Genomic DNA, 72,089 nt, shown 5'->3' with positions numbered 1-72,089 from the left:
ATGTAATGTCATAATATCATTAGTTATTTAATGAAAAAATGACTAAATAATAGTTATTTGAAAGTTAAATGATTAAAATGAAAAAATGAAATGATGAAAGAGAGTATAAAAAAGTTAGTGATGGATTTTGTAATTTACCCTAATTATATTTATAAAAGTATCCACCAACCTTTTCCCCTACTTCTAATTACCACGTGAGAAAGGGGAAAACACACACACCTTCATAGTTTCATTTCATTTTTGCCTCCGACCATTTTTAAATTATTAAATTTAGTAATATTTTATAATAATGTTTGTCCAATCTTCTTCTATTCCATAAAGCTGCAAACTATTCCTTGTGTTGTATTTGAGCTTCAAGTGATGGTTCTCTCCATAAGCTCTGCATTTTTCGCTCTCTCATTACAGAGTCAGCTGCAATCTCTGCAATGAAATTTATAGTACTCTCACCTTTCATTCCTTTCTCTATTGCACGTTTTTACATCCAAAAGCAAGTTAGAACAATATGAAGACAAAGTTAACTTGCAGACAATCAACTCAAATACAAAGTCAAAAGCTTTCGGAGTGGAAAACAATCAACTCTTTACTTGCAGACAAAGAAAATGTTAGCAAATAGAAGAACTAAGAAGTAAGAACAAGGCAATGAACTGATCTTTATACGGAGAGAAAGATATTCACATTATTCTTTGGCGTTTTAGTTTGAAAGAAAAGAAATCAAAAGAGAATGGTGAGAGTAATGTGGCATTTAGGTTTCTATCTTAGGATATGTCAAGCCCCAAGTTCATTTGACAGTAGTTTTTTATTTAACAATACTTGCATTGTGTTGTTATATGGTGGTAAAGGCTGTAACCCCGTTGTCAAACACGTGAGGCAGCAGATTATGTATATGTATATATGGTTACTATATTGAACTGATGAAGGCTTTACTTGAAGGTTATAATATAAATCTATTTTAACCTCATTATGAATACATAAATGAAAAAGACAGACTAATGGTATATTATATAAGGTTTATGATTATTAAATAAAAAATGAGAAATTTACTGTCTGGTCTTATTACAAGACACAGTCTGAATTGGTTCTAAAATGGAGAAAGTAGTATTTTTACCAGTAAGGATAATATCATAATTTGTTGAAGAAGAAGAAGAAGAAGAAGAAGAAGAAGAAGAAGAAGAAGAAGAAGAAGAAGAAGAAGGTCTTTTGTTTTATTTTCTGAATGTCAATTCAGACTTTCATCGATCAGTTAACGGGACGCCAATTCATACTTTCATCAATGAGTTAACGGGTTAACGGTCGATAGATTAAAACCGAACGGACCCATAACAAAAGAATTAAAACCATTTTCTTAACCGATGACCAAAATTGGTCAGATCGAAAAATATAAGGGACTATTTGTAAATTTACCCTAAAATAAAAAACATTTCCACTGTATTTTGATTTGTAATTATCTTCTCCACCCAGGTTTTTTGTTTTTCTAAAATAAAATTCCATTTCGCTCCCATATCCCCACCTTCGACAGAAACCTCTGCAACTAAAATTCTAGGGTTATCTGTAAAGATTTTTACTTCAAACAAAAGGAATGGCCTGGTCTCTCTATCAGACCGAGCGTGCTCGTTCTCTCTCCTTTCGTCGACCGAATCGGACCACCCAATCCTCTTTTAAAACCGAGCTCAATTTCCGATCACCGATCATTTCTTTGTGGTTCATTATCCGTGGCCAAGTTCTCGTTCAAACCGGGGTTCTTGCCCGATCCGGATGCTTCCGAGGGTGCCATCAGAGAGCTGTTTACTAGAGCAGAAAGCTTTCTCTATACGATAGCTGACGCCGCCGTTTCGTCTTCAGATACGATTACTACCACCACTGCCACTACTACTAAACAAAACAATGACTGGCTTTCGGGAATAGCCGATTCCATGGAAACTATTTTGAAGGTAATTAAAAGTTCATTTTTCCCCTTTTTATTGATTTTTTTTCTTTGAGAAATTATCAACGTTGTTTGGGTTAATTTCGTCCAGGTTTTAAAGGATGGATTATCGGCTTTGCATGTGCCGTACGCTTATGGTTTTGCTATTATACTTCTGACTGTTATTGTTAAGGCTGCTACGTTTCCCTTGACTAGGAAGCAGGTTCGTTGTTTAAGATAAAACCAAACAGAACAATATAACTATTTAGGAATAGAGGATCTAATTATCCATTCGGTAACTCTTCATTAATATTTTGGGTTCATTTTTTGAAAAACAAAATGAAATTGTATATTTCTTAGAGAAAAAAGAGGTTTGGGTTTTGCCAGTTGTTCTTATTTCCTGTTTTTGAGCGCAGGTAGAATCTACAATGGCCATGCGTTCCTTACAACCGCAAATAAAGGCTATTCAGCAGCGGTATGCTGGAGATCAGGTAAATTTTGCATATTGTTTAAAGCAGGGACGGTTGGCTCTATAATTATTAATTAATTAATCTAACTCATATCATAATTCTAGATGTTGATTATGATAAATTATTTGATGCTCTTGATTTGGGGCAAAATAAAAAAAAACATAAGAGGGTATTAATTTAATGCTTACATCTTTGGATTGTTTGCTGTTTATTTTTGGCAAATTGAAATTGTTTTAATCTTTGAGCTACTTTTCTTTTGTATTTGCAGGAGAGAATTCAGCTTGAAACTGCTAGGTTATATAAACTAGCTGGGATAAATCCATTAGCAGGTACTGATAATACATCCTATTCTCATCCCCACATTGCCTTAATAAATTCTGCATAACTCACTATTTTAATTTCCTAAAGCCTTTTGAATTCCCCATACTTTATTTTAGTTATTGTTTTCATTCTTTTCATCTGATGAATCTTTACTATAGTTCCTTATGTTCTATCTTAGTTGTCAGGATTTTTGAAAGTTTTGGACTTGTGTGTGAAATTTAAATGCTGGAATAGCAAACTTTAAGTAATAGTAAATGTAATGCCACTGTCTTCTATTTTGATTTTCTTATGGTCTTTGCTGATGTGGTACGTCAAAAGCAGTTCTGCTTAAAGCAAAACAGAAAGAAAGAGGGTCAGATTTATCTTTGCGTCTGTTTTCTTCATGATCTTCTTCTAGCATTATAACACCTTTTATACTTTTGAAAGTTTGGACTTGTGTGTGAAATTTAAATGCTGGAATAGCAAACTTTAAGTAATAAATGTAATGCCACTGTCTTCTATTTTGATTTTCTTATGGTCTTTGCTGATGTGGTACGTCAAAAGCAGTTCTGCTTAAAGCAAAACAGAAAGAAAGAGGGTCAGATTTATCTTTGCGTCTGTTTTTTCATGATCTTCTTCTAGCATTATAACACCTTTTATACTTGATTCTTGGGGGTGACACTGATTATATGTACTTTTCATTGTTCTCTCCCAGGATGCCTTCCTACTCTGGCCACAATTCCAGTGTGGATTGGCCTTTCGAGCCCTGTCAAATGTGGCAAATGAGGTAGCGTGCCATTTTGTTAGTTTTCTAATTTTAACATTTGCTCTCCAATCTCTTATGTTTAATCAAAGTTGCATCTAGGGACTCCTCACCAGAAGGGTTCTTTTGGATACCCTCTAGCTGGTCCAACTACAATCGCTGCTCGACAGAGGGCGTGTATATCTTGGCTTTTCCCATTTGTTGTAGTGTTTGATATTATTTGCAACTACCCTCTTTTTGACTATTAAATTTAATGTTCATGTCTCTTGCTTGATTGTGATTTTTTTATTTGACAAAGCTGGTGTTTGTTCTGACTTTGGTGGTATGCTTCTTTTTGTAGGATGGACACCCACCCCTGGATGGTCAGATACATTTGCATATCTTGTGTTGCCTGTTTTTGCTGGTTGTCTCGCAGTACGTCTCTGTCCAAATCATGCAATCAGCTCAGGTCAGTCATTCCATGATAACTAGCGTGGTTCTATGTCGCTTCTTTTATCTATTATTTAGCTCACTACTAAATACCTCAATTCACTGCTATTTCTTTTGTTAAAAAACAATATGTATATATTTGACAAATTGTTATTTTTATGTCCCTTCTCTTGTTTCTGTATGACATACCTCAAAAAGATGTAGGCTACATGTGACAAACATGATAATGTGCTGAGTCACAATGTTTTCCTAGTTCTGAACATCTGTTACCAACTTGGATCTGAAGAAATTATCTCATTTATGTACAATTCATTCTGCTCCTAATTTTAAGAAGAAATGTTAAATCTTAGTGTTTATCTCAGCCACAACAATGTTCATCTTGATTCTGAGATTTTTTAATCATGATGTTGCTGGACTGGAATTATTGTCTAATCTTTGTTGGGAGAAGTTGACAAGTATTATTTTTGCATATAAATACTGTTATTTGTTGCTTTTCAATATTTTAGGAAGCATTAATGAGGCATAATTATATTTGCAGTTAACAAACAATATTAGTACCCAACAAGTATGGCTTCAAGCTAGGAGGTGCAAAGAATCCAGCAAAGCAACTTATGATGATACAATCAAGGATGAGCGAATCCGCTTGAGAAATCTCTCTCTGAATTGATGCCACTAGAAAGGAGGCCAAACAGAAGTAAAATTGACGCTAGATGGGCTGCGTCCTGGGATAGGTACTGTTTGAATTTGCTTATTTTCGAATGGCCTTTCTCAGAGTTGTAGTTTTCTCATTCTTGTGTTCCATATCTTCCAGATTTAAGCAGCTAAAGGAGCAAGAGGCAAGAAGAAGACAACAAAGAGAAGAGCAAGGATGAAAGCCCAAGAGGCAGTGGATAAAGCTGATCAATTGACAAGTGAGGGACATGAGGTCGAAGGTAGCATCATTGATAATGAAAATGGTGCTGGAACTCGATTAAGCATTGAAAACAAAGAAAAATATCAATCCATTGCTGGCCAAGGTGCCTCTAATATAGGAGTCGTGAATGGTGACATCTCTTGTGGGACTTGAAGGAAGATCAAAAAGGCTTCCTCATTTAACAAGAGCAGGATTTTCAGAATATGTAAAGAAGTATAATGATGGTTGGCTCACAAAAAAATTCTTGAATCTTGTGCTTTTTCCCTAGAATGGAAAGAAATTTATTTAAAGTCCCTTTTCTATTTCATTAGTAATCATTGTTCATTTTCGCTAGCCTTTTGTTTTTGTTAATCTCTTTTCTAATATAGTGATATTTACTGCGTCTCAGGAAGCAGTAGAAGTATACACCAGTACAGATAACAAAGATTCTGAACAAGACACAGGAAGGAGCGACTGAAAAAAGGTAACGATGAAGCCAGTATCTCGAGTTAACTAAGAGTGAGAGGCCCAGTTGACTTGGCGGTTAAACCGGAAACAGGGAATGATTTCTACACAAGTTTCACCTATAGTTGGTGCAGCAGCTTGTCAAACCATTATGAATATGTTTTGAAATCGACGGCATTTAACGGGTTATATGTTTGGCCCTTTGGTGATACTTGGTTTCATCCATTTTGCAACAAGAGCTCAAGAAACAAAATACGGTAGTATATATACGTTTATTGAGGTTTCACATACCTTTTTAACTTAAAATGACAGATTTTGATCAAATGAGTATTCTTACAGCCAGCACCAAATACAATGATCATCCTCACTTGGTAATGTAATGTTCCTTCAATTTCAAACTTTTTTTGGTTGTTTGTAATTTTAAAATCTTTAATTTTATGAAGTGAGGGTGAAGTTTAGGATAACATATCTGTGTCATGTCAAACTAGATCATTGTTTCTAAAATATTTAAACTCCAATATCCACTTACCGCTATTGATCGAGTTGGATTCTCGTGAGTAAAATATTTTCATCATTTCTCCACGATCTGCTCCTGTCCTTGAAGTTAATAGAAAATTGTTCTATTCAAGTATAATTGTACAATAGGTTTGATCATGTAAAGTTAAAATATTTACATGTATTTTTTTTGGATCTCTTAAACCACTTTTAAATAAAAATATTTTTTTTAATCTCTTAGGGTGCGTTTGGTTCACGGAATGTAAGATTATCAGTGGGAATGTAAGATTACCAGGGAATAGGATTATTGAGAATATTGTATTTTGTGTTTGGTTGGCTTAGCAGGAATGTAAGATTATCTTGTTTGGTTAAAGGAATAAAAGATTATTGGAATGTATATTTGACCAAATTATCCTTATTATATATTTGTATAATATTATAAGTTGGAAAATATTTATATATTTTCTTTAAAAATTTAAATTCATAATATTTATATATATATTTTTTACAAAATTAAAAATATAAAAAGGTTTAATGGAAGGGTAAAATTTTATTTTAACCCCTGAACTTCATATAAAATTTTAATTATATATATATTTTTTGTAAATCTATAATAATTTAATGATAAATTTGTAATTTAATCTTCGTAGAATTTTTATTATTCAATGACAGAAGAAAGATGTTTTTGAAAAAAATAAAAATTTAAGGATATTTTAGTCCAAAACACTGGTAATCCAATAATACCTAAGGAAAGGGAGGTAATGACATTTCTGGTAATATACCCCAAAATATTCACTATTGGTAATCTTACATTACAGGGAATGAGATTTCCGGGCTAACCAAACGTTGGAATATGAATTTCATTCCCATGGGAATCTAACATTCTCCCATTCAAACACCCCCTTAATTCATCCAATGATCCGTAGTTTAAACTTGAACATATAGCAATATATAAACAATAGGTCATCAGGCCAAATTAAGGGGTTGTTTGTTTGTCTCTTAATAGAATCATTCAGCGTTGAATGTTGAACCGTTCAACATTCGGTGCGTTTGTTTCGCACCTCTGAATGATTCAGTGCTGATTGGTTTAACAAAACAATACTGAATGATTCAGCACAGAAATACATACTGAATGATTCAGTCATTATCAAACAACATGTCACATTCAGAGCTAATTCATACAGAACTTCTGAATCATTCAGCGCTTAATCATTCTGAAGTAAATAAACAACCCTTAAATCTAGAAAAAAAAAGCTATGTGATTACTCATTTGACTGTTGAACAAGTAAGAGTGAAGATGATTAATATTAAATATAATTTTATCAATACTCAAATCTTCAAAAGAATATAAAAATAAATTTAAAAAAAGAAGGAATTGAAAAACATGAAAATCATGGATTAAATTATAAAATTAATTAGTTAAAATTAAAGATAACAAAATTAAGTGATTTTAATATTTGATTTTTCCGTTATTTAAACTCACAAAATTTAAACCTTTAATTTAATTAAATCAAATAACTCAAATCTTAAATAAAATTAATTTCTAAATGAAATCAAATTTTATTTAAGATAATCTACAGGTTTAGTACCCCAACTATGACTTTTATTCTATTTTCATCACTCAATTTTTTTTTCAAAATCATATCAAACATTTATTTTTTTAAACATCGTTAAAAAATAACATAACTGTTGACATGACTTTTTTATTTTTCAATGATGTTGTGACATTATCTTATGATGACACATCAAAATCACCATTAATTTTTTAACAACGAGTGGTCAAAATAAAACAAAAATTAAAAATTAAGTGATCAAAACGGAACAAAAATAATAGTTAAGGTATTAAACATGTAGGTTACCCTTATATTTAACTAACTCTAAACTAATCTAGAGTTCATTTGTTATATTGAATACATAAGCATTGAATCTTATTTGTTAGGCTATATTAGTCATATACAACTGACTAGATATTTCTTGGGGGGAAAGTGTCCAATTCCAATGTCCCCAATAATCGAGGCGTTATATTTATAAATATTAGCCATCCAATACTCTAATTTCTAGGTTTGCTCATTCGGTTAAAATTGAATCGGATCGAACCAAATTAATCATAATTGAATTAACTAAATTTTTTTTCTTTAACCGTTAATATAACCAAACTTTTTTTCGAACATATTAACCGAACCGAATAAATTTCGGTTAATTCGGTTAATTTTCGAATTAACCGATTTTTTTTTAAATTTTCTAATTTATATAAAAATTAAATGTTTTTTAATTCAAAAAAAGTTTATAATTAATTTAAATAATATATAATTATAAAATAAAAATTTCAGATAAATTTTTTAATTAATTAATATTGATTTAGGTTTAAAACTTATTGAATCTTAAATTATTAATTAGGTTTTAAATGGTTTGGGTTGAACCCATATGTTATATATAATATATATAATATTTTTTAATTAAAAAAACAGTTTACAATTAATTTAAATAATATATAATTATAAAATAAAAATTTTATATAATTTTTTTTAATTAATATTGATTTAGGTTTAAAAGTTATTAGATATTAAATTATTAATTAGGTTTTAAATGGTTTGGGCTGAGCCCATATGTTATATATAATTTATTTAATATTTAAAATTCAATTTCGGTTAATTCGGTTAATTAACCGAATTCGAACCGGATTAACCGTTAACTAAATTCTAAAAATTTTCTTAACCGTTAACCGACCGAACTAATTCGATAACCGAACCGAATTAACCGAACTAATTTGGTTCAGTCGATTAACCGAATTAGTTCGATTATTTGAACACCCCTACTAATTTCCATAGAATCTATAAACTTAACCTATAACCTAATTCCATCTTCACTCTCAATTTTCATAAATTTAGCTTTATTTTTTTCTAATAAAAATTATTCAATTAAAAATTGTTTTTAAAATATAATCATTATTTGAAGAATTATTTTTCACCTACAGAGCGGGTGTAATAAATTCTAATTTGTATAAATTCAATTAATTAATTAAAAGTTTGAGTACTTATTTAGAATCATAGTCACAATTTAGAGATGAAATTGGAACATTTAAAAGTTTAGGAATCAACTTAAAATGAAGGTTATACATTAAGGACATGTGATGCAATTAACGTTTTATACGATGATAGATAATGATTTTTCCTGATTAATAAACCATATTATTTAATTAACATTTAATATATATATATATGTTGAAATGTCTTGGAAAATTGGTTCAAGTTAGGCACTTAATATTGCAATGTCAAAATTAGATGCAACAATGTCAAAATTAGGTGCAATAATGTTTGAAAATTAAATGGGTAAATTATAAACTTTAGTCACTAAACTTTAGGGTATTTATAAGATTAGTCCTTAAGTTTCAACTATAAATACCCTAGCTCATTTAGCTTCAAAACCATCCCAAAGCATTCTAGCTTTCTTCCAATACTATAGAGAATTTAGAGAGTTTTTTTTAGAGTTGTTTTCTCCTTTTTATCAAGAGAGAATTATCATTGTTTTTCCTTGGTAGATCGAGAGAGGTTGTAATTCCTATTTTCTCATAGTGAAATTCTTAAGAGAAAATTGTACTCTCCGTATGCCAGAATCTACTTCAGTGACGGAGCACTTAAATACACTGAACACTTTATTTTCTCAGCTTACATCTTTAAGCTGTAAAATAGGAGAACAAGAACGTGCTGAACTTCTACTTCAAAGTTTACCGGATTCGTATGATCAACTCATCATCAACTTGACAAACAATAATGTCACTAGTCTAGTCTTCGATGATGTTGCAGCTGCTGTTCTACAAGAAGAAAATCGCGCAAGACAAGGAAGACAGACAAGTAAATCTGCAACAAGCAGAAGCGTTGACAACGATGAGGGAGATCAACAGAATGTGGCCAAAGCAGCAGTCACAACATGGTAGATCGAAGTCGAGGAGCAAGAAGAATTTAAGTGTTACAACTGTGGAAAGAAGGGTCATCTGAAGAAGAATTGTTGGAGTCTAAATAAAAACTCCAATCCACAAGGCAATACCGCAAACACTTCAGATGATGGAGATGCTCTATGCTGTGAAGCGTCAACCACCGTGGAAGGAAGAAACGATTTGCAGATATATGGCTCATTGATTCGGGAGCAACATATCACATGACCTCAAGAAGAGAATGGTTTCATCATTATGAACCTGTCTCAAGAGGATCTGTTTATAGTTGCAATGATCATTCCTTAGAGATCGTTGGCGTGGGAACCATCAAATTGAAGATGTATGACGGAACAATTAAAGTTGTTCGAGATGTGCGGCACGTGAAAGGCCTGAAGAAAAATTTATTATCCTACGGATTGTTTGGATAATAATGCAAGCAAGATTGAAACACGAAAGGAATCATGAAAGTGTTCCGTGGAGCGCTTGTGGTACTAAAAGGCGAAAAAATAGCTGCAAACTTGTACATGCTGAAGGGAGTGACTTTGGTAGAAGCAGAAGCCTCTGTTGCCTCATGTAGTTCAGATTCGGCAATGCTATGGCATCAGAAACTTGGACACATGTCAGAACAAGGAATGAAAGTCCTTGTGGAGCAAAAGCTACTTCCAGGCTTAACAAAGGTATCACTTCCTTTGTGTGAGCATTGCATAACAAGTAAGTAGCACCAGTTGAAATTCAATACATCAAATTCTAGAGGCAAAAGTGTTCTAGAATTGGTTCACTCTGACGTATGGCAAGCACCATAACGTCCTAGGTGGAGAAAAATACTTTGTCTCATTTATTGATGACTACTCCAGGAGATGTTGGGTGCACCCTATTAAGAAGAAGTCAGACGTGTTTTCAACTTTCAAAAACTTCAAAGCGCGGGTGGAACTTGATTCTGGAAATAAGATCAAGTGTTTCAGAACAAATAATGGAGGAGAATACATAAGCGAAGAATTTGATGACTTTTGCAAGAAAGAATGCATCAAAAGACAGTTCACAGTGGCGAACACTCCTCAACAAAATGGAGTGGCAGAGCGGATGAACAGAACCTTGTTAGAAAGAACAAGAGCAATGTTGAGAGACGCAGGCCCAGAAAAATCATTCTGGGCAGAAGCAGTCAATACCGCCTGTTATTGGTGAATCGAGCTCCATCAACTGCAATAGAGCTGAAGACACCAATGGAGATGTGGACTGGTAAACCAGTTGATTATTCAAACCTCCATGTATTTGAAGTATTGTGTACTGATGTACAACGCCCAAGAAATTTCAAAGCTAGATCCAAAATCCAGGAAATCCAAATTCTTGGGTATGCTGATGGAGTAAAGGGGTATCGCTTGTGGATCCCACTGCCCGCAAAGTGATCATTAGCAGGGATGTTATCTTTGTAGAAGATAACTACAAAGAAAGAATACGATGATAGCGCTGAAAAGTCAGAGACTACTCAGATACATGTGGAAAAAGAGTTTGAAGAAGAGATTCTTCTGAAGCAGAACCAGCACATGGTGAACAAGTACCAGTGAGTTCTGAAGCTCCAACAACTTGTCAATCAGATCGTGTGAGAAGACGTCCCAATTGGCACTCAGATTATGTTATAGAAATAATATTGCATACTGCCTTTTAACAGAGGACGGTGAGCCATCAACATACCAGGAGGCAATAAACAGCTCAGATGCTTCACTGTGGATGATAGTGTGCAAGAAATCGAAGCCCTTCATAAAAATAATACATGAGACCTTGTGCCACTACCACAAGAAGGAAGCCAATTGGTAACAAATGAGTCTTCAAAATCAAGCGAAATGGTGACGATCAAGTTTAGAGTATCGTGCAAGACTGGGTCAAAGGATATGCTCAAAGGAAGGTATTGATTTCAATGAATATTTTCTCCTGTGTTCGACTAACAACAGTCAGTAGTTTTTGGCAATGTGTGCTACATTGGACTTACATCTAGCAGCTAGATGTTAAAACAGCTTTTCTTCATGGAATCTTGAAGAAGATTTATATGCTCCAACCTGAAGGTTTTGAAGAAAGACGAAAAGAAGAACTTGGTTTGCAGTTGAACAAATCTCTGTACGGTCTAAAGCAGGCGCCGAGGTATTGGTATAAGAGATTTGATTCCTTCATTATGTGTCTTGGATACAACAGACTTAATGCAGACCCTTGTGCTTATTTCAAGAGGTCTGGTGATAACGATTTTGTTATATTGCTGTTGTATGTAGATGACATGTTGGTTACAAGATCCAACAAAGATCATATTGAAGAATTGAAGGCACAACTGGCTAGGGAATTTGAAATGAAGGACTTGGGATCAACAAACAAGATTCTAGGGATGCAAATTCACCGAGACAGAAGTAATAGGAAGATTTGGCTTTCATAAAAGAATTACTTGAAGAAAATCTTGTCACGATTCAACATGCAAGATTGTAAGCCAATTTCTACCCCTCTTCCTATTAACTTCAAATTATCCTCCAGTATGAGTCATAGCAGTGAAGAAGAGATGATGGAGATGTCTCGAGTACCGTATGCATCAGCAGTGGGAAGTTTAATGTTCGCTATGATATGCACAAGACCAGACATTGCACAAGCAGTGGGAGTGGTTAGTCGATACATGGCGAATCCAGGCAAAGAGCATTGGAATACAGTAAAGAGGATCCTAAGATACATCAAAGGGACCTCAAATGTTGCATTATGTTACGGAGGATCAAACTTACTAATTAATAGGTATGTAGATTCTGACTATGCAGGGGATTTGGATAAAAGCAAATCTACTACAGGATATGTTCAAGTTGCTGGTGGAGCTGTAAGCTGGGTTTCAATTGCAGTCAGTTGTGGCTACGTCAACAACAAGGCAGAATATGTAGCAGCTACACAAGCCAGTAAAGAAGCAATTTGGTTGAGATGCTATTAGAGGAGCTTGGGCACAATCAAGAGTATGTCTCTCTGTTTTGTGACAGTCAAAGCGCCTTGCATCTAGCAAGGAATCCAACATTTCATTCAAGGACTAAGCACATACGAGTTCAGTACCATTTCATTCGTGAAAAGGTGGAAGAAGGAACGATAGATATACAGAAGATCCATACCAAAGATAACATAGCAGATTTCATGACGAAGGTGATCAACGCTGATAAATTTACCTGGTGTCGATCCTCTTGTGGCCTGTCAGAGACGTAAGCAACATAATGGTACAAGGTATAAAGAATGGTGTGAATATATGATTGTTCCAATCAAATCTTCAAGTGGGAGATTGTTGAAATGTCAAAGCTTGGAAAATTGGTTCAAGTTAGGCACCTAATATTGCAATGTCAAAATTAGGTGCAACAATGTCAAATTAGGCGTAATAATGTTTGAAAATAATGGGTAAATTATAACTTTAGTCACTAAACTTTAGGGTATTTATAAGATTAGTCCTTAAGTTTCAACTATAAATACCCTAGCTCATTTAGCTTCAAAACCATCCCAAAGCATTCTAGCTTTCTTCCAATACTAGAGAGAATTTAGAGAGTTTCTTGAGAGTTGTTTTCTCCTTTTTATCAAGAGAGAATTATCATTGTTTTTCCTTGGTAGATCGAGAGAGGTTGTAATTCCTATTTTCTCATAGTGAAATTCTTCTACCGTTGCCCGTGGTTTTTACCCTATATTATTTAGGGTTTTCCACGTAAATTTTGTGTCTCTTTTTATCTTCATTTTTATTTTCTCAAATTATCAGTTGCGATTTTGCTCTATCCGATAGCCGTCTTCTGCAACAATATATATATATATATATATATATATTAGTATAAATTGTAATTATTTATTTGAATAATGAAATCATCTCTATGATAGTAGATGAAGTTCATTTTCTGGCTTTCAAGGAAGTTGAAACATCTTAAAGCTACGTGTTTTCCTTTAAACAAAAAGGTAAACTACACATTTAGTATCTAGACTATTACTTTTGTTCTGTTTTGATATTTAAATTTTATTTTTTTTAAAACCATTCCAAACGTTTTAGTTTATGTTTCAATTTGGTATCATTCCGTTAAAAAATCAACAGAACTATTGATGCGATATTTTTTATTTTTCAATGATGACGTGATATTATCTTATAGTGATATGTTAACTTCATCATCACTAAAATGTATCCTAAACTAATTGTTACGTATACTTTTGAAACAAAACGGAGTTTGGGTATCAAAACGAATTAAAACTAATAGTTTAAGTTAATATTAATAATAATAATAATAATAATAATAATAATAATAATAATAATTATTATTATTATTATTATTATTATTATTATTATTATTGATAATCTGACATTCCTAGTGCTAAATTCTGGGACCTCAAAAAATAACAACAATTCTTTTACTACCGAAGTCGCTAAAGTTCATGCCCATTAATAGAAATTATTAGATAATAATTCCTTAAAATTTTGGTCTAAAATTTAATTATATCCGTGAATTAAAATAATAACTATTAAGAACCAAATATTTTTATTTTTTTTAGTTTAAACTTCTATTTATGACTTTCTTAATCAGTTCAAATAATTGTTGAAGATGATTTTATAAAATTTAATTATTTAAAATAGGCTTAATATAAAAAGATGTCCAAATTATACTTCATTTTCTATTTAGGTGTTTATTTTTTTTTTTCAGTCAGTGTAGTGTCTAGTATTATAAAATTAAGGTTTTTAATCTAAACACTTAAAATGATAACGTTCGTAATGTTAGACACTTATATTGACCGAAAAAAATCTAGACACCTAAATGAAAAAAGAGACATAATTTGAGAAATTTTTTGTAATTAAGCCATTAAAATATTAAAAGAATTAATTCCGAAGTTTTAAAATTTTTTGTAAAAATAATATTTAATTAAAATAAAAGGTATTTCAATTTTAAATAAAAAAATTAATAAACTCAACTTAAAGTTAATATATACTCAAGTTAAATGTAAGTTTAAAATAATTAATTTTACTTGAAGTTAGACATAATTTGATTAAATTTTAATTTATAATATTAAAATAATTTTAAAATGATTAAATTTTAATTTTTACAATTAAATAATAATAATAATAATAAAAGTAAATGTCATCATTTTTCACTAATTTTTAAGAGGCTAAATGTGTGCGTATATATATATATTTAATTAATCTGAGATAAATACAAAATAATATTTATTTAAAAATAACTATCAATCATTTAACATTATAAACTCGTATTACTGACATTCTTAATGTTAAAACACAATACTTCAAAAAATAATAACAATTTGTATTACTCAAGTTTGAAAACAATTAAAATCTTATAAGTTATTTAATTTTATTTCATTTATATTATTTTAAGTTTAAAAAGATTTTTTTTTAAAAGTCTTATATATGTATGAGTCTCTTCTTCATTTGGTTTTGCAATTTGCAGTAACCTTTTCTCTCCCAAAAACTGAAGAAAAGGACAATCTTTTTTTCTTTCTTCTGAAAACACTCTTACAAGTGAAAGAGAGTAAGAACCAAGTTTGCGTTTTGCTCGCTCAGTTTTGAACTCAGTCTCTTTTATTTACAGGTCAAATTTTCTAAGTTTCTTTCAGTTTCTAGCGATTCTATTTTGTTAATGGTGATCGTAAGGTCTACCGGTTCCGATCGTCGAAGATCGGCGATTCGGATCGCCGGCTATCCATTTCGGGAATCATAGTGGGATTTAGCGTTTTCCCGGTAAAACTGGTCCATGTAGGAAAACCAAAGGGTCCTTGTCTATTTTTATTCACCCACCTCTTATCAAATTATCAAGCTTTATTATTTTTGAGAGAAAAAATAAATAATAATATTATTAATAATTTAGCCCCTCAGATTTCGTTGAACCAGAGGTTGTGATAAGTCAGTTACCATAGTTTAGAGGAAGCTTACGTTGTATTCATATGGAGAATAAGAGAAAATCTCACATCTTCCTTACGAAATCAATCTAAAGAAAACAATTCTCTACCCTTTTCTTCCCTTCAAAATCCCAATCTGAATCCATTTTTCAAGTCCCTGTTCTTCCAATTTTGATATGATTTTTTCTATTTTCGGGTTTTAATTCTCTTTAATTATTGACAGTTGCTGATGGGTTTTTGAGGAATCATAGGTTCTTTATATGTAATTTTCATCTCTTTGTTATTCTGCCTTGTTTTTTAAATGACATATTATTAAACATGTAATTCAGCTCTGTTCTTTAGATTCTCCTTTTCTTTTCTCTGCTTCTCAAGGTTACGTGATCCAGTGTATTTCGCCATTTTTTATTATGTGATGGTTTGAATGATCTGGGTTTCTTAAAAAATGTTTTTTCTTATTATTATCCTTTGTTTTTTGAACGGTGGATGTTGAATTTGCTTGATTGATTGATTGTTGATCAGGTCAATGATCATTCTGACTTTTATTTAATAGAGAGTTTACGTAAACAGAAGTGTCTCCCCTTCATGGGGAATTCTTTGCTTTTCTGGGTTTTCTTTTAAGTGTGGAATATGCTTCTCATGGAGGATTGGTATTCATCTTTTCAAAATTCTCTTCTCTCGGTTCTTCCTCCTTAAATTTCCTTGTTAAAATTTGTACATCTTTTCATCATCTCCACTGGTTTTTCCGCCACTGTTTTTCTTCGAGTTTTCGGTGTCTCCGAGCTTCGCCATTTCGACTCTCCAGTCTCGATTTGGATCAGCCAAACTGGTCTGTTTTCGGATAAAGTTGCTCAAGAGGTTTAAAAAAATGCTCTGGTTTGTGATTTGTGAAATGATCACATGGTTTGTGGTGTAAAATTGTTTTAAGGAGTTTATATGAGAACTTTTTTCTGTTTTTATTTTTGGTTTTTCTATTTGTAGGGTTGAGACTTGAAGTTTGCTGATCAATCCATTATTTAAGGTAGATATTTTCGGCACTTGTAGATTGAACTGATAAATCGACATAGGTTTAGTGTTTAAGGGGTAGTTTGGATCATTGGAGGGTTTCTTAGTGATTACTGTACCCATGTTTCCTAATTGTCAGCAATTTGGATAATCTTATTTGCCAAGTTTGGGCACTTCAAAAGTTGGCAGTGCCCATGGACGCCTCAACGAGCGGAACCCCTACCGTACAATACCATAACATACCTGATCAACCGATTACTACTATTGTTGCTGCTCCTGTATCTGCATTTCTGCGACAAGTATGCCATTGCTTCGGGGACTCCACTCCCGGAGAATTCCCCTTAGCTGCCAATCCTTCCATTGTTCTTCATGTCCTCACCACATGTAATTTGGATCCTCAAGATCTTGCAAAACTCGAGGCGAGTGGATTTTTTTCTTTAGCTTTTTGAACATGAAACTCCTTTTAAATGCTGGAATCGATAATGTTGGCTGATTTGATTTTGTTAACATGCATTGCAGGCAACATGCTCCTTTTTCAGGCAGCCTGCAAACTTTACCCCCGATTATGAATTGTCCATATCGGAGCTTGCTGCTCTTGACATGTGCCTAAGAAGAGCTATATTTAAGCCAATGACTGATGAAGAACGTCAAAGTTTGAAGCAGAGATGTGGGGGATCGTGGAAGTTGGTCCTGAGGTTTCTGCTAGCTGGGGAAGCATGTTGCAGGAGGGAGAAATCACAGGCAATTGCAGGGCCTGGTCATAGCATTGCTGTGACATCTACGGGAGCAGTGTACTCTTTTGGATCTAATAGCTCTGGACAGTTGGGACATGGAAATACTGAAGAAGACTGGCGGCCTCGGCAAATAAGGTTGCCAAATACTTTGTATCTCTGCATATGCCTGATGGTTTAAAAGTATATGCAAAGGGTTAATGGAACTCCATTATTTTGTAGATCTTTGCAAGGCATTCGAATTATCCAAGCAGCTGCTGGGGCTGGCAGAACAATGCTGATTAGTGATGCCGGGAGAGTTTATGCATTTGGAAAGGATTCCTTTGGCGAAGCAGAATACGGGGTTCAAGGAACCAAACTTGTTACAACTCCCCAGCCTGTTGAGTCTTTGAAAGACATATTTGTGGTCCAAGCTGCAATTGGGAACTTTTTCACAGCTGTATTATCCAGAGAGGGCAGGGTTTACACATTCTCTTGGGGAAAGGATAGTAAACTTGGTCACAAAACCGAGCCAAATGATGTGGAGCCCCAACCTCTATTGGGAGCACTTGAGAACATAACTGTGGTGCAAATTGCGGCTGGATACTGCTACCTTCTTTGCCTAGCTTGTCAACCAGTGGCATGTGAGTTCATCCAAATACCTTATCAAATGGCTCTTTAAATTTATTTTTAGAAAGGCATCCGAACAATGGTTTTGATGACTTTTCATCATATTTCTTTGAAATGATGAATGACTCTTTGAGTTATGAAATTATGATAGTATTGGACTTTTCTTGAATGTTTTATAGGAATATTAATTTTTTGGTGTGCCCTTCTTTTGGAACAATTAGGTCTGTGTACTCTGTTGGGTGTGGCTTGGGCGGAAAGCTTGGACATGGCTCAAGAACTGATGAAAAGTACCCTCGATTGATTGAACAATTTCAAATTTTGAACCTTCAGCCAGTGGTGGTTGCTGCTGGTGCTTGGCATGCTGCTGTTGTGGGTCGGGATGGAAGGGTTTGCACGTGGGGTTGGGGACGTTATGGGTGCTTAGGTCATGGAAATGAAGAGTGTGAATCAGTTCCAAAGGTTGTAGAGGCATTAAGCAATGTCAAAGCAGTTCATGTCGCAACAGGGGACTACACAACCTTTGTGGTATCGGATGACGGTGATGTATACTCTTTCGGTTGTGGTGAATCTGCTAGCCTCGGACATAATACTGCTACTGAAGGACAGGTTTGAACTTCCCTCCCCCTTAAACTTTATTTAATTTTCAACTTTTATTTGGTTTACAGAAGATTCTCCATAGTTTGCAGGATGCTTGACCTCAGTTTAAGCCTCAAACCGGATTGACATTTTTCCGATATAGTGTGCTGCATGTGTCTATGTTTGAGGGCATTTATGGGTTTACCTCATAATCATTTCTTATTCCTTTTAAGGCCATTACTTGTTATCTGTTCCGTTTGTAATGATAACACCATTTTTTTTCATTGAGCTGTCAAAGTAAAATATTTCACCCAGTTAACTGTCGTCATTTTTGTTCATTATCTGGCAGGGAAACAGACATGCCAATGTATTGAGCCCAGCTGGTAATGTCATTGAAGCAAGTGAATGAACGGGTGGTACAGATCAGCCTTACAAACTCGATATACTGGAACGCTCATACGTTTGTACTCACCAAGTCCGGGAAGCTTTACGCATTTGGTGCGGGAGACAAAGGTCAGCTAGGCACAGAATTAGCTAACAATCAGACAGAAAGGGGAAACCCGGAGCGGGTTGATATCGATCTCAATTAGGAAATGGATGGTGTTTCTCCTCTCATCTCATACACCATTCCATCCATTAGATTATCGACAATCACAGATGCATCTGGTGTCTTTAAGTTTCCCTGTTTATTTTGTAAATAGAAACAAGCAAAAAGGGAATTTGTGAAGATTGATGAAGTGTAGGTGTAGTGAAGGGCCTAAAGCAAAGGTAAGAAAAAAAAAAGGGTAACACATAGGCCTTAAGTTGTTAATAGCTTAAACATCTCTGTTAAGGTTCATTGATTACTCATGGTAAACTTGCATTCTTAAATCCACTGATGTCTTAAATGTTCAAATGGAGGGCTAAAGGGCATCAACTGTTTACTCCATTTTCCTGCAGGAATGTGGCAAAATCATTGTAATAGTAGAAATAAAAAGGAAAAGAAGAAGAAAGGGATTGGCATGCACAAAGTGCAGTCAAGCCCAATGGAAAATGCAAGGCCTCTTCCCCTGCCCAGTGGATTTTACTCTTAAGCCACTGGGCTTTTAAATTTGGGTAAACTACACGTTTGTTTAACACTTAAATTATTATTTTTGTTTTGTTTTGATATTTAAATTTTATCTTTTTTAAATTATACTTAACATTTAGTTTAAGTTTTATTTTGACACATGTTGCTAAAAAATTAATATTGATATTGACGTGTCATCATAAGATAATGTCATGTTATTATTGAATCTATCTTAGAACTATTTTTTATTTATTTTTGAATAGTTTAGGGTGATTATAAGGTAATATATATTTAGAATCTTTTTAATTATTAACAACGCATACATACTTAACGTAACTGTTCGAACCTAAAACCTCTAAAGCGAATCACACTTTCCTTAAACACTGAAATTATTTAATAGGTTATTTATCTTGAAATTATAAGTAAAAAAATTTATTCCGACTTGCCTTGACTCATACATAACTTTTAATATTTTTTCAATATATATATATATATATTAAATTCCACCTTACATATTAAGTTCTTCATTTGGTAATGGCTTGGCTGTCCCCATCCATTAATTTTCATTCTCATCGTCAATTATAAAAGACTAATGTCTAGACCGTCCATTATATATATATATATATATATATATAATCAATATCCAACTTTATTCACGTCAGATTTTCCTCCTTCGTGAAGTTAATATTCCTGCAAAATGAACATGGCATGCATAAGTCCATAAAATCACGATGCAAGTAATATAATTAATTATTACTATTATTAACCATCACTTTGGGCAATTTTCTCACACTAAAATATAATGATATTAATATGCTACAAGTATATAAAACAAGGGTTGCTAAATGTCAAAAAGACGTATTTAAAAATGATAGAAAATAACCTCAGTGACCAAAAATGCTTTATAATATACGATTTTAACCAACTTTTTTTGGATTTGCCAAAATGACCAACTAAATCGCAATACGATCGATAATTCGCAACGCGATCTCCGGTATCGCAAATCAGTTTCCAGATTCGCATTGCGATTTAGTAAATCGCAACGAGATTCTGACTATCGCAATACTGAATTTGAAATTCGCAACTCGATTTCTGAATTCGCAACAGGTTTTAATTTCGCAACACAAATGTTTTGGGTATATAACTACGCAGCAGCAGCAACTCATAACCTAAATCCCTAAATAGCAACTCATTCCATCTCCATCTATCACTCTCTCCGGCGACATCCGTTCCTATATCCAACGATATCCTTCCCATCCGGCAACATGTTTTAGTTTCGCAGCTCGTTTGTTTAGTAAATTAATTTACAATAATGAAATCATCTAATGTTGATCATGTTTGGATAGATTTGTGTTTTGGAGGGTCATGGGAGAATGTTCATGGTGTTTTACAATATATGCCTTTACCCATGAATCTTCAACTAAAACTGTCATTAAAAAAGTTAACTTATGAAACTCTAATGTTACGTGTTGCAAATAAATTGAATTTAGAGCCCCTAAGTGGATTTAGGCTATCTTATCAGAGAAATGGTAAAGTTTATTTGTTAACCGACAATGAAGATGTTGAACGATTCATTGCTTACATTAGTGTTTCAAGTGATGATGTTACATTGTATGTTGTTGAACCTAGAAGTAGTGAAGTTGGGTCAGTAGCGGGTAGTAATCAACTAAGTTTTTCAACCCCAGTTTATGGTGCTCAAAATTTAATGGTTCCACCACAATTTCATCACCAAGCAAATATTGTTTCACCACATTTCCAATACCAAACACAATCTCAAAACCCACAACCTTTCCCTAATCCAAATCCCAATCAACTTTCAGCACCAAATTCCAGTTTTCGTATTGACCAGTTAGACGATGATGAGCCAACAGAAAAAATTGTGAGTATTAGTCAGTATTCGAAATTTGATCTTGGTCAATACCCGGACTTTGATCTTGGTCAATACTCGGATTTTGATGATTTTTCAGAAGAAGAAACAGACCCTGCGTGTAATGATTTTGATATTGGTCAATACCCGAATTTTGATGATGAAACAGCCGTTGCCGAGGAAGATGTTGTTGATGATAATGAGGAGGAAGTTACGACTGTAAATGAACATGTTGAACATCCATTCTGTAATTCATATAACACTGAAGAAGAAAAAGAAGAAGAAGAAATCCCCAAAGAAAATGCCACAGGAGTATAACTAGAATATGCCAGAATTACTTCAGATACCAGAAGAAGAGTTGGTAAAGATAGCAGTTGATTGTTACACAAAAATTATTCGTATCAAGAAAGATGATTGTTTTGATACAAAGGAAGACTTGAAGATAGCTTTGTATATGAAATGTGTGGAAGATGGCTATCAACTAAAAGTTAACAAATCAAGCAAAGATCGTTTCGAAACAAGGTGTATGATTGACAAAAACTGTATGTGGCGTATGATTGCAAAGAGGATAAAAGATTGCGAAATGTTTCAAGTTAGGACTTTTATTGATAAACATACATGTTCAAGAACCCAAGTTTTTCCTCACCATAGACAGGCAAACAAAAAGGTGTTGGGTGGTTTTCTGGCTGAGTTAATGTTTTTGAATGGTAGGGTATATCGGGGACATGAAATTATGGCTGACATGAATGCTCAGTTCAAGATTAGTATCTCATATTCTCAAGCTTGGAGAGCCAAATGTTATGCCTTGGAATTGTTGAGGGGGTCACCAGAAGCATCCTTTGCCCAACTGCCGGCTTATTGTCACAATTTAAAGCTGAAAAATCCTGGGTCGGTAACTCATATCAAAACAGATAGAGATGGACGCTTTGAGTTGCTGTTTATCGCCATTGGTGCTGCGGTTAGTAAATCAATATAATTTTGTTGACTCATTTTTGTTAGTTACATGCATTTCACATTTAAATGATTATATTTCTTGTGTATATGATTTTGTAGATTCGTTCGTTTATTAATTGCATGCGCCCAGTTATTATAGTTGACGGAGCACATTTAAAAGGTCGATACCTTGGAGTAAACTTATTAGCAGTAGCCATGGATGCTAACAATGGGATACTGCCAATAGCTTACGGGGTTGGCAAATCTGAAACCTCTGATTCATTGACATGGTTTATGGGGCATCTTAGGGATTGCATACGTCATATTAGCAATCTGAAAATCATATTCGATAGGGCAAACTCAATTGACAACGCTGTTAGAAGGTGTTTCCCAGATGCTTTTCATGGACTTTGTGGTGTTCATTTGTATAGAAATCTAAAATCAAGGTCTGCTGGTATAAAAAATCACAAATGGACATACTGGAAGGCTGTAAAAGCTTATCGGGAAGTGGATTTTAATAAGCATATAAACTGTTTAAGACGTGTTTTGCCTCAGTGTGCTCAAACACTAGAAAATGTCGGGTTTGAAAGATGGTCAAGAGTACATCAACTTAGAGCAAGATATGGTTTCATGACGTCTAATAGTGCAGAATTAATCAACGCTCTAAGTCGTCATTCCCGAAAAATTACCCATTACTATGTTAATGGAGTTTTTTCGAGCCTCTATTCAACAGTGGTACTACAAGAAAAGAAAACCATGCAGGTATTATTTCTTTAAATTCGTAACTTATCATATATTTTACTAAGTATTATTTATTTAAATTTACAGGAACATTGGAACATCGTGTTACACCATGGACAGAAAAAAAGATAACGAAACGTGTTGTGAAGTCAACGTCATGGAGAGTTGAACCATGTTCAAACACTTTGTTTGAAGTACTAGATAATAACTAAAAATGGGCTTGTCGATCTAAATGCAAAGACGTGTAGTTGTATGAAATGGCAAACATCTGGTTATCCGTGTGACCATGTTATAAAAGTTTCTCTTCATCTAAACCAAGGTGATTCAAGCGCATACGCTATGGATTGCTACACTACAGAAGTATATCGACAGACTTATGGCGAGATTGTCTACCCTATTCCACATCCTTCTGAGTAAGACATACCAGATGACTTACAAACAGTTTTGCCACCAGCCATGGACAGAAGGCTACCTGGCCGACCAAAAAGTCACGATCGTATACCGTCTAAGGGTGAAGAGAAGAAGAGATCGACATGTAGTCGGTGCAAGGAAAGTGGTCATACAAGGTTGACATGTGGATCACCAGTGCCATCACAATCATCTTTTCCTCTACCAAAATATGGATCTTCATCAAAATCCAAAGCTCATATGGTGTCAAGCAAAAGGCAATCAAAATCGCAATCATCTTTAAAATCCCAATCACAACCGGCTTCACCTTTTGGGACTGTTAACTTAGGTGATTTTTAAATGCAAACGTTGTATTATGTGGATTTTATGCGTGAACTTTTAACATTTTCAGTTAGGCATGTATTAGTAACTTGAGTTTGAAAATTGCTATGATCTGTTCAGTTGTTATCACTTATTAGGCATTCATTTGACTATCGCAATACGGAAATGACGTTCGCAATCATCTTAATGTCTATCGCAACACGGAAATGACTATCGCAATGCGAAATGAAAATCGCAACGAGAGAATCGCAATGCGAAATGAGAATCGCAACGAGAGAATCGCAATGCGAAATGAAAATCGCAACGAGGGAATCGCAAAGCGAAATGAAAATCGCAACGCGAATTTATTTTCACGTTGCGATTTTATTTTCGCGTTGCGATTTTCATTTCTCGTTGCGATTTTCATTTAGCATTGCGATAGTCATTTTTGCCTTCAACATAATGTAGATTGAAATCAACAAAATCAACCATTACATTTCAATCAATTAAACAAGTATAAATAAGAATTATGTTCACATCAATTAAACAAATCAACTTTTACAAATCATCTTTTACAAATCAATTAAACAATCAAAAAATAAGCAATAATTCTTATTTCCTTATCTACTATTGAATCAACTTTTGCAGCCATACATCATTTTCACGCAGCTCACTTCTGAGATTAACCTGCAGAAACCAAACATTTGCTCAAACAACACTTTCTACACATCTAAAACCTACAAACAACAAATTATTGAATTCTAGGTACTTAACCAAACATTTTCAAAACAAAAGCCTATAAACTTACCAATTGTTTATGGACATTTTTATAATGCGGATGCAGGTAGGCAACGTCTCGTATATATCGATCTAGCCATATAATGCCGAAACCACAAGCCTACTGCAGCTCTATCTCTATCGGTTGGAGGTAGATACTTTATACTTCCTGTGATCAAACGCTCCAACGCCAAGCATACGAGAGGACCACAATCCCCTCTGGGTCCTTTCATTTGTTGTGGTGCGGTCTCATCTCTGCTAACTATAATATTGAGCTTCTTTGGCTTTTTGTTTCCAAAACGAGTCCAATAATTTATCGCATCCAAGAATTTAGCCAAATTAGAGCTCCATCCCTTAATAATATCTCTTAAATCAGCCAATGATATGTAATTTATCATGCTGTCATATACTATTGCCTTAAGGGATGGGAGCTGAAGCTCGACGAGAAGCCAATGTTTACGTTCCAAAACAGGGATAAACACCTGCAATCATAAGTAATAATTCATTCATTTGTGCACTTATTTATGAATACCTTTAAACTCAATCTAAAATAAATACTAACCTTATCGACCTCCCACCATGCAGGATAAAGTTTAGCTTGTCCATTGCCCAACGCAAATGATTTATCTCGTTGATTCTTCAAGTGAACGGCGTTAAAAGACGTCGGCATAATTGTATATCGTGTATTTATTTCATTTTCCTTAAGTTTCCTAATTATTAGAAGACGTGACACCCACGCATCGATATGTTGTTTTACAAAAAAAGACATATATTAGTGACTTACATAAATTTAAAAAAAAAATAATCAAATTGAAATATAAGAAAAATATAAGACTCACCCCTCCATCGAAATAGCCATTGTCTTCGACCCCTAATAATACGCCCCACCAAGACCGATCAAGCAACAAATAGATATCATCGTTGAGCTTGCATATGTTAGTGAAACACCCCTGGCTCCGCTCATGTAGATAAAAATCAACTGCAGTCTTAGCCCAAAGGGTAGTTGCCTCCTCTCCACTTCAGATACCGGAATGGTACTGGCCGGTAACTCATACGAGAGCCAACTCTCATCCATCATGTCCGGCACGTCAGAGGGTTTCTCAAGAATCTTACATATGACGCCATGTGAATCGGGCTCTTGAATGGTGGGAGGGACCTCTTCAATGATGACAGTGGCCTCTTGAACGGTGGGAAGGGACTCTCGAGGAATGATAGGGGCCTCTTCAATGATAGGAGTGGACTCTTGAGGGATGACAGGCGAGTCGGGCTTCTTCTTGCGGTGTCTTCGCACTATTGGGGTATACAGAGACTTAATAGCACGTGCACGCCGTCTGATGCGTGAACTCCATCGTGCAAGAAAAACCTGACGTAAAGCATCCACCTTATCGGGACGCTAAATAATTAAATACAAAAATCAATAAATAAACAAACATGATATTTAAACAGTGAAATCAAAGACAAATATGTTTCAAACTTGCATTGAATTCACCCAAGTCATTATTCTATCATAGTTCACAAAATGCATCAGATAACAAAGACAAATATGTTTCAAACTTGCAACACTGTGAACTTAGTATTTGTCTTTGTCTATTGGTTGAAGTAATGCAATTCATTCAAGTTTCAATTTGCAGAAGAAGAATAGTTTATGGAACTTAAAATCGCAACGTGAAAAATGACTATCGCAACGCGAAATGAAAATCGCAACGAGAGAATCGCAGCGTGAAATGAAAATCGCAACGAGAGAATCGCAATGCGAAATGAAAATCGCAACGCGATTATAGTTTCTCGCTGCGATTTTTGGTTTCGCGTTGCGATTTTGTCGTTGCGATTTTCATTTCGCGTTGCGATTCTCTCGTTGCGATTTTCATTTCGCGTTGCGATTCTCTCGTTGCGATTTTCATTTTGCGTTGCGATAGTCATTTTTCACGTTGCGATTTTAAGTTTCGTGTTGCGAAAGTAAACTATTTCTTCTTCTTCTGCAAATTGAAACTTGAATGGATTGTATTACTTCAACCAAAAGACAAAACAAAGACAAATACTAACTTCAGAGTATTAAAGAATACACAGTTTAGCAGAATTGGCAGCAACCGAACAAATTTACTTTCAACCAAAAGATAAAACAAAGATAAATACTAACTTCACAGTGTTAAAGAATACACAGTTTAGCAGAATCGATAGCAACCGAATAAATTTACTTCAACCAAAAGACAAATACTAACTTCACAGTGTTAAAGAATAAACAGTTTAGCAGTATTGGCAGCAACCGAATAAATTTACTAAGCAATCTAAGTGAAATGGTTAATCTAAGTGAAATTACGAGTAAATTTATCATCAAGTTAAATATGGAAAATCTTAAACTTACCTCGTTGCGTAGAGTATGAACCTCATTCTGCAACGATACTACCATCTCATGTAGAGCGGCAACCTCACCACGTAAAGTAGACACCTCCACACGCCATGCACCATCGTTATTGTGTAGAGTACCGATCTCCTCACGCAATGTATTGACCTCATCACGTACCTCCCTTGACTCATCCCGTGGAGGTGGAGAACAGGGAGATAGAAGTCGTGGCATCTTTGCCGGTCGCCTATCATGAGGTGATGGTGGAGAAGAGGCTCGATGATGTGACGGGATAGGTGATGGATCTCATTGTAGAGGTGTATAGTCAGGTCGATCAGGTGATGACTCTGGGTGAGGTGATGGCTCTCGAAGTGGAGGAAGTGGAGGCTGCTCATCATTCGTGCCATCAAGAAAACGCTGACTAGCTTGCCACCAATCAGTGGCAAGCTCAGCCTCCGTGGGTGTCAGTCTTTGTAATGGAGTGTTGGCCTCCTAAAAATATAAAAACTCAAACAAAGTTAAACGTCTACTATTAATAACTTGTTTATATATGATAGTATTTGTGTTAACTTACATTATTTATTGTCGCATATGGTATTAAGTCTTCCCAATCCAACAGACATTTCCTCTTCCAGGAAATAGCCCTAGGAATATCATTTGAAGTTTTAAATGCATATGTCCGCATGCTGGGGAAAGCCTCGAATATCCAAATATACAAACAATATAATAACAAACATTAGTAATTGTTAAATAATTAATTATAATTTTGAAAACATTATATTTAAATTCTTACCTTAAAGGCCCAAACAAAGCCTGACAAAGTGTATTTCGACCCATCGCCACGCAAACTTTTGCGGTCATCAAAGGCAGATGACAACTTAGTCCAGGTAGCTTTCCATATATACGAACCCCACGGAAACAGATTCCATGCATTTAGGTCCTCTACCAATAATATTAGCTCCTGAGGAATAGGTTATCTGGCCTCTCTGCCTAAAAAGCTGGCATACAAAAGTACTATAAGGCATACTCGAACAACATCGACGTCATTCATCCGAGTAAAACCATCTTTCTCATTAAACAATTTCTTCAGGTCGTCGACGTGTAAGTTCGGTTTCTCTATTGACTCATCAGGAAAAACCCTGGATAACCATGATGGGCGGGTGATATGACGAGTGTACCGGCATACATCATCGTGTCTGAATCGTAGACCAGTGATTAAGCAGAACTCCTTCCGCCCAAAACAAGTATGCGCCGGTGGAAAATGAAACCATATCTCTTCGTCACCACATTGTATACTGTCGGGTAGATCGCTAGTCATGGTCTGAAGCCAGAAATGGGTCAAATTAGTATCTCCACCCGAATGCTGTACTCTCAGCCATGGCCCGAAGTAGGTTTCCTCAAATAATTTTCTTTGTGCAGGTGAAAGCTTCGAAGCAATTGTAGTGGCTAGGCTAACTTTATTCCTTAATGTCAATGAAGCCGAAAATTTTTCTACAAAAACAATAAACATACCAAGTTAGATATACCAAAAACTACACTGTGAAGATATACCAAAAACAATAAACATAAAGAGTAGTAGTTTATTCATGAAACTAAAATTTGCAACACTGTTTTGTCTTTTGGTTGAAATGAAAATCGCAACGAGAGAATCGCAACGCGAAATGAAAATCGCAATGCGATTTTGGTTTTGCGTTGCGATTATCTCGTTGCGATTTTCATTTCGCGTTGTGATTCTCTCGTTGCGATTTTCATTTATCTCGTTGCGATAGTCATTTTCGTGTTGCGATTTTCATTTTCATGTTGCGATTTTACGTTTAGAAACTATTCTTCTTCTGCATTACTTCAACCAAAAGACAAAACAAAGACAAATACTAACTTCACAGGGTTAAAGACTAAACAATTTAGCAGTATTGGCAGCAATTGAATGAATTTAATAAGAAATCTAAGTGAAATGGTTAATCTATTATTGAAATTACCAGTAAACTTATCATCAATTTCAATATGAAAAACCTAAAATAATGGAAAATTTTCAAAATAAAAATAATTAAAAAAAAAAACTAACACTCGGAGGTTGATTTTCCATTTCTGAATGATTATGAGGGATTTCTGACCGTGAATGGTTGTGAGGGATTTCGCCGGCGATGGGGACGGAAATCTTCGGAGATGGGGACGGATTTTGCCGTAGAGAGTGAGAGATGGAGATGAGACTGAGTTGTGATTTTAGGTTTTAGGTTATGAGTTGCGATTACGGGATATACTGTGGACGGTTCAGTTTCCGATATATTAATATATTCGTGTTTGGAATTTGAAAAAAAAAAGAGAAAATAACCCGAGTGACCAAAAATGCCTTATAATATACGATTTTAACCAACTTTTTTTGGATTTGCCAAAATAACCAACTAAATCGCAATGCGATCGATAATTCGTAACGCGATCTCCGGTATCGCAAATCAGTTTCCAGATTTGTAACGCGATTCTGACTATCGCATTGCGATTTCCCAAATTCGCTTTGCAATTACGTAAATCGCAACGCGATTACGTAAATCGCAATGCGAATTAGGAAAATCGCAATGCGAATACGTAAATCGCAATGCGAATATGACTATCGCAATGCGATTTACATAGCGCCATTCGTATTAACGCGTATTTTTTTTCAAATTCCAAACACGAATATATTAATATATCAGAAACTGAACCGTCCACAGTATATCCCGTAATCGCAATTCATAACCTAAAACCTAAAATCACAACTCAGTCCCATCTCCATCTCTCACTCTCTACGGCGAAATCCATCCCCATCTCCGAAGATTTCCGTCCCCATCACCGGCGAAATCCCTCACAACCATTCACGGTCAGAAATCCCTCACAATCATTCAGAAATGGAAAATCAACCTCCGAGGGTTAGTTTTTTTAATTATTTTTATTTTGAAATTTTTGCATTATTTTAGGTTTTTCATATTGAAATTGATGATAAGTTTACTGGTAATTTCAATAATAGATTAACCATTTCACTTAGATTTCTTATTAAATTCATTCAATTGCTGCCAATACTGCTAAACTGTTTAGTCTGTAACCCTGTGAAGTTAGTATTTGTCTTTGTTTTGTCTTTTGGTTGAAGTAATGCAGAAGAAGAATAGTTTCTAAACATAAAATCGCAACATGAAAATGAAAATCGCAACACGAAAATGACTATCGCAACGAGAGAATCGCAACGCAAAATGAAAATCGCAACGCGAAACCAAAATCGCATTGCGATTTTCATTTCGCGTTGCGATTCTCTCGTTGCGATTCTCTCGTTGCGATAGTCATTTCCGCGTTGCGATTTTCATTCTCTCGATGCGATTTTCATTTCAACCAAAAGACAAAACAGTGTTGCAAATTTTAGTTTCAAGAATAAACTACTACTCTTATGTTTATTGTTTTTGGTATATCTTCACAGTGTAGTTTTTGGTATATCTAACTTGGTATGTTTATTGTTTTTGTAGAAAAATTTTCGGCTTCATTGACATTAAGGAATAAAGTTAGCCTAGCCACTACAATTGCTTTGAAGCTGTCACCTGCACAAAGAAAATTGTTTGAGGAAACCTGCTTCGGGCCATGGCTGAGAGTACAACATCCGGGTGGAGATGCTAATTTGACCCATTTGTGGCTTCAGACCATGACTAGCGATCTACCCGACAGTATACAACGTGGTGAGGAAGAGATATGGTTTCATTTTCCACCGGCATATACTTGTTTTGGGTGGAAGGAGTTCTGCTTAATCACTGGTCTACAATTCGGACACGATGATATAGGCCGGTACACTCGCCATATCACCCGCCCATCATGGTTATCCATGGTTTTTCTTGATGAGTCAATAGAGAAGCCGAACTTACACGTCGACGACCTGAAGAAATTGTTTAATAAGAAAGATGGTTTTACTCGGATGAATGACATCGATGTTGTCCGAGTATGCCTTCTAGTACTTTTGTATGCCGACTTTTTAGGCAGAAAGGCCAGACAACCTATTCCTCAGGAGCTAATATTATTGGTAGAGGACCTAAATGCATGGAATCTGTTTCCGTGGGGTTCGTATATATGGAAAGCTACCTGGACTAAGTTATCGTATGCCTTTGATGACCGCAAAAGTTTGCGTGGCGATGGGTCGAAATACACTTTGTCAGGCTTTGTTTGGGCCTTTAAGGTAAGAATTTCTATATAATGTTTTCAAAATTATAATTAATTATTTAACAATTACTAATGTTTGTTATTATATTGTTTGTAGATTTGGATATTCGAGGCTTTCCCCAGCATGCGGACATATGCATTAAAAACTTCAAATGATATTCCTAGGGCTATTTCCTGGAAGAGGAAACGTCTGTTGGATTGGGAAGACTTAATACCATATGTGACAATAAATAATGTAAGTTAACACAAATACTATCATATATAAATAAGTTATTAATAGTAGACGTTTAACTTTGTTTGAGTTTTTATATTTTTAGGAGGCCAACACTCCATTACAGAGACTGACACCCACGGAGGCTGAGCTTGCCACTGATTGGTGGCAAGCTAGTCAGCGTTTTCTTGATGGTACGAATGATGAGCAGCCTCCACTTCCTCCACTTCGAGAGCCATCACCTGATCGACCCGACTATACACCTCTACAACGAGAGCCATCACCTATCCCGTCACATCATCGAGCCTCTTCTCCACCATCACCTCATGATAAGCGACTGGCAAAGATGCCATGACTTCTATCTCCCTGTTCTCCACCTCCACGGGATGAGTCAAGGGAGTTACGTGATGAGGTCAATGCCTTGCGTGAGGAGATCGGTACTCTACACGATAACGATGGTGCATGGCGTGTGGAGGTGTCTACTTTACGTGGTGAGGTTGCCGCTCTACATGAGATGGTAGTATCGTTGTAGAATGAGGTTTATACTCTACGCAACGAGGTAAGTTTAAGATTTTTCATATTTAACTTGATGATAAATTTACTCGTAATTTCACTTAGATTAACCATTTCACTTAGATTGCTTAGTAAATTTATTCGGTTGCTGCCAATACTGCTAAACTGTTTATTCTTTAACATTGTGAAGTTTGTATTTGTCTTTTGTTTTGTCTTTTGGTTGAAGTAAATTTATTCGGTTGCTGCCAATTCTGCTAAACTGTGTATTCTTTAACACTGTGAAGTTAGTATTTGTCTTTGTTTTGTCTTTTGGTTGAAAGTAAATTTGTTCGGTTGCTGCCAATTCTGCTAAACTGTGTATTCTTTAATACTCTAAAGTTAGTATTTGTCTTTGTTTTGTCTTTTGGTTGAAGTAATATAATCCATTCAAGTTTCAATTTGCAGAAGAAGAAGAAATAGTTTACTTTCGCAACACGAAACTTAAAATCGCAACGTGAAAAATGACTATCGCAACGCGAAATGAAAATCGCAACGAGAAACCAAAAATCGCAACGCGAAACTATAATCGCGTTGCGATTTTCATTTCGCATTGCGATTCTCTCGTTGCGATTTTCATTTCGCGTTGCGATTCTCTCGTTGCGATTTTCATTTCGCGTTGCGATTCTCTCGTTGCGATAGTCATTTTTCACGTTGCGATTTTAATTTCCAGAAACTATTCTTCTTCTACAAATTGAAACTTGAATGAATTGCATTACTTCAACCAATAGACAAAGACAAATACTAAGTTCACAGTGTTACAAGTTTGAAACATATTTGTTTTTGTTATCTGATGCATTTTGTGAACTATGATAGAATAATGATTTGGGTGAATTCAATGCAAGTTTGAAACATATTTGTCTTTGTTTTCACTGTTTAAATATCATGTCTGTTTATTTACTGATTTTTGTATTTAATTATTTAGCGGCCCGATAAGGTGGATGCTTTACGTCCGGTTTTTCTTGCACGACGGAGTTCACGCATCAGACGGCGTACACGTGCTATTAAGTCTCCGTACACCCCAATAGTGCGAAGACACCGCAAGAAGAAGCCCGAATCGCCTGTCATCCCTTAAGAGTCCACTCCTATCGTTGAAGAGACCCCTATCATTCCTCGAGAGTCTCCTCCCACCGTTCAAGAGGCCACTGTCATCGTTGAAGAGGTCCCTCCCACCATTCAAGAGCCCGATTCACATGGCGTCATATGTAAGATTCTTGAGAAACCCTCTGACGTGCCGGACATGATGGATGAGAGTTGGCTCTCGTATGAGTTACCGGCCAGTACCATTCCGGTATCTGAAGTAGAGAGGAGACAACTACCAGACACAATTCTGGATAACACCCTTTGGGCTAAGACCGCAATTGAGTTTTATCTACATGAGCGGAGCCAGGGGTGTTTCACTGACATATGCAAGCTCAACGATGATATCTATTTGTTGCTTGATTGGTCTTGGTGGGGCGTATTATTAGGGGTCGAAGACAATGGCTATTTCGATGGAGGGGTAAGTCTTATATTTTTCTTATATTTTGATTATTTTTTTTTTAAATTTATGTAAGTCACTAATATATGTCTTTTTTTTTGTAAAACAACATATCGATGCGTGGGTGTCACGTCTACTAATAATTAGGAAACTTAAGGAAAATAAAAGAAATACACGATATACAATTATGCCGACGTCTTTTAATGCCGTTCACTTGAAGAATCAACGAGATGAATCATTTGCGTTGGGCAATGGACAAGCTAAACTTTATCCTGCATGGTGGGAGGTCGATAAGGTTAGTATTTATTTTAGATTGAGTTTAAAGGTATTCATAAATAAGTGCGCAAATGAATGAATTATTACTTATGATTGCAGGTGTTTATCCCTGTTTTGGAATGTAAACATTGGCTTCTCGTCGAGCTTCAGCTCCCATCCCTTAAGGCAATAGTATATGACAACATGATAAATTACTTATAATTGGCTGATTTAAGAGATATTATTAAGGGATGGAGCTCTCATTTGGCTAAATTATTAGATGCGATAAATTATTGGACTCGTTCTGGAAACAAGAAGCCAAAGAAGCTCAATATTACAGTTAGCAGAGACGAGACCACACCACAACAAATGAAAGGACCCAGAGGGGATTGTGGTCCTCTCGTATGCTTGGCGTTGCAGCGTTTGATCACAGGAAGTATAAAGTATCTACCTCCCACCGATAGAGATAGAGCTGCAGTAGGCTTGTGGTTTCGGCATTATATGGCTAGATCGATATATACGAGACGCTGCCTACCTGCATCCGCGTTATAAAAATGTCCATAAACAATTGGTAAGTTTATAGGCTTTTGGTTTGAAAATGTTTGGTTAAGTACCTAGAATTCAATAATTTGCTGTTTGTAGGTTTTAGATGTGTAGAAATTATTGTTTGAGCAAATGTTTGGTTTCTGCAGGTTAATCTCAGAAGTGAGCTCCGTGAAAATGATGTATGGCTGCAAAAGTTGATTCAATAGTAGATGAAGAAATAAGAATTATTGCTTATTTTTTTATTGTTTAATTGATTTGTAAAAGATGATTTGTAAAAGTTGATTTGTTTAATTGATGTGAACATAATTCTTATTTGTGCTTGTTTAATTGATTGAAATGTAATGGTTGATTTTGTTGATTTCAATCTGCATTATGTTGAAGGCAAAAATGACTATCGCAATGCGAAATGAAAATCGCAACGAGAGAATTGCAACGCGAAATGAAAATCGTAATGACAAAATCGCAACGCGAAACTAAATTCGCGTTACGATTTTCATTTCGCTTTGCGATTCCCTCGTTGCGATTTTCATTTCGCATTGCGATTCTCTCGTTGCGATTTTCATTTCGCATTGCGATTCTCTCGTTGTGATTTTCATTTCGCATTACGATAGTCATTTCCGCGTTGCGATAGACATTAAGATGATTGCGAACGTCATTTCCGTGTTGCGATAGTCAAATGAACGCCTAATAAGTGATAACAACTGAACAAATCATAGCAATTTTCAAACTCAAGTTACTAATACATGCCTAACTGAAAATGTTAAAAGTTCACATATAAAATCCACATAATACAACGTTTGCATTTAAAAATCACCTAAGTTAACAGTCCCAAAAGGTGAAGCCGGTTGTGATTGGGATTTTAAAGATGATTGCGATTTTGATTGCCTTTTGCTTGACACCATATGAGCTTTGGATTTTGATGAGGATCCATATTTCGGTAGAGGAAAAGATGATTGTGATGGCACTGGTGATCTACATGTCAACCTTGTATGACCACTTTCCTTGCACCGACTACATGTCGATCTCTTCTTCTCTTCACCCATAGACGGTATACGATCATGACTTTTTGGTCGGCCAGGTAGCCTTCTGTCCATGGCTGGTGGCAAAACTGTTTGTAAGTCATCTGGTATGTCCCACTCAGAAGGATGTGGAATAGGGTAGACAATCTCGCCATAAGTCTGTTGATATACTTCTGTAGTGTAGCAATCCATAGCGTATGCGCTTGAATCATCTTGGTTTAGATGAAAAGAAACTTTTATAACATGGCCACATGGATAACCAGATGTTTGCCATTTCATACAACTACACGTCTTTGCATTTAGATCGACAAGCCCATTTAAGTTATTATCCAATACTTCAAACAAAGTGTTTGAACATGGTTCAACTCTCCATGACATTAACTTCACAACACGTTTTGTTATCTTTTTTTCTGTCCATGGTGTAACACAATGTTCCAATGTTCCTGTAAATTTAAATAAATAATACTTAGTAAAATATATGATAAGTTACAAATTTAAAGAAATAATACTTGCATGGTTTCTTTTCTTGTAGTACCACTGTTGAATAGAGGCTCGAAAAAACTCCATTAACATAGTAATGGGTAATTTTCGGGAATGACGACTTAGAGCGTTGATTGATTCTGCACTATTAGACGTCATGAAACCATATCTTGCTCCAAGTTGATGTACTCTTGACCATCTTTCAAACCCGACATCTTCTAGTGTTTGAGCATACTGAGGCAAAACACGTCTTAAACAGTTTATATGCTTATTAAAATCCACATCCCGATAAGCTTTTACAACCTTCCAGTATGTCCATTTGTGATTTTTTATACCAGCAGACCTTGATTTTAGATTTCTATACAAATGAACACCACAAAGTCCATGAAAAGCATCTGGGAAACACCTTCTAACAGCGTTGTCAATTGAGTTTGCCCTATCGGATATGATTGTCAGATTGCTAATAGGACCTATGCAATCCCTAAGATGCCCCATAAACCATGTCCATGAATCAGAGGTTTCAGATTTGCCAACCCCATAAGCTATTGGCAGTATCCCATAGTTAGCATCCATGGCTACTGCTAATAAGTTTACTCCAAGGTATCGACCTTTAAATGTGCTCCGTCAATATAATAACTGGGCGCATGCAATTAATAAATGAACGAATCTACAAAATCATATACACAAGAAATATAATCATTTAAATGTGAAATGCATGTAACTAACAAAAATGAGTCAACAAAATTATATTGATTTACTAACCACAGCACCAATGGCGATAAACAGCAACTCAAAGCGTCCATCTCTATCTGTTTTGATATGAGTTACCGACCCAGGATTTTTCAGCTTTAAATTGTGACAATAAGCCGGCAGTTGGGCAAACGATGCTTCTGGCGACCCCCTCAACAATTCAAAGGCATAACATTTGGCTCTCCAAGCTTGAGAATATGAGATACTAATCTTGAACCGAGCATTCATGTCAGCCATAATTTCATGTCCCCAATATACCCTACCATTCAAAAACATTAACTCAGCCAGAAAACCACCCAACACCTTTTTGTTTGCCTGTCTATGGTGAGAAAAACTTGGGTTCTTGAACATGTATGTTTATCAATAAAAGTCCTAACTTGAAACATTTCGCAATCTTTTATCCTCATTGCAATCATACGCCACATACAGTTTTTGTCAATCATACACCTTGTTTCGAAACGATCTTTGCTTGATTGGTTAACTTTTAGTTGATAGCCATCTTCCACACATTTCGTATACAAAGCTATCTTCAAGTCTTCCTTTGTATCAAAACAATCATCTTTCTTGATACGAATAATTTTTGTGTAACAATTAACTGCTATCTTTACCAACTCTTCTTCCGGTATCTGAAGTAATTCTGGCATATTCCAGTTATACTCCCGTGACATTTTCTTTGGGGATTTCTTCTTCTTCTTCTTCAGTGTTATATGAATTACATAATAGATGTTCAACATGTTCATTTACAGTCGTAACTTCCTCCTCATTATCATCAACAACATCTTCCTCAGCAACGGCTATTTCATCATCAAAATTCGGGTATTGACCAATATCAAAATCATTACACGCAGGGTCTGTTTCTTCTTCTGAAAAATCATCAAAATCAAAGTATTGACCAAGATCAAATTCCGAATACTGACTAGTACTCACAATTTTTTCTGTTGGCTCATCATCGTCTAACTGGTCAATACGAAAACCAGAATTTGGTGCTGAAAGTTGATTGAGATTTGGATTAGGGAAAGGTTATGGGTTTTGAGATTGTGTTTGGTATTGGAAATGTGGTGAAACAATATTTTCTTGGTGATGAAATTGTGGTGGAACCATTAAATTTTGAGCACCATAAACTGGGTTGAAAAACTTAGTTGATTACTACCCGCTACTGACCCAACTTCACTACTTCTAGGTTCAACAACATACAATGTAACATCATCACTTGAAACACTAATGTAATCAATGAATCGTTCAACATCTTCATTGTCGGTTAACAAATAAACTTTACCATTTCTCTGATAAGATAGCCTAAATCCATTTAGGGGCTCTAAATTCAATTTATTTGCAATACGTAGCATTAGAGTTTCATAAGTTAACTTTTTTAATGACAGTTTTAGTTGAAGATTCATGGGTAAAGGCATATATTGTAAAACACCATGAACATTCTCCCATGACCCTCCAAAACACAAATCTATCCAAACATGATCAACATTAGATGATTTCATTATTGTAAATTAATTTACTAAACAAACGAGTTGCGAAACTAAAACCTGTTGCCGGATGGGGAAGGATGTCGTTGGATATAGGAACGGATGTCGCCGGAGAGAGTGATAGATGAAGATGGAATGAGTTGCGATTTAGGGATTTAGGTTATGAGTTGCTGCTGCTGCGTAGTTATATACCCAAAACATTTGTGTTGCGAAATTAAAACCTGTTGCGAATTCAGAAATCGAGTTGCGAATTTCAAATTCAGTATTGCGATAGTCAGAATCTCGTTACGATTTACTAAATCGCGTTGCGAATCTGGAAACTGATTTGCGATACCGGAGATCGCGTTGCGAATTATCGATCGCATTGCGATTTAGTTGGTCATTTTGGCAAATCCAAAAAAAGTTGGTTAAAATCGTATATTATAAGGCATTTTTGATCACTGAGGTTATTTTCTCTAATTTTTAAATACGTCTTTTTGACATTTAGCAACCCTTGTTTTATATACTTGTAGCATATTAATATCATTATATTTTAGTGTGAGAAAATTGCCCAAAGTGATGGTTAATAATAGTAATAATTAATTATATTACTTGCATCGTGATTTTAAGGACTTATGCATGCCATGTTCATTTTGCAGGAATATTAACTTCACGAAGGAGGAAAATCTGACGTGAATAAAGTTGGATATTGATTATATATATAATGGACGGTCTAGACATTAGTCTTTTATAATTGACGATGAGAATGAAAATTAATGGATGGGGACAGCCAAGCCATTACCAAATGAAGAACTTAATATGTATGGTGGAATTTAATATATATATATATATTGAAAAAATATTAAAAGTTATGTATGAGTCAAGGCAAGTTGGAATAAATTTTTTACTTATAATTTCAAGATAAATAACCTATTAAATAATTTCAGTGATTAAGGAAAGTGTGATTCGCTTTAGAGGTTTTAGGTTCGAACAAATTACGTTAAGTATGTCTGCGTTGTTAATAATTAAAAAGATTCTAAATATATATTACCTTATAATCACCCTAGACTATTCAAAAATAAATAAAAAATAGTTCTAAGATAGATTCAATAATAACATGATATTATCTTATGGTGACACGTCAATATCAATATTAATTTTTTAGCAACATGTGCCAAAATAAAACTTAAACTAAATGTTAAGTATGATTTAAAAAAGATAAAATTTAAATATCAAAACAAAACAAAAATAATAATTTAAGTGCTAAACGTGTAGTTTACCCAAATTTAAAAGCCCAGTGGCTTAAGAGTAAAGTCCGCTGGGCAGGGGAAGAGGCCTTGCATTTTCCATTGGGCTTGACTGCACTTTGTGCATGCCAATCCCTTTCTTCTTCTTTTCCTTTTATTTCTACTATTACAATGATTTTGCCACATTCCTGCAGGAAAATGGAGTAAACAGTTGATGCCCTTTAGCCCTCCATTTGAACATTTAAGACATCAGTGGATTTAAGAATGCAAGTTTACCATGAGTAATCAATGAACCTTAACAGAGATGTTTAAGCTATTAACAACTTAAGGCCTATGTGCTACCCTTTTTTTTTCTTACCTTTGCTTTAGGCCCTTCACTACACCTACGCTTCATCAATCTTCACAAATTCCTTTTTTGCTTGTTTCTATTTACAAAATAAACAGGGAAACTTAAAGACACCAGATGCATCTGTGATTGTCGATAATCTAATGGATGGAATGGTGTATGAGATGAGAGGAGAAACACCATCCATTTCCTAATTGAGATCGATATCAACCCGCTCCGGGTTTCCCCCTTCTGTCTGATTGTTAGCTAATTCTGTGCCTAGCTGACCTTTGTCTCCCGCACCAAATGCGTAAAGCTTCCCGGACTTGGTGAGTACAAACGTATGTAATCGCGTTGCGATTTAGGAAAATCGTAATGCGAATTTGAGAAATCGTAATGCGATAGTCAGAATCGCGTTGCGAATTATCGATCGCATTGCGATTTAGTTGGTTATTTTGGCAAATCCAAAAAAAGTTGGTTAAAATCGTATATTATAAGGCATTTTTTATCACTGAGGTTATTTTCTCAAAAAAAAATTATGTGTTAATACGAATGGCGCTATGTAAATCGCACTGCGATAGTCAGATTCGCATTGCGATTTACGTATTCGCATTGCGATTTTCCTAATTCGCATTGCGATTTACGTAATCGCGTTGCGATTTAGGAAAATCGCAACGCGAATTTGGGAAATCGCAATGCGATAGACAGAATCGCGTTGCGAATCTGGAAACTGATTTGCGATATCAGAGATCGCGTTGCGAATTATCGATCGCATTGCGATTTAGTTGGTCATTTTGGCAAATCCAAAAAAAGTTGGTTAAAATCGTATATTATAAGGCATTTTTGGTCACTGAGATTATTTTCTCTAAAAATTAGAACGTCATGGTTTAAATTGACAAATAAAATCTATAATGGAAAAAATTTAAAAAAAAGTGACAAACATTAAGAGCTGTTTTGCCATTATACCCTTTCTTAATATCAATTAGGTGGCGTTTGGTTCGCTGGAATGTTTATGAGGGAATTAGAATCTGTGAAGGAATTGGAATATGTAGGAATTGGAATCCAATTCTATATTTTGTTTGGTTGGCAGGAAATGGAATTGGAATCCAATTCCATATTTGTTTGGTTCGCAGACATGTCATATGAATTTGATTTCATTAATGTAAAATGACAGAATTACCCTTCTTATTTTTTTGCTTTATTTTAGTTTATTTTACAACTTACATGTAGTAATATATTATAAAAAATTAAAAAAATATTAAATTTTCATTTTATTGATTTATTATTCATTTCAATAAATTATAAAAATCATGCTAATATACATTATAAGTTAAAATCATCGCAATCAAAATATGTTAATAAGTTACCAAAAGATAGAGCAATATTCTAATACATTCCAATTGGAGTATGTTAATTAGTTACCAAAAAATATACCAAAAACTATTTTTATTCAATATATGAATTAGAAACTCGATCCGACACGACTCAAAATAAAAAAAAATTATTTTTATTCAATAAAAACATTGACTTAATTGAAAAAATTATATATAGAGGGGTGTTATTGTAATTATTCCTAAATATATAAGGTAAAATTATATATTTTTTCGGGTCGGTCCGGTTTTTTTCACCCTAAACCCGAACCCAACCCGAATATCACACTTAAAAAAACCCGACCCGACTCGACCCGAATATCACACTTAAAAAACCTGACACGACCCGAACAAAATAAAGTTTCATCCGACCTGACTCGAATATATGAATTAGAAACCGGACCGACCCGACCCGAAATAAAAAAAATATTTTTATTTAATAAAACAGTGACTTAATCCGACCCGACCCGAATTATATATATTTTCGGGTCGGTCCGGTTTTTTTCACCCTAAATCCGAACCCGACCCGACCCGAATATCACATTAAAAAAAACCCGACCCGACCCGAATATCACACTTAAAAAACCCAACCCGAACAAAATAAAGTTTCATCCGACCCGAATATATGAATTAGAAATCCAACCCGAACCGACCCGAAATAATAAAAAAAATTTTTATTTAATAAAAACAGTGACTTAATCCGACCCGACCTGAATTATATATATTTTCGGGTCGGTTCGGTTTTTTTACCCTAAACCGAACCCGACCCGAATATCACACTTAAAGAAACCCGATCTGACCCGACCAAAATAAAGTTTCACCCGACCCGACCCGAAATAATAAAAAAATATTTTTATTCAATATATGAATAAGTTACCAAATGATTGATGAAGGTAGTATGGTCAAATTTCAATTCTCTCCAACAAGGTAATTGAATTCCATCCATTTTTGGATGGAATTCACTTTCTCTCATTTAATGGAATTGAATTCCATCAAGGATTCCAATTCCCTTGAAAAACTTGAACTAAACATGGGAAAGTGGTGGAATTGGATTCCAATTCCCACCAGTTTTAAAGAATTCCATCCAACCAAACGCCACCTTAGAGTTCAGTGAGAAAAAAACATTTAGCAATCGTTCTTTTTCGGTGTTCTTTACAAGACGGCAGCATTAACGTGCACGATTGGTACTTATAATTTGAGGTCAAACAAACTACCTCTTTGTTAGTATACTCATAGTTTGACATAATTAAAAAATGAAGTGTGTGGGGCAGAGTTTTCTTTTCGTATCAACCAAGTTTGATGTTTCTGGAAAATAATTTGCGTAGACGAATATATATATATATATATATATATATATATATATATATATATAATTTTAAACAATTAATGGATTCTAATATTTGATTGAGATGAAATGATAAATGGGGCTAATTTAGAATCAGACAGGGAGTATAGGAGGTGTCATATTCATGACTAATTTGTAATGGCATAGCACATGGCATGTTCTTCAGCCCATGTTACGTTTTTCACATAACGTATTACTTTTATCCATAAAGCCATACCCTGCACAAATATATTTCTATATCATGTGAATAAACTTTTTTTAGTAAAGACTCTTGCTTTTATTATTAAATTGCTTCTCTTATATGGCATGCATGAAAGAGAAGGAACAATCTTATATTTAGAGGAAGTAGTGCATGTATTGTTAAATTATTCTGGCAGGGTCTAGTTTGGGTCAAGCATTATGAAAACATATGTGCGTTTTCAACTATTAAAGAAAGTCTTTTGAGTAAAGAGATATAATAAGTGATTATACGACAATTGATTGATAATGAAAAAATAATCGTGAGAACGTGCTTAAAATGAAGTGTTTTAGAGTTCTCTCTCTTATCATGAGAGATTATATCGATGTTGGTGTCAAACCTAAAATCATCATTACATATATAGAGACCAACAAAGTATATAAAACAGTCGTCAATAAGTAAATTTGATCATGATAAATCTCTTGAATTTATTAAAAGTATTATTAAAAATTATATTTATGAAGATACAACAAGATTTTAGAAGGCATAATTGTGGTATAAAATAGCCTTACCACCATAACGAAAAATGCAGAAAGATAGTGGGATATGCTGTGCTATCGTCGTCGTTTTCATGACTACTACAAGTACTATACACACTCTCTAACCTAATATTATTGCATGATAACTTATCAATCAGAACTAAAGGCTGCTTACGCTGTTAAGCCTGTAAACGAATTGAACCATACGAATAGAGGTATGTTCATATTCGTTCATTTAATAAATAAACGAACATAAATGAACACGAACATAAACGAACAATTTTTTTTTTCATGTTCGTTCATTAAGGAATATAACTTGTTCATGTTCGTTCATTAAGGAATATAACTTGTTCATGTTCGCTCATTTAAATAATAAATGAACATAAACGAACACAATAAACGAACATAAATGATCAACACAAACAAAAAAAAACTTATTCGAACACAACAAACGAATGTAAAAAAAAGTAAACAACAAGAGTAACAACTTAAAATTCATTAATATAACCTGCAACTTTAGAGTTAATTTGTTTGAATACGATAAAAACATACATAAATCATAAATAAGCTATATGAACATAATAAAGTCTTAAATTTAATTTGTTCAACAAAACAATCTTTTTGAAATACAAACAACTTCAATAATCTTCGTAACATATTTAACTTGTCCTCTGTTCGAACATATATTAACATAAATGAACGAACATAAACGAACGAACATAAACGAACATATAATCTAACGTTCACGAACGTAAATGAACGAACGAGTCTTTGTTCATGTTCGTTCATTTAATTAAACGAACGCAAAATCTTGTTCATGTTTGTTCATTTAATAAATAAACGAACATAAACGAACTTCCCGCCACACGATTCATGAACTGTTCGCTGAACGTTTAGTTCATTTACAGGCGTATACGTGTCTTAAAAAACAAAACACATGGATGATAAAGAATTGTCGTGTAGCTTGGACAGTAACCAAAGACATGTCTAAGTGGGACATTGTTGGTAAATAGTTATATAAAAGATTTGATTTTGCTTTTTTTTTTCAGACTACACATAGTGAACGTCGAAGAAATCATTAGCTGCATCGCATACACCGACGTACTGCCCCATCCATGACTTTTGAGCGTTAACATGAAGAGTTTTGAGGTCGACAACGTGGAAGTGTAAATAAAATTAAATAGAATCGATAATAATAATAGAACTCAAGTACAATCTCAAATCTCAATTTTGATTTATTTTTGCCATTCTGCAAGTCTCCACCATATTCCATGTGTTTGCTTCATAATGCTCACACTTTCATTTTTTTACTTTAAATCAAATCAATTCATCTCGATGTATGTAATCACTGTTTTAGGTGTTTATCCCTTGAAGTTAACACTGTCTCTCCGAATATTCGTATATCCGAAAATCGGAATGAACAAGTGGTGAGACTGCTCTTCTCTTAACACCGAGAAAAGAAAAACTCATGAAAATTTTTAGGAAAGAAGTAGTTCTTGTAGAAAGCAAATGCTTTGTTTTTGTTTTGTGAATGATAAAAACTGAATAACATCCTCGGCATAGGCTATAGTCATAGACACACAATGAGAAAGAAGCCTTAATTCATGCAGCTGTGTAACAATTATATTAGCTAAAATAAAATCGGTGATTAAGGTGATTTAACTCAACTGTCGAATCTAGTCCAAAAAATGTATAGATTAAATCTACGGAAATCCATCAGTCAACCTATAAAACAGATACAATGCGCATAAACATATCAAAGGCACATATAACCACAATCATGATCACTATAAAAAAACAACAACAACGGCATGCGAGGAAGTTGTCTTGCCACATTCAACAAGGGAGGAAAATAATGACCCTTTAAATTATCCTTTCAAAGAGGTTTTCCTTCTAGTGTAGGATAACATGCTCTTACACTCTTTGAGCATTACCAACATATTACAATCTTAATTACAATTGAATTAATTTTGTTGATGTTCAGTAAAAAATACAATGGCTTAGAATATCTATTTTAGTTTGGATAGATAGGTGGATGCAAATGATGAAGTAACTATACACGATTGTTCCATTTTAGTTGAAGGAAGGTTATAGTCTTCTTTAGGTAATGTCTTGTGTGTTGATTAAGATCTATTGTTGGTCGTTGTCATAAATTCAAATGTAGTGTCTTCTATTATGATATTTTCTCCTAAAGAAAGGTTGATTAAGAATGTAACCATGTGTGCAGTTGTGAGTATACATATGTTGTCCTCATCACACACTTCTCTCTTGACCGACTGCCACCATTGGAATGCTAAATTGACATTGTTGGGAATTGACACTAAATAAATTAATTAAGTACACAAATTTTAAGATAAACTATACGTTTAGTACCTAAACTAATATTTTGATCTATTTTGATATCCAAGCTTTATTTTTTTTTCAAAATCATACCTAATGTTTAGTTTAGGTTTAATTTTGATATTCCACCATTAAAAGTTTGACGATGATGTTGACGTGTCACCATAATGTAATGTCACATCATCATTGAAAAAGAAATAAAAAAATCACGTTATTAGTTCTGTTAATTTTTTAAGGACGGTTATCAAATTGAAACAAACTAGACGTTAGATATGATTTTTTGAAAGAAAAAAAAGCTTAAGTACCAAAACAAAACAAAAATAATAATTTAAGTACTTAACATGTAGTTTACCCTAAGTTTTAATATCAGTCTCTGTATAGAAACCAAAAGGCCAATAATGTGATTTTATTGCAAAAAAAAAACTATGGCTGAGGAGGCACATGATGTAGCATGTGCTTCGACACTTATGGTCAAACCCATCCCCATATCCGCCTGCAAATTAAATTCAGAGCCACAGTTTTAATAATGTCTCTGATCTTTATTCATTTATGTGTATTTCAATGAGGACTTGGTTAAAAAATCAAAACCAAGGTAATTTTTTCAAACATGGTGTTAAAATTAACTTTAAACTTTGTTTTAATATTCATTTTAATCTATATTCGTATTTTAATTTTGAGTTAATTGCATCACATATTCTCAAAGTATGACCCTCATTTTAAATTGGTCCTTAAACTTTTAAATATTTCAATTTCATCCCAGACTTATGACCTTCATTCCAATTTCATCCCAGACTTTTTGAACATTCCAATTTCATGCCAAACTATACATATATACTAATCACATCCCTTGTTAATAAAATCATTAGGCCAAGTTATATTATTATATGTTTGAAAAAACAAAATTTAGGTTAAACTAAGGTTGAAACTAATTACATATTTGGATGATTTTGGGTAGGAAACTGAAATATTCAAAAGTTTGGGATCAATTTAGAAAGAGGTCATTGTTTAGGGATGAAATTAGAATGTTTAAAAGTTTAAGGACTAATTTAGAATGAGAGTCATAGTTTGGGGATAAAATTGGGATATTCAAAATTTTAAGGACCAATTTATAATGAGGGTTATAATTTCGAGACATAAGATGAATTCACAAGTACTAAATTACTGACGTGCTATCTATTATATCACTTAAAGTAATAATATGTCATGTCACAAATAATGATATGTCATATCACGAAAAATCATATGTGATATGACACATTATCCTAAATGATGATATGGTATATATAATGTCACCAAGGTAATGATGTAACATGACTCATGTCACTAGGGCTATAAACAGTCGAACTCGACTTAACTTAAAAAGTTTAAAGTTTAGCTCCACTATGCTCAAAAGTTTACGAGTTTAAATATTGAAGCTTGACTCGAGCTCAAAAAAATTGAACTTAAAACATTCTTAGGCTTAGCTCAATTTAAAGTCGAACATAAATCTTAAGTGTATAAAAACCTTATATTGCATTTTCAAAAATTTAATAAATATTCATATTATTAATAATTTGATTTAAAACAATAAAAATTTAGTATATTATCTTTACGAGTTGTTCGTGAGCTTTTCGAGTCGGGCATCAAATAGTTCATTTCAACTCGTTAAGAACTTGAGTCGAGTTCATTCAGTTCAAGTATTGATCGAGTCAAACTCGAATAACTTACGATCTGTCTGATCTCATTTACAATCCTACATATTATTTAAAGTGATATATTATATATGTGAAAATATTATATCAACACTTACATTGATCCCTAATCAATTAACAATTTCCATCTAATAAAAATTATTTTAACTAAATATTGAAATTAAAACGCTCAAAAAAATAAAATAAAAGTTAAAGTGAACAATGGAATAAATATTGAGACTAATTTTATCATTATACTATTTTTTTCTCACGGGAAATGTAGGTGTGAAGGAGAAAGAAAGGAAGAAAGAGAGGGAAATTGTCTTAACAAAAGGGTTTAATGGCAATCCCATTCCCCTGCTTTATAAAACCCTCCTCTCATCTCACTTGCTCAGAATTTCTCTCACTTTCTACATTCACACACTTCATTAAGCAATAAAAACAAAAGGGTACATTCTCCTTCTTTCTACTGTTTTCCCCTCTCATGGCTCCCACCCTTGTTTTCTCCTCACCAGTTCAGGACCCCGACCAAGTTGTCCAACAACTCAATCAGTACGTTTTACTTTCTCTCATCAATGCCGGTTTTCTCCTCACCAGTTCAGGACCCCGACCAAGTTGTCCAACAACTCAATCAGTACGTTTTACTTTCTCTCATCAATGCCGACTCCATTTTCATTCGTTTTTTTGTTTTAATTTCCTTTACTGCAGGAGCATTAGAAATGCTACCATGGCGAGGAGGAGCTCGGGGTTTCTCTCGTGTGGAACCGGCAATCCAATCGACGATTGCTGGCGGTGCGACCCTCATTGGGAAAAGAACCGTCGGAGGCCATCGGGTTCGGCAAGCATGCCATTGGTGGGAGGGATGGGAAAATATACGTGGTGACCGACTCAAGTGATCACGACTCCGTTAATCCTAAACCCGGAACCCTTCGACATGCTGTCATTCAAGATGAACCGTTATGGATCATTTTCGCTCGTGACATGAAGATCAAATTGAAGGAGGAATTGCTTATGAACTCGTTCAAGACCATCGATGGGCGAGGCGCCGACATCCACATCGCCGGTGGACCATGCATTACTGTTCAGTACGTGACCAACATCATCATCCACGGGATCAACATTCATGATTGCAAGAGAGGAAGGAATGCTTATGTCAGGGACTCTCCTAGCCATTACAGTCGGAGGACGATATCGAATGGCGACCGGGTATCAATATTTGGAGGTAGCCATGTTTGGGTAGATCATTGCTCGTTGTCGAACTACAACGACGGGCTGTTCGACGCCATTCACGGGTTCCACCACCAGCACCATTTTGAATAACTACTTGACACATCATAACAAGGTCATGCTATTGGGGACATAGTGACACTATATAAACAGATAGAAACATGCAAGTCACCATTGCCTTTAATCACTTCGGAGAAGGACTTGTACAAAGAATGCCAATGTAAAAAAAATTACTCACAGTAAAAAATTACCCTCAATCCATTTTTTTAACATTTTACATTGTTTATGCGTTACCGATTTTATTATTATTTTTTTAATAAAATCGGTAAAAAATTACCTAAAACATTATTATTTCTATTTAAAACATTAACGTTTTTTAACATTTCTGGTAAAGTGCCCAATAATAATAAAATCGATAGAAAAAATAATATTTTAGGTAACGTTTTACCGGATATGTTAACAAAACTAAAACAACCAATAATAACAAAACCGGTAGAAATAATAATATTTCCGATAATTTTTTACCGGTTTTGTTAAAAAAATAATAACAAAATCAATAGTCCATTTTCTTAACCGTATATTAAGACTGTCGCACGTGAGACTTTCACGGTAGGCATGGTATTTCCGCGTGGTAAACAATGATTATACCCATTGGGAAATGTATGCAATCGGCGGCAGTGCCGATCCTACAATCAACAGCCAAGGCAATAGATTCCTTGCACCAAATGATGCAGACAACAAGGAGGTCTAAACAATTAAGTCATTGATTTGTTCCAAGAGGCAAAAGGGTAAGCTTTTAAACTAACATATTTACATTATATGTGCTACAAATTTCAGGTGACGAAACATGAGGATGCACCGCAAAGCCAATGGAAGCATTGGAATTGGAGATCGGAAGGGGATTTGATGTTGAACGGAGCATTCTTCATCGCATCCGGAACCAGAGCCTCATCGAGTTACGCCAAGGCATCGAGCTTGGGCGCGAGACCATCGTCGCTGGTCAACTCGCTCACTGCAGGGGCTGGTGCACTTGTTTGCAAGAAGGGATCGCGTTGCTAGTGATAGTAGTATACAATCTTTACTGAATTATATCAGCCTGTTTCTGTAAAAGCCCCCAACCAGCTACCAGAAAACAAGAGCTGAAAACATGTTGATAAATTGTACGTTCAGTTGAATCAATGAATTCCAGCTTTTCTAAGCCATCTATATGATGTACGTTGGTTCCTTGGCAAGCTTTGGGGACTTGAAAAATATGAATGGATGAGGCTGTGTCATTCAGCTTCCACCGACACTATTAAAGCACATGTGATCCGACAGTTGCAGTCGTCATAAAAGACACCATCCCATCCATTAAAAAGATATAAAAAGATGATATAAATATTATTTAAAAAAATATCTTGTAAAGAATTATGATAATTTTATCAAAATAATATTTTTAAAATTATTTTTCGAAAAATACGTTGCAAAAGGAGCGAATTTACCAACATGGTGCTTAACTGCTTATCTTACTTGCGAGAGCACAAACACAAACTAGACAGCAACGACGGTGGAACGCATCTATCAGCTTGTGCAATTACGTGCTTAAAATAGAGAACATATTCGTCAAAATGAAAAATTGATTTGAACGATAACTATTCTTATAAATATCATGCTTGAATATAAAATTTTAGAAATAATAATCATTACTTTAAATACTAAGGTAATTTAGTTAGTGTGAAATAAAATTAAGAGTAAAGTATAGTAATAGTCACTGAATTTTTCTAAAACTTTTATTTAGGTCTCCAACTTTTAAAACTTACAATATAGTCCCCCAACATTTAGTTCGCTTGCTATATGGTCCCAGACGTAACCGGCCGTTTGACGTCGTTACACTGGCGTTAGTACGTTTGCAATATGGTCACTGAACTTTTCAGGTGCTTGCATTTAGGTCCCTCAACTTTTAAAACTTGCAACACAGTCCTTAATTTCATTCTAAACCCCAAATTCCTTTTCGATCTTGAATTTCCTTTTTCGTTTCTCTCTTCTCATTTCCAACGTAACTTTTCAGTCGGTGATGTTTGGAAAATTCTAATCTAACTTTGAATTATGTGGAGGTGTTGGGCGTTAGTACGTTTGTAATATGGTCACTGAACTTTTCAGTGCTTGCATTTAGGTCCCTCAACTTTAAAACTTGCAACACAGTCCTTAATTTCATTCTAAACCCCAAATTCCTTTTCGATCTTGAATTTCCTTTTTCGTTTCTCTCTTCTCATTTCCAACGTAACTTTTCAGTCGGTGATGCATGGGAAATTCTAATCTAACTTTGAATTATGTGGAGGTGTTGACTTGAATAAGAGTCCTTTGAGAGAAGACCAGACCAATAGACTATCGGGACCATTAACGATTCAAGGTGTAATGTTAGATACATGTAAACTCAGGTGAAGCATAAATGTTCGATGAAATGCTTGTGAGAAAAAATGGTGTTAGAAATGCAGGGTTGACAAATACTACTAAGATGAACTAAGTATCATTGTTGAAAGTCACCAACAAAGCTGGAATTATTTTGTATAAATGACATCTAATTATTTATTCGTTTAATCCTTGTGGTTAAAGATTTTCCAACAAATGATCAAATATAATGAAATCCCAAACAACACATTCACCTCTTAGTCTCTTTCGCAACTCGAAAGGCATCATGACAGGGTCAAGTAGCTGCTCCAAATATACTACCCTGTCATGATGCCTTTAGAGTTGCGTGCATGCAAAATTGTCTTCTAAAGATATAATTCAATACAATTCAACTGTAAAATTTCCAAAACATGTAAAAAAAATCCAATTCGTTCACGATATATCAGTCCCATAATCAACATGAACTTATTAAAAAGAATACGAGCTCACAGGACGCCGAAAACCACAGGTCGAATCAATACAATTCCTAGTAAACTAGTAGCAGCAATCTCTCGGATTGAGCTTGGAGATTTCACTATGTCGATACTCACAACTAATTCCCTGATTTAAAGAAAAACCAAACAAGAAATCAATTTTTTTTTGCCTAGGACCATATTTCACTTCTATTCTGATAGACTGAATATCTTTCATAAGGAGTACTAAAAGTTTTGATTAAGAAGAAAGAAAGAAAATTAGATGGTTTTGGTTCAAAACTAACACTGAATATCTAGATAATTGACATGCAGTTCCAGAAACATAAAAATTTCAACAAAAAACACACAATGCGAGCTGAAAATGGGAAAATGCGAAAGAGTAAAAGCTTACTTCCAGATAGCCCAAAAGATAAAAATAAATACCTTGTTGCAAGTGAGGGGAGAGGCTAAGAAATAAACGCAATCGGTGTTGCGTTCCATCAATTCTTCATCCAATTATTTCATATGCAATCACAACCTTCATATCACTATTTAACCATATCATATATGATCAATCATTAACAAATAATAACATGACATCTTATAATAAAGTAAATGCTTTTTATGTCTTTTATGTGCCCATGTACATTACTGAGAACTTAAGGTATGCGAGTACATTGAGGTTGTGCACATATGATGTCACCACAACTCGTATAAATTTTCCACTGAGTGGCATATAAAATTATCTCGAATAACCTCATATATGTCCCGAAGGACCTCGTATATGTCCCGAAAGACCTCGTAGAACCCTTGACTCTTGGCATGCCAATTATACTCACAGCTCTCATATCACATAACATGGGCTTGAACATTTATATATCTCATGTGTTCATATAGTCAACTAATCCATCACTTATACATGTACTCATGTAACTCATATCATTTCTCATATAATCACATATTTTCTATCTCATAACATATGTCATATGTACATATAATCATCTATCTTATATCATATAGCTTATATTGTTTGTTTATGTTCACATGGATCACATAGCATATATAAAAACATATAAACATGTATCACCCATGCAGGTACTCATAATGATCATAACTTATGCATATTCATAACTATTGAACCATGAAATTTAAACATATGAAATAGACTTATCACAAGTCTTGTTTCCATAAAACAACATCTATACTATATTATGCACTCACCTTAGCCTCACTTAGTCCAATCAACTCCTATAACTCGTTATCTTTCGGTCGATCGATCTTAACTCTTCGACTATTCCGAAACTTGTTTATGTTCAAGATCTACACCAATGTAAATTTGATATGGATATTAGAATTCTAAACCTTATGAGTCAATCATTAATAATATAGGCTAAAAGAAGTATCTAATTCACATTTTCACTTTGAGTAGTATCGGTACCCAATGTATGGCACATATACTTCCTTTGTTGTGGTATCGATACTATGCTTTGGTATCGATACCATTTCCCGGTTCTGGAATTCTATTTCAAAAATGGTATCGATACTCTTCTATTGGTATCAGTACCCTTGGGTATCGATACTACCGTTTAAGTATCGATACCCCTTGAATAACTTATCCACTTTTTGCTTTTGGTATTGATACTGTTCATACAGTATCGATACCCTACTACAAATATCACCCATTTCACTTTTGAAGTATTAATACTGGATTAACCAGTACCGATACTCCTTACCTAGAAGTCACTCCTTAAACCCGAAAATTTACCAATACTCACTTAAACCTTCCATTTTAAACTCCCTTCTTGCCACTAAACTTAACTACTTACTCAAATCATTTTATATCCATATAAAGCATTGTTATCTTCAATATCTCATCCAAATTCTTGAAACCAAGAATCTTACTAAATTTTTAACATGTTCTAATTTCATTTCTAACACTTCATACTTCTTAATTTAAGTGATGAAAAATCAAATTTAATCTTAAACTTTACTTACTAACTTCTTTTCACAATTTCGCTTAATCACCTCCTATCTTAAATCTTTCCTAACTCCTTCATTTTTTAGTTTTAAGACAACTTAAGCTTTCCTTAAGCTTAAGTATTACCCAAAGAACATAAACCAAGCTTAATTTTAATAATAAATAAACTAATATGAAACTTACCTTGACAATTTGGGGTTCACATTTGAATAAACAAGAAAGATGAAGAGTTCTCTGGAAATCTTTGATTTTTCCTCCCTCAAGCTCCACGTGTATATATCATCACCATAACAAATTTTTAATTCATTTACTTTCCAAATGACCATTTTTCCCTTCTAATCATCCTTCTTTTCTATTTGGTCCTACACAAAATATTACACTTCCATGAACTTTTCAATTTATCTAATTTAGTCACTAAACTCTAGAATTTAAATTTGGTCACTAACCCGATATTTGGGATGTTACACTAACATTACACCTTGAATCATTGATGGTCCCGATAGTTCCTTGGTAGGGTTTTCTTTCAATATACCCTTATTCAAGTCAACACATCCACATAATTCAAAGTTAGATTAGAATTTCCCATGCATCACCATATGAAAAGTTACGCAGGAAATGAGAAAAGAGAAGCGAAAAAGGAAATTTGAGATCAAAAAGGAATTTGGGGTTTAAAATGAAATTGAGGATTGTGTTGCAAGTTTTAAAAGTTGGGGGACCTAAATGCAAGCACCTGAAAAGTTCAGTGAACATATTGCAAATGTACTAACGACAGTGTAACGGCGTCAAACGGCCGGTTACGTCGGGGACCATATTGCAAACAGACTAAATGTTGGGGGATTGTATTGGAAACGAACTAAATGTTGGGGGACTGTATTGCAAGTTTTAAAAGTTAGGGACCTAAATGAAAGCTTTAGAAAAGTTCAGTGACCATTACTATACTTTACCCTAAAATTAAATACAAACTTTTATAAAAATTAGATCCTTAACATAATTGAGCAGTTGATAAAATTAGAAAAAAAAATAAACGGATAAAAGGAGTAACCAATTAATTTGAACAAAAAATAGTATTAACCAGCAACAACCTGTAGTTGATAAATATGCATGGTTTTCCTGAATCCTGGCAATGTGCTTAAACTTCGAAACCGTGCTTTATGCTGAAGCGTTGCCCTATTTTTGGCCAAATTCAACCCCATATATACCTCTCCCGCTCCCTCTCCATAATTGTGCGGTGCGGGTATAAATCAAATCTTCAGAGAACAACAGCACCACATTTCTTACAAATTACTGCTAGTTGTTCTCCTAGAGAAACCTTCGAGAAAAATCCAAACCCGAAAAGAAACAGTAATGGCACGCCAAATCTTTGCTTTTGCTTTGGTCTTAATTGCTTTAATCGGGTTGGTTTCCGCTGCCAATGATGCTGATAGTACACCACTTGGTCCCGCCATTGCATCCACCATACCAGATGTTAAAATCATCGGTACCATTGATGACGCAAGTGCACCATCTCCGAATGCTGCTGCTATTGATGTTGTTGCTACCCCTCTTGGCAGTGGGCCGGATGCTAAAAATTTTGCTCCTCCTCCTAGTGATGCAACCACTGTTGGTGTCTCCACCATACAGGCAGCGGCCATCACCGGGGCAGTTGTCATAGCTGGCTACTTCGTCTTCTAAATTAGTTTCGTTTAATGGAAGTGTCTTAAACCTCAAAAAGCAGACTTCTTAGCATGAAAACTTTGAGATTTGCATATGGCAGCTGCTTGAACGTTTATATGAACTAACAGAAGAATATAAGTTCCTTTTCTTTTCATAACGAAACCCGTAGAATCGAATGTTCAAAACTTGGATTAATATTACCGGAGACAAGAAGACTAATATCAATTACAAGAATGTCAGGAAACAGATTCTTAAATGCTTTAATACAGAGAATGTACCTAAACTTTATAAAATCCCTATCACCTAACAGCTAAAACACTATAAAAGGTATTCAGCTCTCAGAATTTTTACCCCAACTATTTGATGCATGAGTGTTGACAGGGCATGATGGAAACAAGTTCAATGCATTCCTAGGCTGCTGTGAGGACCCTTTTTAACTATGGATCGAAGAATGAATGAAACAACTTCCCTTTCTGAACCACTGCAATTGAAGACTGGCTGCCATGTTTTATACCTCTTACCACAATACATACAAGCACCGACCGGAGACGAAATGAGGTACTTAACTTGATGTGCAAGATGAAAGTGGAAACAGCAAGTCATGAACTCGAGCATTATCATAATCAGCTGAAAATTGGACATCTTCCTCAATACATGCCCTTAAAAACAGGATTTGTTCGGCAAATGCTGGCTCCATATTCCTCATATTCAGCTTTTGTATGACATGCCTACACATTGCAATGGTTAGGAGACTTAGAGCCAAAATCCAAATCTTAGACTGAACTACACAATGCTAATGGCAAGCGTATCGGGTAATAGACAAATCAATCAAGCAAGAACTGTGACAAACCATAAATGCTAAAATCAATGCCATTCATCAGCCCGTATAGAGAAAAGAGACTAAGGGGTTGTTTGTTTAGTTCTGAATGGAACCATTCAGCACTGAATACAGAACCGTTCAGCATTCAGCGTGTTTGTTTCTCATCTCTAATGATTCAGTGCTGACTGATTCCGCAAAACAGTGCTGAATGATTCAGCATCAAATTACATTCTGAATGATTCAGAGCCATTATCAAACAACATGTCACATTCAGAACTAATTCATACAGAGCCTCTGAATTATTGAGCATTTGAATCATTCAACGCTTAATCATTATGAAATAAACAAACAGCCCCTAAGATGAGTTTAAAGTAGAGATTCATACCGCAAAAAATTCAGGTGTTGATGCAAGTACAGAACCTCCAAACCATACCGCAAATCTTTGGATAGGATGACCAACTACATTAACTTCAACGGGTTGTGACTGGAAGGTGAAGGCCAAAACAGGATTAGCAGTTAGCTTTTAAAAATACACAACAGGATGAAAATATAGGCAAATTACTTTTATTTCCCCCCCAACTCGAATATCAGATGCATGAACTCGGGCATCTACAATCTTTTTCAGATCTCGCTGCAACCTTCTGTGGAAGTCTTTGAACATGGTTGATCCACCAGATAATACTATGTTCTGAAAAATGTTTTGATAGTGAAAAGAGAGCATTAAATTATTTATAGAGATTTATGACAAAACAAGTGAAAAATCATTATCTTGTCAAGTCAGTCATCAGTCTTGTGTATTTAACTTCAAGCTTTCTTTACTTTTTTGGTAAGTATCAACAACGTAACCAACAGTTGGCACAAGCCATTATCAACATACTGCCACTAGGCAAAGAATTTTTTTGGTTAAAAAAAGTAGTAATAAAACAGCTATGACTTTGAATATAGAGATTAGAATCATACCTGGTATGAAAAAATAAAATCTAATCAGCTCAAAAATAAAAACACTGATTCAAGAGTTTCGAATGAAAAAATCACATATCAAGAACATCATCCTACTGAAGTTCAATAAAAAGACACTGTTCTATCAAGAAGAAAAGTGCATGACCTCCAGGTGAATCCTTAATCAGTACATCTCAGCTTTCAACTGTGATACTTTCTTATCGTCTCATTTGGATCTATCTTAGCTAAGAACCAAAAAATTGCAAACTGCTTCTCTTTTTCTAATGAGAGTATTATACTTCACCTTATACAAAGCTCTTCTGGTGTCAATTGGTGCCGACTGAATGCACATATCTATTACAGCTGGTAAGGGAGTAGTAAAATCACTGCTATAGATCTCAGGACTGAAGAAAACCTGTCAAACCAACCAATACAGAAACATCAGCAACAAGATTCAAGAAGCAATTTATAAGCAGTAAAGTTCATCAAAAAAAATTTCTCAAACAGCAGTGTATTATCAACTACCTAGTTGTAACATCAGAGTACAAAAATGCCAAAATCATACAATTAAGAATTTAACCGGCACCTAGAAATCAATAAAAACTTATATTCTATTCTCCATACACCACAATTCTGTTTCTGTTGATGGAACTTGACATTTAGACGAGGAAATATTTTGTTATAGTTGGTCTACACCAACTTATTGTTAGCAATATCACAGCGAGGGCATACTTATATGCTTATATGTGAAGAAAGATTTTTAGTATAGCCAGATCAGAGAAAAGAGTGGGAGGAATCTGCTTGTTGACAGATAAGCATTGGCATCAAATGATAGCAGCAAGCAACCAGGTATGCGTGTGATATATTTATATTAATAGAAGCGTAAATCTTCATAAGGCAGCCAAGAGTCTAACCACTTGAAAGAGTCAGCAAATCAGGTCCTTAAATTGGTCCACAAGAACATGTTATTCTAGTAGCGATATCCTGACTAACCCCAACCCCAAAAATACTTAATAATTATGGATAAATGCCAAAAGTTGCAGTAATCTTAAACGTAAGGATTGAGTTTGAAAGGGAAAAAGAGGACAAACCTCGGGGCCTAAAAATCGTTCATAACCAATGTCACAGGAGTATGGTGCGCCAGTCTTCGGTCTAATACCCCTCCAATGTTTGATATACTTTCCAGGTTCTTTGTCGTGCTTGTTGAACTCCTAAATAATATTATCAAATTACCATTGGAATGTCAGAACATGTCAACTCCATTACAGTATCTCATGCCAGGTAAAAATCATGAGGTGAAACTCATGCCAAAACATTTTACAAAATCATAATCCAGTGAAATAAAATATGACCTTGACTATATCAGAACATGTATAGCAGTACATTTCCTTCACTTTTCGAGCAGCTTCAAATGAGTCCTCCGGTGGAATTTTCTCTCCTCTTTCCTGAAAATAATGGTGTCAAAAGACAAGAATTCAAGAAATAATGCATTAAGATTATTCTACAATCTCCATAGCCACAAATCAAAGCTACACGCATACAAGATAACTATAGAAGAGAAACATTTAAAGCCCAACACCTTTGAGCTTTTAAAGAAGCAATCTCAAGCAGAATAATAAGAACAAGAGGGGTAAAAAAGACACATTAATTTGGCCAACCAACTGTGAATAGCTTTTGTTGTCAAATTAAATCTAGCATTCTTCAATGGCCATAAAATTTGAAACATCATTCAGTCAAAGAAGATACCACACACCCCATACGGCAATTGGAAGAATGCATGATAGTGATACTATCACAACTAGGACTGGGTAATTGAGAGTATGGTACTAGAAGTACATATTACATAAGCATATAAATCCAACCATATAGAAGGCCGAATTGTTCTAAGAAAAGTAGACAAGTTTCTCATCAGGACATATAAATAACAAGAAGTACTAGAAATCTTGAATAAATAGTAAATGGATACCAAAGTACTATAAAAACAAACTTTCTAATATCAAGAAGCAGAAACTACTTTTTTGTTCATGATAGGGAGTCGAGGAAAAAAAATACCGCATAAGTTGTTGTATGAAGAGTGTAACATCTTTTCCAGCTATTGGAATTGACTTAATGCTGCTCCCAATAACATAACCATCAGCAACAGGTACAATATGAGTAGCCCCATCTCCAACATCCACTACAACTCCTGTCATCTCACACTAAAGAAAATTGTGTCAATCTAAATGGAAGCGAAACTATATAGGATGATTAGCAAGATAATAAATGCACATAATGTAGATCATACAGCTAAGAAAAAGAAAAATATTTTATGAAGTTGGCAAAGACTTTTAAGCTCATAACAAGTAACAACACCATGAAGCTTAATGTCCTGAAAATATGAAGACTGGATAAATTTATACAAATCTGATTGTATTCGCTACAAAACACCGTTGATTAAAAATGTACTCCTACAGTGTCTATTATAGCACGTTCTCATATACAATGACACCATATATCACCTATTCCATTGATAACTTAAAAAAGTAGATCAAGAAAAAGTTAGTTCAGGCAATTTAAGGGAGAGAAATAATTAATATTGCACTGATTGCTCAATTACTAAATGGCTTTAAATCAATTAGTTGATGACTGAATAGCTGATCATTCCAGAACCAACATTCATACACAGAGTTTAGAGGTTTCGTTTATTACAATAAATAATAACGATCACAGAGAGTCAAGGAACCAAACTTATACAATTAATGAGCTGGTAAATATCTAACCAAAACAGAGAACAAAAGAAAAAACACATGATTCAGGAAATCAGTCACCAACCTTAGAGGTAGTGTACCCAGCTGCTAAAGCAAGCACAGAATTCACAGCAATGTAAAGCCCTGGAACATTAAACGTCTCAAACATAATTTCGCCTGTATATTCTCGATTCTCAGGAGCAGTAAGAGGACTCTCAGTCAACAAAAAGTAATGATCCTCAGGATCACACCGTAAATAATTGAAAATACATTGCTGCCAATACCGTTCCATGGCATCCCAGTTATAAACTTGACCATGCTTAATAGGATAGGTAAGGTTATAAGTGTTACTCGATCTTGATTTCGTCAGTGCTTCATCTCCAATAAAGAAATCAAGATCTGCCATCACCCCAGCTGAATACTGACTTGACCAATTTGACTTGGAAGAAGTTCTGGATTGATTGAGAAACGACTCGTTAAGCGCTACTACTGTTGGCTGAATAAAACACGGCTCTACATTACCCGCAAATCCCATTTTGGTATATCTGCCAAAAAGGACCAATTCGAGAAAAGGAAATCGATTAGAGTAAAAAGAGAAATATCAACAGTGGAATTTTATCAAACAGATTGTGAGCAATGTATGTACAGCCATAACAAGTCAACAGAAAGGAAAAAAGATAAACCTACCCGGTACCGTTGTCAATGACGACAGCGGGGCGAGAAGTTGGGCCCATCGAGAATCAAAACGGAAGCTTGAGAGTTGTTGGGTGTTGTGGTGGATCTGCGAGCAAGATCCGAGAGAGAATTGGGGGCAAGAGATCATGGTCATGAAGCGCGCTTGAAGAAGCGCAGATAAGGAGAAGCAAGCTTCCCCCCGATGGCACTGTTGATTGGATCCCAACCAAAAAAAGCAAGCGACGGTTCAACGGTATTAGCTTCTTCAAAACAGCAGTTGTTCGTTAGCGATGTGCCAAAGTGTATAGAATCACGTCAAACAACCCATTAAAAAACTCCAATCTTCATCAAAACTCCAAATTCCCTTTCCTTTCCCTTTCTCTTTCTCTCTCTCTTTATTGATACTTTTCTTAGCAATCAAACAATAAGAAAGAAAGACAAAGCACCAACCTTCCGTTCTTTTCCCTTTTTCCTTTCTCTTTTTCTTCTTAAATGCTTGGAGATGTACGGCTGCCTCTATTTTGACCAAGTGGTAATAGTAAATTAGTAAGTAGTAACAAGACAGTCTGTAAATGGATAAAACGGAAATTTTCAATACATGAAATTGAAATTGGGGGAATTGGAATCCAATTCTATCAATTCTCATATTTGGTTCAATTTTTTAAAGGAATTGAAATTTATTATGGCTTCAATTTTCCATCAAACGAAGGAAAATGAATTTCATCCAAAAATGGATGGAAAAATTTCTTTATCGGAAGGAATTGAAATTTGACCATATTACCCTCATCAATCTTTTGGTAACTTATTCATATATTGAATACAAATATTTTTTTATTATTTTAGGTCGGGTCGGATTTCTAATTGGGTCGGGTCGGGTGAAACTTTATTTTGGTCGGCCCGGGTCAGTTTTTTTAAGTGTGATATTCGGGTCGAGTTTGGGTTTAGGGTGAAAAATACCCGACCCGAAAATATATATAATTTTACCTTATATATTTAGGAATAATTACAATAATACCACTCTATATATATATTTTTCAATTAAGTCACTGTTTTTATTGAATAAAAATAGTTTTTTTTTATTTCGGGTCGGGTCGGATTTCTAATTCATATATTCGGGTCGGGTCGGGTGAAACTTTATTTTGTTCGGGTCGGGTTTTTAAGTGTGATATTCGGGTCGAGTCGGGTCAGGTTTTTATTATTTCGTGTCGGGGTCGATTTCTACTTCATATATTGAATAAAATAGATTTTGGTTATTTTTGATAACTAATTACTCCGATTGGAATGTATATAATTTGCTCTATATTTTGGTAACTATTAACATATTGATTGCGATGATTTTAACTTATGATGTTTATTAGCATGATTTTTATAATTTATTGAAATGAATAATCAATCAATAAAATGAAAATTTAATTTTTTTTTAATTTTTTTTAAATATATTACTATATGTAAGTTGTAAAACAAACTAAAATAAAGAAAAAAAAATAAGAAGGGCAATTCTGTCATTTTACATTATTGAAATCAAATTCATTTGACATGTCTGTGAACCAAACAAAATATGGAATTAGATTTCAATTCCATTTCCTGCCAACCAAACAGAATATGAAATTGGATTTTAATTCCTGACAGATTCCAATTCCTTTACAGATTCTAATTCCCTCAGAAACATCCACGAACCAAACGCCACCCTAATGTTTTGGTCACCTAAAATAAAATTCTTTCAAGAAACTAATGTTTTGGACACCTAAATAAAATTCTTTCAACTCAGTCAACATCGTTCAAAGAAATTTATCATTTCGATCACCTAACTATTACATTCGCTGGCCATAGGAGTGAACAAAATTTGATTCGAATAAAAAAATTAAACTTTTCGACTCAACTCAATGTTAATAAACTCAACTTGTAATTTCATAAACTCAACTCAACTCGATTTTTTTTTAAATTCTAGTCAAGTTATAAAATAGCACTTGAATAAATCAATTTTTTAGTAATTAGTGATTAGTTTCCAATTACGAGTTGAGCCCATCAACTCTGCATAATATATGTATATCAAACATAAAAAAATAGAAGAAATATATATGTATATAATATATGATTATAGAAAATCGTTTAAATGAAATCAAATAGTAACATTATATTATAAATATTTACAATTCAATGTAAATGAAAACTCGAACAACTTGACTGGACTGAAATTTCATAAACTTGACTTTACTCAAAATGGAATTAAGTAAAGTTTGAATTATAAAATAGGACTCGACTAAATAAAAAAATTTAACTCGACTCAATCAAATACTCATCACTAATGAACGATTAGTGTTTGGTCACATAACATTTAAATATATGGCCACTCATTGCCACATAGTGTATAAGTAATTCCAGAAAAGAAAAGAAGGACCATGTTTTTGTTGCATTTCTTTCCAAGTTGTTCCTTTTATAATCCAAAATTTTAGCTGCAGAATTCTAATTTGATTGAAGGTTTATTAGACATTAAAGTAACAGGGAATATGCTGGCATTTGGGTTCTGTGATTGTTTATAACTTGGTTTATATATATATATAAACCGAGCCTCATCGAGTATATTTAATAGTTTAGTATAATGTTCAATGAATAATTCTTTAACTATTTGTTTATGTTCATTTACTAAGATAAATAAATGAGTATAAATAAAACTTTTATGTTCATTTAATAAATGAACGCGAGCATAGATGTGTTTAGTTTATTTATGTTCACGAATAAGCTCGTTTATAAGTTCGTTTATAAGCTCATTTATCCGATTTTTCTTTTATTTTTTTACATTTTAAATATGAGTGAAGGTAAAGATTAAATTGAACATATGGTAAATTTTAGAGTTTAAATTGTGAAGACTAAAGCATTAAAGACTAGTGGCATTATTTCACCATTTTTTTTATTTGCAAATAAAAGGTAAAAAGAGTTTGTTGTTGCCGAACATGTTGGTTAGCGATAAATGAACATGTTAACGAATGTTAAACAAATATGTTTTTGAATGCTAAATGAACCAAACACAAATACGATATTAAAAATTTAAACGAACAGGAATTGAATATGAACACTGTAAAAATAAACAATCAAACATAAATACAACTTTATTTGTTCAAACTCGATTCATTTACACTCTTAGATGAAGCTATGTATTATGTGATGGGAGATTACAAGAAAGAGGATGGTAGTTAATATGGTTTAACAAGGATGGAGATGGTAGTTATTTATTAGTAGACCCAGAAATATTTTTTAGGACAAACATATAAATATATTAAAATATAATTTTTTTACTTGATAGACGCAAATAAAATTTCAAGTGAGCACAATCAATAAAATAGATAATTACTTAAAGAAAATTTGAATTTCAAGAAGGACACATGCCCATCCTCCTTCCTCAGTGAATTTGTCACTGTTGTTATCGATATATTTGAGGATACTAGCGGTCAGCTTCTTAATCAGTTAGACTGTTTCTGATGAGTTTGGGTATAGATTATAAATACTCATTAATGTAATAGGCTTGGGAACTAGGATATTCATTTCATTCTATCAATAATAAAATTTCTTTTATGCGTTTGAAAAATATCATTTAACGTTAGCCGTTCTTCACTTTCATTAAACACTTCGGCCACTGGTCGTTCACCATCCCACCACCAATGCCTCCTTTCTCACATGGTGCCAGAGCCACCGATCCTGACGTTGCTATCTCCACTACCTACGTCGTCATCACTATTGATTTCTTACATTGACATAAGTCGCATTCCCCTTAATATTTGACTAACAACTTTTCCTGCCAAGTTTAACTAGAGGATCGATCAAATTCATATTTGACTTCACATAACCAATCAACATCACTTAGGTGGTGTTTGTTTTCACTGTGCAAGCTCTTCAAACCACTTATGTCTGCGTCGCGCAGACCACGTACATACAAGCTTCGCAGACTGTTTGTTTTTTAGAAGACAGAAGCCCTTCAAACGTCTGCGCGAGCTCTTCTTGGTGCAGATTTGGTTTTATGTCTTCAAAGGTCTTCAAACCTCTTCAAGAACAATTATAAAATATAATTATTTATTAAAATAATTTTAAATAATTTAATAAGGCTATTTATTTTAAAATAATTTATTATAAAATAATTTATTTAAATAATTATTAAATAATTTATATAAAATAATTATTTTAAAATAATTTATAAAATAATTTATTATAAAATAATTTATTATAAAATAAAATAATTTATTTAAAATAATTTATTTTAAAATAATTTATTATAAAAATGGATTGATTTATTTTAAAATAATTTATTTTAAATAATTTATTAGTATGGATTGATTTATTTTAAAATATGGATTGATTTATTTTAATAATTTATTAGTATGGATTGATTTATTTTAAATATAGATTGATTGTATTGTATGGATTGATTATTTTAAATAATTTATTAGTATGGATTGATTTATTTTAAAATATGGATTGATTTATTTTAAATAATTTATTAGTGTGGATTGATTTATTTTAAATAATTTATTTGTATGGATTGATTTATTTTAAAATATGAATTGATTTATTTTAAATAATTTATTAGTATGGATTGATTTATTTTAAATAATTTATTTGTATGGATTGATTTATTTTAAAATATGAATTGATTTATTATTGTAGTTGTATGGATTGATTTATTTTAAATAATTTATTAGTATGGATTGATTTATTTTAAAATATAGATTGATTTATTTTAAATAATTTATTATTGTAGTTGTATGGATTATTTAAATTTCAGTATTGCAAAACTAAAATTATTTAAATATCAGTATTGCAAAACTCTTTTAAGTTTAAAAAATCAGTTTATTTATATTTCAGTTTATTTTAGCAGTCTGCATACGTTAAAAAACAAACAGTCTTCTTCTTGCAGACTGCAGACTTTTAGTCCACCTCTTCTGCTGCAGATGCCTGCAGATGTGGTCCGCAGACTGCAGATTTTTTACCTCTAAAAAACAAACACCACCTTAATCTTTTTACAGTTATTTAAATATCTCATGTTCTGGACGTAATATTTATTTGTATTAGTTTTTTTTCTTTGCAATGACTATTATCTTTATGCAATCATAATGCATGAACTGTGAAGCCATTGATTTAATGCTTAATGAAACATAGATGAAGAAGTTTTCAACCACTCAACTTCTTTACTTGTCAATTCTAAAACAATAAATACATACAACATGATAAATTTTGCTATAATAGTATGTTTAACTGTGTTTTTTAAGATATTATTCCATCAAACAATCTACAAATTAATCCTAATATGCTAACAATGAGAAATAAAAAAATATTTTTAGTTTAATTATTTTTTATCCAACGCAAATTATACTACAATTTTAAATATATTACCCAAAAAAATAAGATTTATACATTATATTAATACAAAATAATTGTAACATTATTATTATTAAAAATATTATGTCGTATTAATTTGGGTATACAATTCATCTACATTAAGCAAGGTCAGGGGTTCGAATCCTGACGTTTGTGAATGGAGCAAACTGGGTTGAAAGGGTCGCCCTCGCCTCTGCAGTACCCGATCTGGATTAGTAGGTCAATAGATCGGATACCGGTGATTAATTCAAAAAAAAATTAAAGGATTAATCGTAAACTTATCATGTGGAAAAAAATAAACAACAATCAATGAAAGAATAAACTTATCCTATGACCTTGGCAATTTTGCCCATATAATGCATTTGGGAAACAATTTCTCCAATTAATGTAACCCAACATTAATTTTTTCGAATAAGATTCTTGTTATAACACTATTGGGAAGATATACAGATCAGTTGACGTCTTCATAAAGACGGATGACGACATGACGTCTTTTGCAGGGAGATGAAACAACAGAGGAGACCGGACGTGCAGGGAGTATGGGAAAGATGTTTTGTCATCCTCGCGTCTTTCTCGGACATACAGAAGACGACATATGTTCCTAACGTCTTGACATTAATATTGTTCATATCATTTCATTTCAGAAAGGCATAGTGATAAAATTACCCTCCAATATTTGTATAAATTGTCATTTTGCACGCAATATTTTTTAAAATATTTTACAACCTATTGTTTCAATTTTGGGTTAACTAAATATCAACTCATGTTATTGACGTAACATTTCACATATATCCAATTGCCGACATAACACATGTCATGTTATTATTTTGGATGACATGACACATTACGTTATCATTTTAGGTGATATAACCCATATCACGTCCACAACATGAATTACTCATTAGTCAACCAATGATTTTCATCTAGCAAAATATATTTTGACAAAAATTTAAAATATTAAAGATAAAATGCTCTAAAAAAATATAAAACGACCATTTTATGCAAATGTTAAAAATATTTTTATCATTTTACCTTTTGAAAAATAATTCCTGGAATGGGGAGAGGGGGAATTCCACTACAACATCTGGGCAATTTTGCCATGGGCCTTAGTGGCTCTTGTTATCAAACTGAAGAAAAGACTTCTTTTCTCGGTCCTGGAACAGCCATGGGGAAAACCGATCCGCTACGCTTCCCTGGAAACCTAGACCCCTCAGCACAAGAATTTTGGTCCCAGCAACCCAATTTCCTCTCTATAGTCCTTCCCAACTTTACAACCCATACGCAGCTGCATCTACGATGGTACTGTTTTGCAACGGCGACGTACAGCAGTTCCATGCTCTCGTGCCAGTACATGCACCTGCACCAACGCCTTACGTTACAACTTCCATTATCGTTGTACCACAACTGCCACTGCCTCCTCCGACGGAGGCTGCCACTAGAGCTTTGGTGTTGACGTTGGTTTCCATGCGTTGTGAGCGAGTCGAATGTGAGGAAAGAATTGGAAGTGTTCGGAGAAGTACATGGGGTCCAGATGGAAAGGGTCAGAGAAGGGATCGTGACCGTCCATTTCTACGACCTGAGACATGCTGAGAAAGCGTTGAAGGATATACGAGACCAATACATGCCACAGCAAACCCGGGTCCGGGACCAGCACGTCATAGCTGTTTCCGGGCGCGAGCTTGGTGAGTCCAACGCGCGTACACTCATCGCGGGGAGACCCGTTTGGTCCCACTTTATTGTTCTGGCGAGTAACGATGTACCCGAAGGGAACAATCAAGGAACTATCGTGGTTTTCAATTTGAACCCCACCGTTTCAATTTCTGAACTCCAAGAAATTTTCCAAGCTTATGGTATGTTTCTCCAGTTCTTATCTTTTTTCTGAAACATGCTTTGTTTTAAATGAAACTTTGTTGTTTAGGCTCAGTGACGGAACTAAGAGAAATTCCATTGAAGAAACACCAAAAGTTTGTGGAGTTTTATGATGCAAGGGACAAAGCTAAGGCTTTAAGAGTCTCACACCCCAAAATTTAGTGGCAAAAATAATAAAAAACAATTAATTAAATATTATGATTTATTTGGCAAGTTAATGATAAATTTAGGTTAAATTGTAAATCAAGGATGTTTTAGGGACTAACCCCATAATTTCCCCTTCTTACCTAAACCCGAAATATCTCCTAAAGCAAAAATAAAATAATAAGTGGGTAGCGAGACTTGAACCCATGACCTAAGAGATGGCCTACGCATGCCTAAGGCACTATTATTGATTATTTTAATAAAAATATGTATTATTTGTTTTGGCTCGGGATAATCCAAAAATAAAAATCAGATATCTCTCCCCTGGGTTATGAACTAGCACTCCCCAATTCCTAAATTAAACAAAAAATAAAATAAACCTCCTCACCCATACCTTCCATCTCCCCGATCCAGCCACCTCCGATTGGTGCTGGAGTACACCGCCATCGTCATCGAACTCGGCAACAACTTACGACCTCGACCCAACCCTCAGATCGCCGAAAATGGCCACCGTTACGCCTTAATCGCAAGGGACCTTTTGACCACCTCAACGTCGATCTCCGCCACCGCTAGTCGGTGTGAGTCACCATCACATCCATTTGGCGAGTCAGGTCACTGTGGTCACAACCCAGCCTATCACTCACCGAGTGGTCGCACCGTTCGCTAGGAAGGAACGGTTGAAGCTTCGCCGGGAAAACCCAATTTCTCCCCTCGATTTCTCGTAATTTTTTATCGTTCTAGCCACTAGTTAGCCTCACGCCAGCCACCGCTGTGCTCCCCAAGTGATTTCGACCAAAACTAGACCATGTTTTTCGTTCGAAATCGTCCTGTCTTCGATCATCAATCGCTAATTTAGATAAGTTTTGAATGTTTTTCTGGTTGATTTAAATTGTTTTGGTTGAATATTGTGCTGTTTGTGAATTAATTTTGGTTAATTGAAGTCGTTGGAGTATTCAGCCACCGTCCCCGATCCCGTCACCACACGCTGCGTTCGCGCGTGTTGCTCCTCCTTGGACAATAAAATATTCTATAACGGTCCGGTCGAATCGAATTGGTTTGAATCAGTCTGATACAACTCAGACCAAACCGAGTCAACCCAAATCGACTCGAGTTAACCCAAATCAGTTTGACCTGTTAACTTTAACCTGAACCGTTGATTTTAACTTTTTGATAGATCTACCAGACTGATTCTTTTTGTGAGGCGTGTTCTTTGTGTGCTATATATATATATATATATGTTTTAAATACTTGTTTGAAATATCATGTTCCCCATGACTGTTTTACTTGATTTGCAATATAGCTAGCTGATCTGATTTAATTTCGCATGATTTATCTGTTTCAAGTCTGATTTGTGATTCACTAAAGTTTTAAGCCTGATTATTGGATTCATGTCATCTGGTTATTGTTTTTATTGAATTGATCTATGTTTGAATTCTTATTTCCCTACTACTGTTATTTACTGTCTGAAAACTATTTTCTTCGGGGTACTCTATATCTGGTATGAAGTCTCTGTAGGTTTGGTCTCGATCAAACTGATAATTCCTTATATATGTTCAGCACGGATTAAGCTGGTAATTCCTTATGGACATAATACGACCCTTGGGTGAGTCTTAGGCCCAATGGGCATAATGGTAAGACCTTATGGACCATAAGGTACTCATTTAGGGTAGCTCATTTTCTATGTGCATTGGGTAAATCCTTATGGACGTGAGAACACACCCCTCAAGTCGGCATCTACACTTTAACTAGGGTAAGACTTATGGACCCAAGGTGATCCCTTAGGTTGGCACATACGCCCTTTGAGCCAGGGGTTGTTCTGTATTTTAAACTACAACTCTACTATCATTTTCATAACATTGATAATGAACTGATTTTGAAACTTAATTGAATGTTTTTATTTTGCTCTGTTGGAACACGCTGAGCTCCCTCCCTAGCTCCCTCCCCCAAACTTTTCTCTTTCAGATACTTTTTTATAGGCAATCCGGACCTGACACTTAGAGGATCAACATATTCGTACATTATTATTTTGTTGTAATGTTTTTATCTTCCGATTTGTCATTTTGATGGGTGGCATGTGCCTATTTATTTTGAAATACTTGTCTTACGATGTATATTGCTTTTGTGACTGATGTTAGAATTACATTAATACTGATTTGTGAAAGATTTTATTTTACGCAGACATTTATAGTTTTATATATTACTCCGATTTTCCATTGATAACTATGTTTTTAAAAGGTGTTTATTCATAATATGGATTTAATTAAATTATTAAAAAATGTTTTAGAAAATTTGATCGTAATCTGCTAGATCTTTTCATAACGCATAAGTCAGGTCTAGGGTAATGAACGGAAAATAAATTAATGGGAAACGAGTCGTAATTGAATTCAGTCGACCCGGAGGATTTAGTAGGAAGTTTTTCAATAGTGATTTCAACGTTAACAAGATCAACTCTTTCACAGCTTGCACTGATAAATATAATCACTATTGTAAATAATAAATTATGCCAGCTACAGTTATATGTGGAGTAGTCTGGTTGGTTAGTTGGTTAAGTGTTAGCAGATTGGTTAGTCTGTTACGTTAACTGCATGGCGTAGAGGCTGCTTTATAACTAGCAGTTAGAGATCAATTATAAAAATGGTTTTTGATCAATAAATAAGTTATCTCTTTCATTGTTATTTATGTAATCACAATATGGTATCAATCGCTAAAGATTTTGGAGCCTTCGTTTCTTACTGATTGCGATGCTGTTGAGTGCTTCCGATCTGAATTTTCCTGATTCTAGTGCTACACACAGCGGATCTTCTTCATCCAATGTAAGAATGTTCACCAATAAAAAGGTGAACGTGATTCTTGATGAGATGAATTTTCTTCTTTGGAAGCAACAGGTTTTGTTGACGGTTCATAGTCATCGGCTTAACCGGCTTTTGAATGGCTTTATGTAGGCTCCTTCGGATACTATTGATGCTGGTGATGGTGTTATGGTGATAAACGATGCTTATGAGGATTTTGTTGCGCAAGATAGTATGCTTTCCTCATGGCTTCTCTCGACCATTAAACCTTCACTATTGCCTCAGTTTGTCGATGCTGAGACTGCATCTACCATCTGGAAGACTGTGCTTCAGTTCTTTGCCAACAGATCTACGACGGCGGTGATGAATCTTCAATACAAGCTTCAGCCACAAGAAAAAGGTACGATAGTATGCGAGTTTACCTCAATCATGTTAAGGAAATTTGTGATGCTCTCGCTTCTTGTGGGAGTCCGGTGTCACAAGTCGAGCATATTGTGAGCATCTTGAAAGGATTATCAAGGGATTATCAGCCTTTTATGGCTGTTATAACCACAATGAGGGACTTTGTCACGCTTGAAACTGTATGTAGTATGTTGATTGATGCTGAAACACATCTTGTAAGCTTCGAATCTCAGTTAGAGCACTTGCCTATGAGTGCTCATCTTGCTCAAGGCAAAGTGGTGCAAGGATCCTCTGAGAATCATTCTACTCCTGATTCCAAATCGTATAGTCATTTGTCGTCATCTGAAGAAAGGTCAGGAGGTCGTGGACGAGGTCATCCTCGTGTTCAGTGTCAATTATGTGGGAAGAATGGTTACTTAGCTGACAGGTGCTGGTATCGTTTTGATAAGGATTTTTCTTGTGAAGGTGATAGTTAGTGTCAGTCTCGTGCTAAGGATGATTCTGTGTCTACCAATTATGCCTCTCGAGATGCTGGTGTATGTGCATGTTGTTACTCTACTAATGTGTCTACTAAACCGCATGCTCAAGTTGCTTCTGTTTCTCGTGATCGCTGGGTAGTAGATTCGGGGCCTACTCATTATGTAACTCCCAACGCTGCTAATGTGGTGCAACCAACAGATTACAACAGCCCAAGTAACTTAATAATTGGTAATGGTGTATCCCTTGGGGTTAATATGGTTGGTAGGTATTCGTTAAGAGCAACTTCTCAAGTTTTGTTACTCAATGATTTGTTGCATGTCTCTAAAATAAGTTTTCTTTGGGTTTCAAAGCTTGCTAGGGATAATCACGTGTTCCTAGAATTCCACGCAAATTCCTGATTTGTTCGTGATGAAGCTAGTGGTGCAGTTCTGCTTGAAGGCAAACAACGCGATGGTCTTTATACATTTGAAATGAATGATGGAGGTAACACTTGTAATAAGGTTGTCACAAATTTCATTTCTTTTAGTCAATATGAACTATGGCACATGCACTTAGGCCACCCAACTTTCAATACGTTAAAGAATGTTTGCAATTCAATCAATGTAAATTTGCCAAAAGTTGTGAATAATAAGTGTGTTGCTTGTTGCATGAGAAAGAGTCATAAATTACACTTTGAAGATTCTCAAACTGAGTATACGGTTCCTTTTCAACTCGTGTTTACTAATTTATAGGGTGCCTCATATATGCCCTCAAATGGGTTTCACTATTACGTTGCATTTGTTGATGCTTGTACACAATTTACCTGGGTTTATTTGTTAAAGGACAAATCACAAGCTCTCGATGCCTTTCATTTATTTCAACAACTTGTGGTCACTCAATTTGGTTTATCGATAAAAGTCGTCCAGGCATAATTATGCACCGACTATCCTACCCGCACACGTTAGAGCAAAACGGCGTTGTAGAGCGTAAAAATAGGCACTTGATTGAACTAGCCTTTGTTTTACTAGCTCAAGCTTCTCTGCCCGTGCGATTCTGGTCATTTGCAGTCATAACAGCTGTTCATCTTATCAATAGGTTGCTTACACGATTTTTGGATGGAGTGTCTATTGAAAACCAAACCAATCCACCGAAAGGTGGAATTAAAAATCCACTGAATTTTTTGTAGTAAAAAAGGGGTTGTATAAATTGTCAATTAGAAGTTGTATTTTGTTGAATTTTGGTGATGATAAAATTACACTTTTAGTCATTGTAATTTAGGTTATTTACAAATTAGTCCTTAAGCTTCAACTATAAATACCCTAGCTCATTTAGCTTCAAACCATCCCGCATTCTAGCTTTCTTCCAATACTAGAGAGAATTTAGAGAGTTTCTTGAGAGTTGTTTTCTCCTTTTTATCA

At 34.6% G+C, this 72,089-nt stretch overlaps 2 protein-coding genes, 1 long non-coding RNA gene and 3 pseudogenes across 3 annotated transcripts; 5 read left to right on the top strand and 1 right to left on the bottom strand.

Moving 5' to 3' along the window:
• Positions 1 to 1,532: 1,532 nt before the first annotated feature.
• LOC120215138 lies at positions 1,533 to 4,529 on the top strand (annotated as a pseudogene).
• A 14-nt stretch (positions 4,530 to 4,543) lies between these two features.
• On the top strand, positions 4,544 to 4,807 carry LOC120215306. The gene is made up of 2 exons (XR_005524931.1): positions 4,544 to 4,593; positions 4,674 to 4,807. It is a non-coding gene; the product is annotated as an uncharacterized LOC120215306 (long non-coding RNA).
• A 10,473-nt stretch (positions 4,808 to 15,280) lies between these two features.
• Positions 15,281 to 19,289, top strand: LOC120215305 (annotated as a pseudogene).
• A 27,835-nt stretch (positions 19,290 to 47,124) lies between these two features.
• LOC120215076 lies at positions 47,125 to 49,081 on the top strand (annotated as a pseudogene).
• A 5,091-nt stretch (positions 49,082 to 54,172) lies between these two features.
• Positions 54,173 to 54,499, top strand: LOC120215137 (anther-specific protein BCP1-like). The gene has a single exon (XM_039212896.1). The coding sequence runs from the start codon at positions 54,173 to 54,175 to the stop codon at positions 54,497 to 54,499; it is 327 nt and encodes a 108-aa protein (XP_039068827.1).
• Positions 54,500 to 54,917: 418 nt separating this feature from the next.
• Positions 54,918 to 60,124, bottom strand: LOC120215304 (actin-related protein 3-like). Its single transcript, XM_039213019.1, has 9 exons — positions 59,654 to 60,124; positions 59,052 to 59,511; positions 58,293 to 58,438; positions 57,593 to 57,686; positions 57,332 to 57,451; positions 56,545 to 56,655; positions 55,864 to 55,989; positions 55,687 to 55,785; positions 54,918 to 55,209 (listed from the first exon to the last, which is right to left on the bottom strand). Exons 1-9 carry the CDS (start codon positions 59,698 to 59,700, stop codon positions 55,129 to 55,131), a joined length of 1,284 nt encoding a protein of 427 aa, XP_039068950.1. The 5' UTR covers positions 59,701 to 60,124; the 3' UTR covers positions 54,918 to 55,128.
• Positions 60,125 to 72,089: the final 11,965 nt, after the last annotated feature.

This window comes from Hibiscus syriacus, unplaced genomic scaffold, assembly GCF_006381635.1.
Source record: "Hibiscus syriacus cultivar Baekdansim isolate YM2019G1 unplaced genomic scaffold, ASM638163v2 tig00110114_pilon, whole genome shotgun sequence".
Lineage (NCBI taxonomy): Eukaryota > Viridiplantae > Streptophyta > Magnoliopsida > Malvales > Malvaceae > Hibiscus > Hibiscus syriacus.
Note: the sequence above shows the minus strand (reverse complement) of the source record. Positions and strands in the feature narration are given on the sequence as shown.

Excerpts from the sequence above, each read along its gene's own strand:
- LOC120215137 (XM_039212896.1), top strand. The coding sequence starts at position 54,173 with ATGGCACGCCAAATCTTTGCTTTTGCTTTGGTCTTAATTGCTTTAATC.
- LOC120215304 (XM_039213019.1), bottom strand. The coding sequence starts at position 59,700 with ATGGGCCCAACTTCTCGCCCCGCTGTCGTCATTGACAACGGTACCGG. Across the intron at positions 59,512-59,653 it reads GTCATTGACAACGGTACCGG|ATATACCAAAATGGGATTTG; the intron begins GTAGGTTTATCT and ends CCTTTTTGGCAG. Across the intron at positions 55,990-56,544 it reads CCAGAAGAGCTTTGTATAAG|AACATAGTATTATCTGGTGG; the intron begins GTGAAGTATAAT and ends AACATTTTTCAG.